The following is a 72,089-nucleotide window of genomic DNA, read 5'->3' on the forward strand; positions in this document are numbered from 1 at the left end:
CAGGGGACAGCCAGCCCCAGGAGCCTCGGACCAGCCGCCCTCCACCAGGTCCAGTCTCACGTTACACATCGCAGGGGCCATCCTCACTCTGCCTGTCGGAAGGTAGCTTTGTGATGCAAAGGACAGCCATCTCTCCTTTGTGTCCTGCATCGTCTCAAACCTTTATCCTCTCCCTAACTTGAGTTTTGCAAACCTGAACTGGGTCTTCATTAATAACTTAAAAAAAAAATAAAAAAAGCATATGCTTCATAGTAACTACTGCAATTCTCAAAATCTAAAATGAAAGGGCTGCCTCTATTGAATTATTCAAGACCAGGGTACAGGCAGCAGGGAAGCTAAAACCCAGACAACTAGCCAGTGCAAGAACAGAAAGGAGCAAGGTGTGATGGCAAACAGGGCTCCGCTCCCCTGAGGCAGAACAAGAGGAGAAGGATTCAAATTGCAGGGTGAGGGAATTAGTTCCCAAATAAAAAAGTACTTCCTGACAATGAGGATGGACAGTGAATAGGGAATAGAGATTAGAGGTAAAATCTCCTTCACTTATTAATTCTAGCCTTGGGATAAATGATGATATGGTTTTATACTCCATCCTATCTCTAAGAGCTGGTTGCCCTCAGGGAACAAAGGAAGGTCTCTAAGGTACCTTATTTAATATAAAGACCTTAAATATCTCAGTTGCTTGTTATCCCAGTTTGCTGGTTGGACTTTTTAAAACTTAGATTACATTTTTATATATTTTGTACCTTCTTCTCCCAAAGGGAGGTCTCTAAGAGAGGGGATGAGGGTTCTGGGGTGCCTGTGAGTATCTGCAACATGCATTTGGAAACTCTGTTTTTGAAATCCAGTTTCTGACATTTATTAGTAATATGACCTCAGGTGAGACTATTCACCTATCTGAGCCTCAGGTTTTCAGTTTATAAAATGAGGATTAAAAATATTTGCTCTGGGGTGGGCCACGGTGGCTCAGTGGCAGAGCTCTCGCCTGCCATGCTGGAGACCTGGGTTCGATTCCCAGTGCCTGTCCACGAAAAAAAATCTTTTTTTTGCTCTGTCCATTTCACAGAGTGCCTAGAAGAATAAAATCAGGTCATTCTATAAAGTGCCCTATAAAGTGCACTGTAAACATGCAAACACTTTACAAATATGCATCATTTCTTTATTTTAGTATAAACTTAGCTATAACGGAGTCAGAAGAACACAGCTTAGGGTCCAAAGACATGAAGTTGAATTTTGAATGGTCACTCACTTAGAGGCCACAGGACTTAAAGCTTGTTTTCTCATCTGTGAAATGGGTATATACTGGCCTCATAGAGCTGTTGAGAGAACCGGGTAAGAGAATGAATTTGAAGTCTATGATGAAAATTAAAATAATAGAGAAATACCATGACACCAAACCATGCTTACTATGCTATACAGGTTGAATTCCATAGATATTTCAGGAATCAAAAGGCTGTTCAAAGCCTGTGGTTTAATTCAGGAGGAACAAACATCTCGATGGACATTGCCACAGGACAATAGTCTCTCTAATGCCATCCGGGCAATAGTTTCTCTAACTACTTGGGTGATGGAGCCCAGCTCAGGTTACCATGTTGCTAGAAGCTAGGTCTCCAGGATGCACTCTTTCAGAACATAGAACATGTAAGCATATTCCAATCCATAAAATATCATTCCCCCGTGATTGTGAGGACATTTGGTAGGTAAATCCCCCATGAATGGATACTAGTTTTTATTCCTTGTCTGTGAAATATCTGAAAGTGGTGGAATAAACCTTCCTCTACTTTTTGAAGAAGTTGGACTTTAAAAAATTTTCCAAAGTATATTCTAAAGGACCGTTATGTAGCCAAAGATGAATACAAGACTGTGGTGGGGACGCATAAGAACAAGAGGGAGGCTGGAGATCACTGAGGTACGGAGGGCTCTCCAACAAGGACCAGAAGGAAAGACAGGAAGGCAAGTGGAAGGTGGAACTTGGAAGGACAGAGTTATGAAAACTAAGGATGAAAATAAATTGAGAGATAAAGTTGCAAGAATAAAAACAAAGAAACAAAAGAAAAATTTCAATAAGCTTAGAGAAAGGGGACCGTGAGGACAGATTTCCTAATGTGAGGTCCTTGACTATTAAGGTTGTGGAACTTTTATTAATGAGTACAACAAGGAAAAGGGTCACTCTGGTAAAGTAACTTTCTAGAATTGGTTGGTGGATTGTACACTCAAGTAATGAAGTTTCCTTATGGCAGGACTTCTCAGAGAGTTTGATGTACTGGTGTGCACTGGGTATCTCAAAGAAGAGGAAATAGTATTTCTCCCAGAATTATTTGAGCCCAGGACTTCTTTTCCTAAGGCATCTTGCAGAAATTGCATGCCATAGAACAGTCTGGTTTACAGAATACTAGCTTAGGAGATCCAAAAGGGAACATGATTCCAGATTGTAGGAGCCATTCCATTCATTCATTCATTCAAAAATACTTTATCAGCACCATGTGCTGTCTGTCTCCCAGGCCCTGGGAATACAATGGTGAACAAGATAGAGGAGACCCCTGCACCCACAGAGGCTCTATTTTACTGAGGGGGGAAGGGAGAGAAAAGATAGAAACAAGTAAACAAATACACGAACAAGATTGTGTCGGCTGCATAATACCTCCCCAAAGATATTCACATCCTAATGGTTCAACCTGCGAATGTGACTTTACATGGCAAAAGGGACTCCGCGGGTGTGACTAAATTCAGGACCTTGAGGTGAGAGATTATCCCGCATTATCCTGGTGGGCTTATTGCAATCACAGCTGTCCTTATGAGAGGGACGCCAGTAGGATGGACAAAGAAGAAGTCTGTGCGACAAGGGAAGAAATGATAATGATGCAAAACCAAAAGCCAAGGAAGGCAAATGACTTCTAGAAGCTGGAAAGGTCAACAACAGCCTCTCGAGACGCTAGGATCTCCAGAAGAATTTGTTATTGCAGCCCAGTGTCTTGAATTTAGCCTCATAGGACTCACTTCAGACTTCTGACTTCCAGAATTGTAAGATAATAAATTTATGTTGTTTTAAGCCACCAACTTTGTGGTAATTTGTTACAGCAGCTATACACAGCTAAGACAAAGATCATAGCAGATGATAGTAAGTTCAATGCAGAAAACGCAAGGGAATGTGGCGGTGTGATTTGGCGCTGGGTGTCAGGGCTTCTGCCCTAGACAGGGCCACCAGGGAAGGCCACTCTGAAGAGGTGTTGGTTGACAGTGGTGTTCAAGACCCGGGAACGGTCAGCTTCCCTATTGCCTTGTCCCCTCGGGCAGGGAGAGGGGGTTCTAGCTGGCAGCAGATGATTCCACACTATTGGCCCAAAGAATAGAGATCTGCTCAGGTTATTTCATGGAGTCAGTAGGTTATTGAAAGGATGCACATGGAAAACAAGAACATCGTCCTGGCACCAAGTCCAAAGGAAATAGAGGAAAAGAAACTTCCCAACCAGACTGCTGGAAAGAAAAAATTCTGCCTCATAGAGGTGAGGACAGAACCATTCAGAACGGAAAGTTGTTTAGGATCCAGAACAGTGCTGACCCTGACAGTCATGGAAACTGATGACCTTTAGCCCTGACCTTCCCATTGTCCTGACTTCTGCCTCTGTTTCTTTCTGTGATGTCTTTCTATCCTTGCTCCAAATACCAATGGCCTGTTACCCTAAACTCTTTCAATCATCTCTCCAGGAGAGAAAATCTGCTTGGTTCAAATCCTTACCATCACCCCTCATTTATCATTGGCCACACTAAAGCCCAGTTGTCTAGGGAACAAGTGCCCATCCCTGATCCAATTAGCTATGGCCAGAGTAGCCAGGTTGCTTGACCACCAGTGCACAAGAGGTTTGGGTGTGGCTGGAACTCAACATAAGGACTCATCCCAATGATTCCACAATCCTGGAGAGTGAACCCTGTTTCACTTCTATCTTGCCTCCCAACAAATCCCTAGTGCTATTCTTAGACAAAGAAAACACAAATCCATGCAGGACAACAGAATAAAATGTATGTACAGCTCCCTGCCATTATACAGAAAGGATTTCTTCACCTGGTGTCCTGAAGTTTGCCTAGAAGCCACCTGCATCTCCTGAGCTCTCAGATTGTGGTGGAAACCTCGGAAGGTGTAGAAGGTAGATGCAATGGTGGCTAGTTCAGGTGCTCTCTGTGGGCATGTCTCCGGCTGAAGGGCATGATTCAGTGGCATTTCAGACCAATTCCCATGGGATGGAGCAGGAAGAGAGAGCAAGGAGGAACCAGAGGTCAGGAAAAGGTAAGTGAGGCCAGTTCCTCTTCCTCAACCAGAGCCTGGAGATGAACCTAGTGGGGTGTATCATGGGGTCAGCAAGAGCAGAGCAATCCTTCCTCTCTCCTCTGTGCTGCAGAGTCCATTGCTGAGCCTGTGCAGAGACTGTGGGGCTGGGGAGGCTCTTATGGGGTCTTGTCTTGTGTGCCCCCATATTCACTGGGCACCATGAAGGATGAGGAGACAGAAGGACTAGAGGACAGAAGGACTAGATCATTTTGGGGACCCCAAGTACAATGGTCCTTTCACGCAGTTCTTCTCATTTAATCCTCACAATAGACCAGACAGTAAAGAGATGCTAATTAACCCCCATCCCTGGATGAGGAAGCTGAGGAGTGTAGAGGAGAATGTCCACAAGGTCCCAACAATCCCTGCCCTTTCAATAAAGCATTTCCATCCACCAGGCAGCTTGCAGTGCAATGGGATACTGATTTTTTCTCTTTTTCTGCCAAATCCCCTCCTCTCCCATCACATACAGCTTTCTGTAAACATACCTTCTGGATCTAACAACCACTGTCAGTCTTCAGAGAACTAGGGAAAATAATACCCCAAGACACCGACAAAGTCTAGCCTAGGGGAGAAGAAAGAGGAAGAAGCCCAGGCTCTGTCACTTACCAGCTGAGGGCAATTGTGAAAGCCACTGCACCTCTCTGAGCCTCCGAGTCCTCATCTGCAAAATAGTTCCACCCGCCATCTGGCAGAGCTATGGTAAAGATTAATTCAAAGTTCACAAAAGTGTTCTGCAAACTATAAAGTGTGTTTCGAAGATTCTTGTAGCCAGAAGGAAGAGTACTAGCTCAGACTAAATTATCTCTCCAGGAAGCTGCATGCCCTCATCTGCTCATTCAACCACCCCAGGCTTGACTTCCAATGGTGGCTCCAATCAGCAGTACTGGAAGGTAGGGGCATTGTCTGCATATTTTTATATCCTTATCTCCTAGTACATCATTGTAGCCCACCTAATTTTAACAGAATGCATATTTGTGCAGTGTTTTGCACTCAGACATGTTTTTATGTAAACCATTTCATTTATTCCTCATAAACCCTTTTAACCCCTTTAAATGAGCACCAACTGTGAACCAAGTATGATGTGTACATGATGTCATTTAATCTCCACATCAACTCTTGGAGGCAGGTGTAATGTTATCATCTCCTTATTCCAGAGGATGCAGAGGCACAGAGAGGTAAGGGGATTTTCCCAAGGTCACGTCCTAAATAAGGGACAGAGCTGGGAAACACATCCAGACTGGTTTACCCCAGAGACCATGTTCTTTCCAACATGCTAATCTGGCTCTCAGCAACTCCCTTGCATCATCCACGCCCAGATTTTTTACATGTGTCATCTTATTTAGGTATCTCAACAGCCCTATGGGACAGGTAAATCCATTATCTTGAAAAAGAAAGTAAGCTGATTATTTTGAGTTCTCCCAGCAATCGAGGTAGAATTCATTTCTAGGTTTTCTAATTCTAAACCTAGTCTTCCTCTAGTACGTGTACCTTCTAATAATGAAGGGGAAAACAAGCTTTTCCCCGAGATACTCTGGAGATAATTGAGATAACAAAGGGCAAGTGGTTGGATTTTCTTTGGAAGGAAGGTTCTTGAGAAACTTAACATTTGATTATTGTTCCTGCGCTTTCAGTAAGGAGCAGCAGTGTGGGGTGATGCCAAATATCAATCAACCGATGAGTAAATCAGTCATCTTCTGGGTAAGTGCATGCATGTAATTAGCATTTTAGGAGTGAGGCAGAGAAGGAGATTTCTAATAAGTCTCTCTCCAGCCTGCAGAGATTTGCATTCGTAGGATTTTCACAAGGAAGTTAGTAATCTCCAAACCGTCCTAGGGGATCAGCATCTCTGTTTAGAAACTGTGACAATAATCATTCCGAAGGAAGTAGTAAATTCTACTTCCTTATTTGCCAATTTCACATACCCCACAGTGGTCGCATGTGGGATGTTGCTGATTTCTAAAGAAAAACCTAAAGTGATGCCCAGTGGAATTTTTGCAAGGGTGGAAACTTACAAAGATGATAGCTTAGTCAAGCTGATATGACCATCATTCACCATGGATTGAAGAAAGCAAAATATGACCTTTCACCTTGAGTAGCTTGACATGACCTAGAGACAAGGAAGGCATGAGTTGCAGCAAGAGGAGCCATCGCGGAATCTGAGTCCCAGCTATGACACTTACTAGCTCTGGGAGCTGGAGCAAGACAATCTCTTTAAGTCTTCAGCCTCAGTTACTTATGTGTAAAATGGGTATAATGATAAGGCCATCTGGACCATAAGCAGCTCTGATAAGGCAACTATAAATGCCAAATGCTATAGTCAGGCTAGGGATACAGCAGATATAAGACAGGCAGGGCTGTTGGTCCTCTGCAAGTTGTATTCGAGAGGCACACAATGAATCATTTATAAGTTTAATATTCTATGATTATTGTTAATGCTATTTTTTGTTGACTGGAATTTGATCTTTTCTTTTTCCAGACCAATTTTCCCTTTGAAAAAAGATCTAATAATTTTCTAAATATCATTTTCTCTTTCATGCTTAGATGGTGATAAACAACAACAACAACAACATTTAGTGTTGCTAAAAGTAATGGTGTATGGGTTGCCTTACGGAAAAAAAAAAAGGATGAAATTTACTATTCAGCTCCTCAAAGAATCCTGCAGAGATAGTGTAAGTTCTTCTGAGAAGACTCCCTGAAGAAAACAGCCTTGTTGTTGAGCATGCAGGGAAAGCCTTGAGGAAAAAGAAGATTCTGGAAGCATTCTGGGGATACAGGGTCTTCAAGGCAAGGACACCATGTCTGTGGCCCCTGGAGAAATGTAGATGGACAGAGTTGGGAGAGGCCAGGCCAAGAGGCTTCATTAGACACGTGTGGCTGGGACACCCACCAGGAGCCCAGGTGCACATGTATGTGTCTTGACCATCTCCAGGATGCCTGCTTCAACAGGGACCTCTGAAAGGGACAGAGCCGGCTCCTTACCTGTGTGGCCTTGCCTGGATCCACCCAGGTCACAGGCTTCTTTTCAGGGTCCAAGCAGGCTTTCTTGCTTCTGAGGCATCTAGGCAGTTGGGTTTGGCGGCTCTTCCATGGCTCCAGGACCTCCTCCCCTAAATTGATCTGTGACTGCAGCCCAGTCTTTATTGCTGAGGGCAAAGGTTTTAAGTAGAGGACACCAAGATGATTTGACTCCCAATTCACCTCTGTGTTTATTTATTAACAAAGATACTAACAACTCATCTTTTTGTTAAGTGGGTAAACATTCTTACAGTTTATGACGTGTTTTTAAAAAGGGGGAAAACTTTCCTAAAGCTTCGGAACAATGAAATATGCTACATAGAGGGACGTTCAAGCTAATTACTCCAACCTCCTTTATTTAGAGCAGAGGGACTGGGGGTTTTGAGGGGGTGAGGTGAGGGACTCTATCAAGGTCCCATTAGTAGGTAGGAAATCTGGGAACCTCTACACGTCTTCTGACTCCCAATCCAGTGCTCCTTCCACCTCTTAATCGGTTTACAACCTGGAGCAAGAAATTTGACTATCCTTCTAATCTCCTCCCAACTTGTGCAGCTACAAAAATAGATACAATCTGGAAGCCCAGCCCTGCCAAATATTGTGGCAGACTTCCCAGCTCCACTCTCCTCCTCCCCCAGCTGATGGGAAGTTGAAGCTCCATAACACTCCTGCTAGAAATGTGAAAATTATTTCTTTTTTGTTCTTCCTCATATTTAAGTTTTGCTGCACAAGGTTCAAAGCCCACTTGGATCCTCCATCCAGAGAGGAGGGATCAGATAAGTCTCCAGAGAAACAGAGTTCCCTACTTCAGATTTCACAAATTAAAAAATATACATATAAGACAATATATGTGACCCAGGCCAGTGAAGAAAAAAGATATTGAGGCTTCAGGGAAATCCTAGATGTTTCCTTTGGGGTCCTTCTATGGAGATGAGGTGCTAAAAGCAGAGAAACAAAAGAGGAAAGGCTGACTTATTAAAAGATGGATTTCCAGTGATGGCTGAGCCCTATGAGAGAAGCATCGTAGGAACAAAAGACGAGAATATCTGAACATAGATAGAAGTTGCATTCAAGAAACTGTTTTTCTTCATGCTGATAGTTGGCAAGATACTGGAAAGAGTATGTGGAGACATATGCCCAAGGATGCTCATTGCAGCATTATTTGTAATAAGAAAAAAAGAAATAATCTAAATTTCCTTCCATAAGGGGCTGGTTAGAATAAATTATGATGCATCCGTACTGTGGCATATCATGCAGCTGTTTGAAAACATAAAGTTAGGCTATCCGTGCTGACACAGGGATGTGCCCAACATACATCACGATCCAAGTGATAAGTGAGTCGCAGTCTTGTGTACTGGGGCCCCATTTGCTCGAACATGAAATGTGTGCATTTGTATATATGTAGGACATGGCTAGATAATATGCAAGAAAATTTCCCCTGGAAACGCTAAAGGGAAGAGAGAAGGAGAACGAGAGCCTTCTACTTGTTGCCTGTCCTCTCAGAATTACATGAGGTCTACCATGAGAATATATGTGTATCTTCTAAAATTAAAAAAAAAAAAACACAGAAATCACCCATAATTGATTTTTCTCATAAATTTTAATCTGCTAATAATTCTTTCACAACATAAAAAATTATAGTGAAATTATACGTAAAATTACCATGAGGTCTTCATTGAATTCCTTTTCCTCCTTCCTGAAGACTCTAGTCCTTGGATATTTATCTTCTCATTCCTAGCCATCACCCCCTGTAAGTTTGAAGGTTGAGACCATGTGCATTTCCCTAATCATAGGCTTTCCCAGTCTCTTTGACTCCCAGAGCCACAGATTCATTCTCTATCAGCCACAAGCCTTTTGGCCACTTGGTGGACCTTATGATGGTTGAGAGCTAGAACATAGAGCTTCCTTCCTCTGGCTGTAGCCCACTCTCCACACACTACAGAAGAGAGCCATGATCACCAGGAGTCAGCCAGATGGACAACAAGCCCAAGCAAACAATCCTCATTCCCCTTTTTGGTGAAAGTGCAGACCAGGGGATTTCCTCCCCGGGTGCCAGTGAACTGCAGCAAGGCTTTGCCCAAGTCTCTGAAATGGATTTGCAGAACCACGTGGAGAAGAGAAGACCGGAGGGCTGCAGAGTCAGCCTTAGATGAGATTTAGTGGACCCAGCTCTGGACTTCATGAACATTTCCATGGAGTATGTTAGTAATAATGGCAACCTGGATAGAGGGATCCAAAGTCTGCAAAAGGGTCCAGCTCCAGACCCTATTTCGCTCAACCTATTAACCAGTGGTTTAGAAGAAGGCTGGGAAGTCATGTTTTCCATATTCACTAACTTTTCATCTGATATGTTAATGTTTTGTTTTTTTTTTTAACATGGGCAGGCACCGGGAATTGAACCCGGGTCCTCTGGCATGGCAGGCAAGCATTCTTGCCTGCTGAGCCACCGTGGCCCACCCTGACATGTTAATTTTTTTCCTACTATTTTATTAGTCTTCCAATCTATGAACTTGAAAAGATTCAAACTGAACCACTTTTTTCTGCATTAAAAACTTGCATTATCTATGTCTTATGGTTTCCTTTATATGGCATTTTGGAAAAGTCAGAACTATAGAGACAGAGAAGAAAGTTGGAGTTGGAAAGAGGTTTTGACTACAAAGGGGCAGCATGAGTAAATTTGGTGGGGGGAGGGGGGACAGTATTAAACTATTCTTTATCATGATTGTGGTGATGGATAAACCACTTTATGCATCTGTTAAAACCCATAGAACTGCATACCAAAAACTGGATTTTTGCTGGATGTAAATTTAAAACTAAATTTTAAAAACATGCCTGGTCATTTTGAGAACCTAATTTCTGTAATAATAATACATGTAAAATACTGTGCATAAAAATTCAGTTCAAGAACTCACAAATTGAAAGGGTAAAATTGCCCAGATCTTTTCAAAGTTGGAGTTAAAATACCAGACTGGACACACCGAGCATATCATCGTCTTGCCCTGTCTGCCTCCCCAAATTCATCTCCAGTCTGATCCTCCTTCTCATATCACATTCCCTGTCTGAAAATACCACATTGTTTCTTGTTCCTGTGCCATTCCACAGAATGTTCTCTTACCTGGCCATGCCTTTGGCCTGCCATCTTCCCACACCGACCATGAAAACTCTTCAGCCTTTGAAACCCAGCTTAGTCATCAGCTTCCTGCCAAAGCTCTCCTTCCCTGATACCTCCCTGATCTAGTGCTGTATATTATGCTTATTTTTATTGGCACCCCTGTGATGCTGGATTGTGATTATTTGTCATCAGGCTTTCACCCTTGTAAACCCCTTACTGGAGAATAGGTAATGGGTCTTCTTATTCGCCTTTGAATCCAACACAATGTTGGGTACATAGCACAATGCTCAATAAATATTTGTAGATTTTAAACACTTTTAAATGGCTATGTATTTTTTCTGATTAGGCAAACTAAACCACTAATTATATGTTTGCAGAAGGGGGCATTTCTCCAAAAAGGATCCTTAACAATGTAATCAGTTTTCCCTTTTCCAACATTTTGTTGGTACTCGGGAGCTATTTCATATATAAGGAGGATGCAATCAGCAGTAATCCGTTTTATAGCATGTTTTGCAGGATACACTCCCATATCTCATTTCAGCTGATTTTTTTTCTAGTTTTCAGGTATTGGTGTAAATAAGCTTGCAGCACCTTTGTTCGGTGTGTGATTTCTAATTCTTCCTGGCAGTTCCTTCCACTTAAGATGAGAGGACTTAAGTATATCTGACTTCAGCTGGGACTTATCCCAACACATGCAAAAGCAAAGTGAGAATATCGGCAGGCCACACAGACTTGTTTGAAAGGTCCTTGATCCATTTCTGTAAGAATCTCGGATGATGGCTTTTGGTAAAAGTCCATGGGCCTTACTCAAAATACTAAGAGATAGGAAGTGTCAGGAGGAAGGGGTTTCCCACCCTTGTCTTCTGCATTCACCAGTGCTGATCTCATCCTCTGGCTCTAGCAACGGTACAGGTCAGAGACATCTTGCAGTTCTGGGCTGGGATGTTGGCGACGGCCCCCATGAGCTTTGCTTCTGATGAGACTGTGGCAGGCCAGGTCTGTAAGGAGAGCTGCCAGCCTTGTTATCACACTTGCTCTAGCCAAGATGGGCCTGGCTTGAGCCAGGGACATGTCAGACCTGTAGAGCTTTGCATAGGATGCCACTCATGTCAGGGCAAGGCCAAGGGCTTGGTGTAATGGCTCAGGGGTCTTGGTGACACCTCTCATGGACACAGCATCTTAGGAGAAGAGTGGCTTGAGGGACATGCACTGCCATCTCTCTGATCCTTGGTTTCCCTATCAGTCAAAGGGAGAGGATCAGAACTAGTGGTATCTAAGGCTTCTTCCTGGGTTGGTCAGAAACAAGGCAAGGCAGGAGACGAGGGTAAGGCAGCTCAGAGTTTACGGGAGCTGTAAGTTGGAACCAGAGAAGGGTACAAGATAAGAGCAGCCCCAGGGATTTCTGGATGGCTCCCGAGGCTCCCTCCTCCAAGATGACCTTAGGGGCCACTGTCCCTTAGATTGGCCAAATTTCCCAGGCTCACTCACAAGCCCTTTGCGCAACAAAATAGTTGCTCAGTGGCCTTCAGAGGCCTGTAGCCTGCTCTGTGGGTGATTAACGAGGGCCCAGCCTCCCAGGCAGGAATCCCAGGGGCACAGCTGACATTTCTCAGCCCAGCTACCCACCCCATGCTGGCCCCAGGTTTGACACATCCTCCTCCCCCTTCATTTAACTCCTTTCCCACCCCCCTCCACCCCATTTCTTCTTTTCTGGTCCGTAGTTCAGCAGGAAGCGGCACAATGTGGTGGAAATAGCATCGACTTTAGAGTATGAGGCCCTGGGTTTGAGTCTCAGCTCTACTGCCATATGCGTCCTTGGGTAAATTACTTTCACTGCTTCTCCCCCCCGCCCCCACCTAAGTGGTCTTCATCTGCAAAATGGAAATTGTACCACCCACCTCCAGAGATGTTTCCATGGTTCAAGTCAGATCACTAAATGGCCATGCTCTGTAAACTGAAACACTAGACAAACCTAAGCCATTAGCCACCTCAAATTATTTTGGGAAGTCATTGGGGTCTAAATGATGCATAAACAAAACCAGAGCTGGAGAGAAAGCCTCCTTACGCCTTGTGCAGACTCGCTGTCTCCCGTCCGTCATCTGGCGATGCCCCCAACTCCCCCCAGCCTTCCGGGCTTGGCTGTGGGGCCAGCCAGCCGCTAACAGGATGGCTCACTGCTCAAACCAGACAGTCCCCAGGGCTGGAGGCTTGGGCCTGTCAGCCTATCAACTGGCACATTGACAGAGAAGGCATCTGGTCAATAAATATCTAATCAGGATGGTACCAACTCTCAAATTTGGCAATTCAGCTTAGTGAATATAAAGGAGTGGCAGGCAGTATGAAAGGCCAGAGGTTTGGTCAACCACAGAACTCCAAACATCAAGGCCACGGGGCCTTTTGGAGGGGTGGTGGAGGGCCTAGGGAGAATTGTGGCTGCATTTCTTGTGCAGGAGGCAGTGAATGGCTCAGGAAAATGCATAGACTTTGAACCCCCAAGCACTCAAATGCCTAGCCAGCTTTGGAATTTGCTGGCTATATGTCCATGAGCAGGACACTTAATTTCTCTAAGCCTCAGTTTCCTTGCTGTTCAATGGGCATTGCCATAATGATACAATTCCGGTAGCTAATATATAGTGAAGTTGTCTTATGTACAGACACTGTTTTGGGGTTGACATGGGAATCTGCATACAATCTACTTATCAGGATTCTTCTGAGACAATAGGACAAAGGACCTGGTAGGCTATTAGGCATTGAACAGACTGAGCACCCTCTCCATACCTCTCATCCTTATGTTCCATAAAAATCAATGGCCCCAGTGCCTCCAATTTCTCTTTTCTTTGTGAATCTCAGTTCCACCACTTAGAAGCTGTGTAGCCTAAAGCAAGTAACTTAACCACTCTGAGTCTTGCTTTTTTTCATGGGTAAAAATGATTAAGTACCCTCAAAGAGTTGTTTTGGGAATGAGTTGAAATGAAGACATAAAGTACTGAATGCGATGCCTGGCACCCAGAAAATGCTCAATAAATATTAATTGCTTTTATTATTAATTTTAATGCCACATGGTTTTCACTTTATGAAGCAATTTCACATCCTCCATTTCATTGGATTCACACTTTGTGAGGCAGACAGGACAAGCATTATTGTTACCATTTGACAAATGAAAACAAGGAGGCTCAGAATGGTGGTATAACATACTCTGTGTCACACTATGAATGAACAGCAGAGATGAAATTAAACCCATATCTTTCTCCTCCAAATCTAGAACTATTAGAAGCCACTGATAGCCACTGGTAACAACCAGAGTCAACCCTTCAGAGCTGTCCTTTGGTCTGGAAGAGAATCCTATCAGTGAGGCCAGTGGGGTTGGTGAACGCTAAGAGTCCTGAGTGAATCCAGAGTCCTTCTGGCTGCTCAAAAAATGGAGAAAAAGACCCAATCCTGGGCAATAGGAGGCTCTTGAAGATAATTTATGGTAGGGATATTTATGAGCTAGGGAGCAGAGAGCATGAGTGGAAACAGTTCCTTCTAAGCCTGGAAGTTCTCAGACTTCACAGGGAGCCATGGAAGTTGAAAGCAGACTTGTATGCATAAATGCTCTAGGTATTTTTCTGGGGAGAAATCCAAGCTTGTACAGATTCTCAGAAGCATCCCTGACTCACAAAAGGGAAAGGGCGATAGTTCTAAGTACCCTACTTTGACCTCTATAATGTTTGTCACCCTTTTCCGAGTCCTGTCTTCTGGGGGTGGCTTCTGTACAGTGTGACTGTTTTTATCAAAGGAAAAAGGCTCCAGCTGGCTCTGCCTTACCTTTTATTTTGTCTGTGTTTGTCACATTTTCACTAATAAATAAAGAATACATTTGTGGTCACTCAAAACAGCAATGATTTTTAAAAATTTTAAGTCCATTATTTAACCCAAGATATGAGTTTACATAAACAGTTTTCCAATTTGTCCATCTCAACAAACACAAGTTTGATGTGCTGTTTCTAATGAAAACCAAAGCACAGAAAATAATTAAGTTAAAAACAACTGCATTGATTTAGTGGTTTACCAATTAGCAGTTCATTCCAACATGTACTGACTAAATACTTAGCTCACAGAACCCCGCACTTGGTGTTCCTAACTTAATTGGCCTCTCTGCTACTTTTGACATGGCCAGCCACTGTCATCTTCTACCAACACCAGCTTCCTTTGGTTTTGGTGACCCACACTTGCCTGGCTCTTTGTGTCTTGTGCAAGATTCCTTTCCTCTGCCCACCCCTTAGATATTGGCTCTGCTTTATTGGCTCTGTCCATTGGATCCTTGTTTTCTTACTCTTGAGCACCCTGGATGGCTTCATTTGCTTCCACAATTTCATTTCTTTGCTAATGATTCTCAAATCTGTAACTCCAGCCCAGACATCTTGAAAGAGTTTTACATCTGCAAAGCCGACTCCTACTGAATACCTCCATCTGAACATCTCACAGGCCTCTCAAGCCCAACATATCTCAGAAACTGAAGGTCACCCCCTCCCAAATCATGATATTGTGCCTCCTATTAATGAATCAATGCAAAAACCACGGATGTTTGACTTCTTCCTCTTTCCCACTGCCACATCCAATAATTCTAAACTTATTAGTTCTCCATCAGTAATATCTTTCAAATATTTTGGTTGTTCTGCTCTCTTCATTCATCTGGATGATAGAAGCAACTTTCTAACATGTCTTTTTATCTCTGTTCTTGGCTGCTTCCACCTGTTCTTCATGCAGAAGCTAGAGTGGGTTTTGGAATATGCAAATTAGATCATGAAACTCTCTTGTATAAAACCCTTTACTATCTCACAAATGCCCTTGGGATAACGTTCAAATACCTGAGAATATTTTTTTTGAGAATGTTTTAAAAGTTCCTTCTGTCTGACCCCCACCTACTTCTCTAAACTCCATCTCCTGCCATCTGTATTAGCTAGGATTTAGGTTCCAGCTGGTATGACAAAAGCACAAATATCACTGGCTTTTAAGCAGTGTAGATTTTTTTTTCTCCCTTTTACAGCAATCCAGGTGTAAGCAGTTTAGAATGCGTATAGGAACCATGATTTCTTCCATCTTTTTGATCTGCCATTCTCAATATGAAGGTTTCATTTAAAATGGGCTGAGGTGGTTGCTCTTGTTCCCATCATCCTTTTACATTTCAGTCACAGTGAGGAGATAAAGGGGCAAAGGGAGTCATGGACACTCTTTCAAGGGAAAGACCCAGGAGAGGTAAACATATTACTTTCACTCATATCCCATTGGCCACATTTCCTCATTCATCCATACCTGGGCTTCATGATTGCTGTAAAGTTTAGTGCTTTATTGATAAGTTAAGTGTTAACTCATATTTGTTTCAACTTAAGACTTCATGATCACTGGGAAATCTTTCTGTTTCCATAGGACCATGTACTTCCCCTTCCAAAATACGTAGATTTTAATTGCTTAATTACTTATCTATTTTTCCAACTAGACTATGAGATTCTTTGGAGCTAGAATTGCATCTTATACATTTTTGTTTCCTTAGTTCTTAGCAGAGTGCCTCATGCATGATAGGTCATCAATAAATGTTTGTGATCAAATTAATGAAAACAAAAAAATATTTTTTTACTATAAGTAGGATGCAAAATTGTACTCACAGCATGAATTTAGCTACAGAGAAAGCACAAAAAAAATCCTGAAAATACTTCTTTCTACTCCAACATATAAAGAGCTTGAAAGTTGTCACTCCTGTCCTCACAAGAAGAAAAATGCTGAACAAATTGAAAAGCAACAGCTCTTATTAGATGACATTAGAGAATTGAGATCACAGGACAAACAATAACCCTGAAGACTGAGGAAACAGGTAAATACAGAAAATCACAGCTTATCAGGAATAGAAGGTATAGTCCCTAGAGCCAGTAACTGGGAGGAATACTTAACTGGTAATTGACTAATATTTGGAGACTGAGCTGGTAGACTGGCTTGAGAATTAAAGATTTCTGGGGACCCAACTTGATTGGGAGGGGCAAACATTTTCATGAGTTTTACCTTCTGGAGTTCCACCAAGTTCTCACAATGAAGACTTTTTCTCAGAAAAAATCCCTTCTTGCTTCTGAGAAGGGGAAGGGAAAAGTAAGCATTTTGAAATACGTTCAGGGCATTTTGTTCCCCATAACAAAGTCCTGTTCTCAAGGGAAACTATTCTGCTTGAGCCTAATCAATGTGGGTTTGACCAGAGCCTAATGACACGGGGTAAGGGAAATATGTAACTTCAACTCCCTCTGGCCTTCCTATCTCAACTAACGATGATGTAAAAAAAAAAAAGAAGAAGCTGAGAAGTACTTGTGAAAGTCATAGCATAAGGGTACATGCCCACTAAAAGACAAGTCTAATCATCAGTATATAGAACACATCCTCTCCCTGACTCCTTCCCATCACATCAACAGGGATCCTATATAATAGCAGGAGACTACAGCTGAAAGAACTGCAAGGATTAGACTCCATTTAAGAAGGAATCTTTAGACTCTTTTCTCCTAGAGAAACCCAAAGCAACAGGGGAGACAAAAACAGGAAACAAAGGAAATTAGCATCTGACATCTACAGCTACAGTAAACTATAAACATAACCTAACTGCTAGCCTGATAAAAATAAAATCTAACACTAAAGGCTAATTTATCTCAGTTCCTATTATCTAATGCATCACATCCATTTTCAACAAAAACTTACAAGACATGCCAAAAGGCAAAAAGTGAAGTCTTGAATAGTCAAAGCAAGCCTCAGCTAAGGAAAAGATTCTGGAATTATCAGACCAGAAACTTATAATAACTATGCTAAGGGTCTAATAGGAAAAAATGGACAACATGCAAGATCAGATAGGTAATTGATCAAAAAGATGGAAAGTCTACGAAGGAATCAAAAGGAAATGCTAGAAATAAAAAACACTGTCTCAGAAATGAAGAAGGTCATCACAGTTCCAGGAATTTCAGAGAACATATAAGATAAATACCAAAATAACTGCACCTAGGCATATCATATTTAAACTGTGAATAACCAAAGACAAAGAGAAAATCTTGAAAGAAGCCAGAAGCGGGTAAGGGATTGGGGAAACCTAATCACACCTTAACTATAAAGGAACAAGGATAAGAACTATGTTAGACCTCTTCAGAAACCACATAAACAAGATGACAGGAGAGTGAAATATTTAAAACATTGAAAGATAAAAACCCACTTACCTAGAATTTTCTTTCCAGAAAACTTATCCTTTAAAAGTGAGGGAGAAATAAATTCTTTCTCAGACAAACAGTAAGTGAGGGAATTTATTACAGTAGTCCTGCCTTGCAAGAAATGCTAAAAGAAATTCATCAGAAGGAAGGAAAAAGATATAGTTCAGAAATTTGGATCTACATATAAAAAATGCATTCAAGAAGAAATAAGTGAAGGTAAAATAAAATATTTTATTTTTCTTATTCTTAATTAATCTACCTGATAATTGTTTGAAATAGCAATAGCAATGATGTATTGGGTGATTTTAGTTTATGGATAAGTGAAATGAATAATAGCAAAATTATAAAGGATGGGAGCGAGAAACTGGAATACTCTGTTATAAAGTGCTTCCCCCACTTGTGAAGTAATATAATGTTATTTCAAGGTAAATAAAAGCTTAAAAAGGGAAGTGTGACTGATATGTTAAGAGAGTACAGGAAGTGGAATTATATTAATTGCTCAATTAAATCAGAGAGGACAGAAAAAGAGGGGAAGAGAAAAGTAAAAGAAAAAAGAAAAAGAAACAAAAAACAAGGGCAATGCAGAGAAAGAAGTTACAAATGTGGTAAATATTAATCCAACTATACTAATAATCAGTTTAAATGTGAATGATATAAATATATGGAAAATACTTATCTAATAAAGAACATATATCCAAAATATAAAAAGCCCTCTTATAACTAAGTCATCAATAAGAAAACAACCAGTTAAAAAATGGTCGAAGATCTGAAGAAGCACATCACCAAAAAAGGTATGCAGGTGGTAAATAAACATATGAAAGGATGTTCAACATCGTATGTCATTAGGAATTGCAAATAAAACAACAGTGAGATACCACTACACACCTATTAGAATGGCTAAAATCCAAAAGGTGGCAACACCAAATGCTGACAAGGATGTGAAGCAACAGGAACCCTCATGCATTGCTGATTGAAATGTAAAATGGTGCAGCCACTTAAGCAGACAGTTTGGTAGTTTCTTACAAAGGTAAACAATCTTACCATATGATCCAGCAATCACACTTCTAGGTATTTAACCCAATGAGTTGAAAACTTATGAGGTCCATGCAAATCCCTGCACATAAATGTTCATATCAGCTTTATTCATAATTGCCCCAAACTGGAGGCAAGATGGTAGCACAATATTGTGGACCTAATTTATAGCACTGGATTATACATTTTAATGTAGTTAAAAGGGGAAATTTTAGTCTGTAAATGTTATTAGATTTAAATTTTTAAAAAATTCATGGAACTGCCCGAAACAGTGAAACCTATGTTAACCCATGGACTACAAGGTGATAATATAATTACAAAAATGTGCTTCTATCAGTTGTAGCAAATGTATCAGACCATTGGAAGGTGTTAACAATAGGGAGACACATGGGAACCCAGTATTTGATGCATGATTTTTCTGTAAACTTACAACTTCTCTAATAAAAAATATGAACAAAAATAAAAAAAGTCCTTTAATAGGCAAATGGATACATAAGCAGTAGTATATCCATCCATACAATGAAATATTATTCAGGGATAAAAATAAATGAGCAAATGTACTAAGAAATGATGATTATACATCTATGTGATGATATTAAGAATTACTGATTGTATATGTAGAATGGAATGATTTCTAAATGTTGTGTTAGTTAATTTAAAAAAAAAAATAAAAAAATAAATGAGCTATCAATAGCCACAAAGATGCATGCGTTGGTTTGAATCTGCTATGTACCCCCAGAAAAGCAATGTTCTTTTATTTATTTATTTTTTTGTATGTTTGTTTTTTGGGAAATGCATGGACTGGGAATCAAACCGGGTCTCCTGCATGGCAGGTGAGAATTCTACCACTGAACTACCCTTGCCCCCCCAGCCATGTTCTTTTAATCCATTCTTGTGGGGGCAGACCCATTGTGGGTGGGACCTTTTGCTTAGACTGTTTCCATGGAGAAGTGACCCACCCAATTCAAGGTGGGTCTTAACCCTTTTGCTGGAGCCCTCCATGATGAGAATAAAGACAGAAAACTGACAGACAGATACAAAAAGCAGAAGATGAAACCAAGTGAAGGATGCAGAGAGAGAGAGAGAGAGAGAGAAATGCCCTGAAGACACTAAGACCTGCAGAACACAGAAAGCTCAGAGAGGTATCCCTGGAGAAGGAAGCAAGGACACATGGAACCTGAAAGCAGTGGAACTTGTGAGCAAAGGACCAGCAGACACCTTCCCATGTGATGGACAGACACCCCAGATGCCATCGGCATTTTTTCATTGAAGTTATATTGTTGACGCCTTAATTTGGACATTTCCATTGCCTTAGAATTGTAACTTGTAGCTTATAAATCCCCATTGAAAAAGCCAACCCATTTCTGGTATATTACATTCTGGCAGTTTAGCAACCTGAAACAATAGGGAATAACTTTAAATGCAAATTGCTAAGTGAAAAAAAAACACCTTGAAAAAGGTATTACATTTAGAGTTCCAACTATATAATGTTCTGGAAAAGTCAAAGCTATAGAGATAGTAAAAGAGTCAGTGGTTGCTTATAGATGTTTTCTTTCTGCTCCTAGGAAGTATTATTTTAATTTTGTGGAAAATAACTTTAAAAACAAGGGAGAAAATGTTGCTTCTTTTAATTCATATTAAGATCTTTAGAAGTGTGACTTCAGAATTGATCAGTATGTTGTTTCAAGATATTTGGGAGTCAACTTGGAATAATCTTCCAAGTTGTTAGCATGTTAAGTTAACATGTGAAGTTGGAGATTACCAAGTCCAGTCTGGTCATTTTACAAATAAGAAAATCAACGTCCAGAGAGAAGTGTCCTCCAGGTAAATGGGCATGTCTAAACTGATTAGCTTGTGGCTCTGGACAGATCAGGCTTGGCTTTTCTCTTTAGAGAATGCCTTTGATTGATGTTTTTTAATTTCAATTGTTCTCACTTGCAGTCATGATGAACCACATTGTCCAGAAAACAATGTATCCCACTGTGTGCACCGTTCAATTGGATACCCTGCCCACATATAGGAAATAAATATGTTGAAATCAGTCCTGATGGTCCTTTGCAGATGCTACCACATCACAGCATCCTGAGCTAAATGGTGGGGTTGCCAAATGTATTTCTTGACATGATTGTGGAGGCCATTTTGGGATGATTAAAACAAAATTTGAGTTTATCCCTTTTTCCTTTCAGCTCTTCGCCCTAATTATGTGGACATGTAGAGGGCACAGAGGGAAATTCTGTTTTTTTTTTTTTAAAGACTTCAAAAACAAACCAATTCAAGGGGCTTGGTGGCCTACCCCTGCAAATTGGCTATCCAGCATCTCTCCCTTGTACCCTGAACTCTTGGTAGATTATACTCAGTGCTATTTGAATATACCGTGAGCATGCCTTGCTTAGCTTCCTCACTCAAGGCTTCTTCTCAAATTCCTTCTCCCAATTCCGCGCTCGAAGGCCCTATATCCTCCAGGAAGCCTTCCTTGATCCTCTTAGCTGTCTCTGGCCTCACCTCCTTGGAACCTCTGATCCATAACCCATGTTCATGTACCACTTCTTTGCACTTCCTAAATACTGTCATGGCTGGGATACAATTTTTCACAAGGCTCTGCTGAGTTTCCCTAGACAGCCACGTTCTTGAAGACAGGGACCATGTCTGACTCATCTCCATTTTCTCAGTGACTGAATTCATTATGCACTCAGCAAATCTGACAAGAATCAGTAAGAACATCCAAGAATTGATCCTTGAGGGCAACTTCACTCTGGGATTTGAGCTGAGACCCCATTCCTAGGTGTTTTACTTTGCCAGGGCTGCCATGTAATGAAGTGCCACAAACCGGGTGGCTTAAAACAGCAGAAAGTTATTGTTTCCCAGTTCTGGAGACCTGAAGTCTGAAATCACAGTGTGGACAGGGCTGTGCTCCCTCTGAAACCTTCAGGTGTGAAACATCCTTCCTTGGCTTTTCCAGCCATGCTTAGTGCTCCTTGGTTTTCAGCTGTAGCATTTCAGCCTCTACCTCCACCATCATGTGGCCTTACCCCCCGTGCCTCTATGTCTCTGTGTCCAAATTTCCTCTTCTTCTAATGACACCAGTCATATTTGGGCTCATTTTAACCGATCACATTTTCAAAGACCCTGTTTCAAGTATGGTCCCATTCATGGGACCAGGAAGTTGAGTGAATCTTTCTGGGAGACACAATTCAGTTCTCAACGCCAGATAATCCAGAGATTTATACCAAAGTCTCCCTCCCTTCTCGGTCTTCAGCTTGAAAAAGTAGGAAAAGAGATTGAGGGACTGGTAGTGCTGAGTTCAAGTCCAACCCCTTTCCATCACTAGTGGAATGTGTTTTCACTTCTCCCCAAAGTAGGGATGATGTAATACTCACCACAGATTGTTTAAGGCTTCAACAAAGTGGCATATCCCCGAGAAGCTTGGAGGCAGGTTAAAATACAGGAAGGCAACTTTATGCTTCTTTGAATATTCACCTTTTACCTTGTCTACTTTAAGAGTCACTGTTTTTTTGTTGTTGTTGTTTCCTTTCCATCCATGTCTGGCCCTAAAACAGCATTGCTATTCATAAAGTTCAGCTTCCCAAAAGATGTTCTTGTCTACAGCCAATAGTAGCCTCCAGAAGTCCAAATTTCATCACTTCCAACAGAGCCATTCAAGAATAACAAGGTCAAGGCCATTGCTAGTGGCTACGATGAAGATCCAGAAATAATGATAAAAGCCAAATGGCCTTTCTATTACTATAAAGAGACAATATGCCCTGAAAAATCTTCCTGAGTAATAGGAAGGTCTGTATGGCAATGACCAAAAGGGAGACACAACTGGAATCATGGGCAATTGTACCAACCATCCTGTGGAAAGATCCAGGGTTTCGTTCCCTTTGTACACAAGGTTGGTGGCAAATCTCAGAATATTTCTTCAGTCTTTTTCTGTGTGTGAATAGTGTTTGGTCATATAAATAGAGCATGGACCCTTCATCTTTCCACTCTCTGGTATGCAGAAATTATATAATCTGGGTGTTCATTCTGCCTCTTGATTCTAGACATGGGGGAATTCAGGTAGGAGTCCAAGAAATATTCTTGAAGCCAAGATATTAGGAGGGCCATATCCCTGTGGGGCTTCTCTGGGTCTCTTGGGGTTCAAAGTGAGCATGCTATTGGGTGGAGCATTGGAAGACAGACACTTTTGAACTGTGAGCAAAGCTGACAGTGTCAGGTTTGCTTCTCCTATGTCCCCAACAAATAGCACTTCTCATGGAATGTAGGTTGTTGTGACGAAGGCAATGGTGTGGGTATTCAACACAAAGGGAATAAGAAATGTTGCTGTTGGCCATAGCTTCTCTGCTCTCTTGCCATCCCACCTTCACCTCATTCCTTCCCAACCACCTGGCTATCAAGTAAAATTTTAATAACCCTGGTCCGCCTCCCTAAAACCACTCGACCTCTTCCCCTAGACATTTCTACCCAATAGCTCACTTCTAGAAGTTCTGTCTCAGAATGGTTCTTTTCGTAGTCATGATGGTTTTTTTTTAAATTTTACATGGGCAGGCACCGGGAATCGAACCCGGGTCCTCTGGCATGGCAGGCAAGTGTCCTTGCCTGCTGAGCCACCATGGCCCGCCCTATAGTCATGATGTTTTAAGATAATCTGCACATTTGAGATATGACATCTCTCCCCCATCAAAATCATGCACTGTGGGTCTAAAGCAAGGGAGGCACCCAGGTTTCTGGGATACTGCACCTGCTAAGACTTCTGAGCACCCAGCATCTGATTTCTGAAAGTAAAGACTGGACATACTATAAACATGTCCTCCCAGGTGAGAGTTCCTAATTGTATCAGCACTCAGTCTGACTTGTTAGAAGAGTATAGTCTCCTTGTCCCCAAACGAGGAGCTCAGTGCCCCCAAGCAAAACGTTGTCTTACCCATTATCACTCAGCTAGAAAATGGCTCTTTGAGAAAGAGCTTGGTGCAGGAGTTGACTGTAGCTCAGGGAGAGTGAACAGCACAACAGGCTTGCTGAGCAAGTCGACATCCTTGGTAAATGAGACTTAATGACCAGGAAGGAAGTGAGCAGCCGTATTCTACCCTGTGCTTATCAGTTCATACCTGGATGGCTGCACCCCCAAGTACAAGTCCCTGGTTTATGAAAGACATGGCCCCAATTCACACTGCAATGGGGGAGCAGGGTGGATAAAAGGCCTTGAAAGCAAATATAAAAGATCTGGAGAATCTGAGGATCTTTGCTCATAGAAGAGAAGGCAATTGAGGGTCTGTAGAAGCTGCCTCCAAGTGTGTGAAAGGGTGTCATTTGGAAATGAAGTCCATCATGCTCCATCTGGCTTCACAGGGGAAAACTGAAATCGATGGTTGGAGAAACAGGAAGTTAATTTTGGCTCAATGTAAGTAGTCCTTTACAAACAGAGCTGGCGCTCAGTGGAAGAAGCTATGCTCTCCTCTAGGAAGCACCCCCTACCCCATCCTTCTTCCCACTAGGAGTGATCAAACAGAAGCTCCATGACCCGCATTAAGAGCCCTGGTCAAGGGTTTCCACCTTTTGGTGCTCAAACATGCCTTCTCCATGCCACAATGCTTTGATGCCAAATGAGGGTCTAGAACCTAATTCCAAAGAGCAGTCTTTCTTCTGCCTCCCTTTTGGTTCCCAGTACACTATTTTTCTCCTTCACTGCTGGTGGGAAGCAGGACTCCATGAGAGCTGGCAAGTGAGAGGATGCTCTGCCCAGCCCTCGCTGCAGGATCAGCAATTAGCTGGACTCCAGCCTTCCCGGACTTACGAGCTCTCAGCATGTCACTGGACTCCACCAGAGCTTATTTAGAACCCTATTTAGAACCTGGGGAAGGGAGCAGCCCCAGGTAGCAGGTGCTTAATTTCAAACCCAAGCTAACCAAACATGGACATTTGCATTTAAAAAGAGGAGAAGGCAAAAGCACTGAAAACTTGCCTCAGTTAAAGCTGTTTGCAAATGCAAATATGCTTGACACAAAGAGAAAGGGACTCCAGAGCTGCCTCCCCTCTCTGCTGACATTTGTGACCCGGACAGAAGTGGGGGTGGATACGTGTGCTGGAAGAAGAACCCGGGGTGGGTGGGGAGTGGAGGATGAGGAGGGACAGAAAGATAATTTTGCTCTATACCATGAAACCTATAATTTTGCTCTGACATGAAAATTAGCTCTGCAGCTAATTAGCTTTCTAGTATCATTTGCTGCCATAGAAAGGATAAAAGTTTATGAATTTTTGAGCTACCTGAAAAAGAAAAAAAGGACTGCAGATTTTCGAGATGGGATTAGCTAATTCAGATTATGGGGGCCGTTTCAGGGGATTAATCCAGAAGCTGCCTTTGTCTCCAGAGAGAGCCACAGAGGAAGGCTTTACATTGTGTTCTCAAACTTGTGACTGTCTTGGCTTCTCTGTGGCAGCTTCCGTCTTTGGAAAGCCCTGATTGAACGTGTCTCCTCATATCATGCTGACTCTGTCCTCTGCAGCGTCCCATCATCCCTGGTCCAACTGTGCCCTCTTGAGCCACAGACCATGTTTTCTTTACCCCGAACCCATCAACTTCTGTGAGTTGATGGCATTTATGGCCCAGACAATGAGCTTGCATGACAGCAAGACAGCTCGCCCCATCCAAACCCACCCAGGGCTGCGCTAGCCCCGTTTACCTTCCCTACTAAGATCAATACATTCAATTTGGGTTTAGAGCCTTCCTGGAGCTTCCAGAACTCAGCGGAGCCTTGTGCGATCTCTCTTTTATTTTTATTCTCTTTAAAACCATAGCTCATGCACACCGAGCACTTGTTCTAGGAGTTATATTATTATTCCCACTTAACAGACAAGAACAGTGAGGCTCAGAGAGGCTTATTGCCCTGCCCAGGGTTACAGATCTGGCAAATTGTGCAGCCAGGATTTTGAATCCAGGAGGAGACCTGTGCTGGTTTGTATCTGTGGTGTACCCCAGAAAAGCCAAGTCTTTAATTCTCACTCAGTATTGCTGGGTGTAATCTTTTTGATGGTTTCCATGGAGATATGACCCATCCAATTGCAGGTGGGACCTTTTGATTAGGTGGTTTCCATGGAGATGTGTCTCCACCCATTCAAGTAAGGGCACTTACTGGAGCCCTTTAAGAGGGAACCATTTTGGAAAAAGCTTTAGAGCCACCAGAACCAACAGTGCCAACAGATCCAGAGACCTTTGAAGTAGAAGGAAAACGCCCTCTGGGAAAGCCTTATGAAATGTGGAAAGAGAAAGCGAGCAGATGTAGCCATGTGCCTTTCCAGCTGAGAGAGGAACCCAGAACATCATTGGCCATCTTGAACCAAGGAATCTTTCCCTGGATGTGCTAATTTGGACATTTGCATAGCATTGCTTTAATTTGCACATTTTCACAGCCTTAGAACGCAAACGTGCAACTTAATAATTAATTCCCCTTTTCAGAAGCCATTTCGTTTCAAGTATACCACATTCTGGCAGCTTTTGTAAACTAGAACAAGGCCCAAGCTGCATTTTTTCCTGACAGCATTTCTTACCCATATCACTGCTTCCAAGCAGCCCATTTTTTTTTTTACCACTTTCCTTGGCTCTGTGAATTCGCCTGACCCCCAGGTGTGGGATGGAATGCGGAACTCATGTGGTGGGTGACCTGCCGCCTGTCCACAGTGGGAAGCCTTGTGTCTGGGCTTCAAACGGAAACTGTCCCAGTCACCCACTGACAAACGCTTGTTAAGTATTTTGTCTCATGATTACCCAGCTCTCAGGATCATTATCCCTTCTGAAAAACAGACCCAAAAAGATTAACATGTGAGATTAACACAAGCGGAGTTTGAGTGCCTGCCTGTAATTAAACCTGTTGTTTAAGGTCCCTTTTCTGGGGTTCCTAAGCATGATGTAATTGCATTCCATGATTTCCTATATGGAGATAGACATCAGCTCCCAGCTATATGTAAGCAAGGGCTCTGGTTCCCTACCATCACAATCTAACACTCCTGGGGGTCCGTCCTGAGGCCACAGAGTCCTGTCCAGCTTGCCATCTGCACCAGACAGGCTCCTGCGCTCTGTCCTGTCCCTTGGCTCCTCTCCAGGTCCTCCCAGCTTTGAGGCTGGCTTTGACCAGTCTTGCAATTCCCAAGTGGCCCCTAAGTTCTCCAGTCTGTTCTCTCCTGATGACCACCCTAAAATCTGGGCCGGGGTCCCTGTGGTTCCTCTTTGGCCTCCCAACCAGGTCTGGGCACCCTACCACCTATTTCTTATAATCTGACCTTGGTCCTCCCCAACCTTCTTGATGCCCTCAGTTTGTATTGATCTCCACCCCCAATAGGATACTTTAAAAATAAAGAATATTATCATCTATTGATCTGGCAGAGTCCATGATATATAGAACCCTCATTGAATACAAAGTGGGGCCATCAATGAAAACCAGTAATTAAGTGGGAATTTTTTAAAGTGATGTTTCAAGTTACCAACCCCTTTGCGAAGAGTGTTCCTTAAATAATTGCGTTCACTAGTTGTAACAAGTTTATCTGGGGAGGTCTTAAGGAACAAATTTGAAGATAAATCAAGTACTGCTTGCTCATACAGAAAGGGCTAAACTTCCCATGGAATATTAAAAGCAAATTGCTTTTTAAAACACCCTCTTCCAGGTTATGGGGCTTGTAGGACTGATTGCAACTGTTACTTGGCTCCTTCTATAAAAGGGTTTGTGGTATCCAGTAATAGTACTCTTAAAAAATAATTAGCATCTTTAGAATAGAATTCATGAATATTACTCATCGTAGCTTATGGAATCTACCCAAAAGCACAGCCAAGGGACCAATGCCTGGTTGGGATGCCGGAAATAGCCAGAACCTGACGGAGCTGATCCAGGATGTTTAACAGCCGCAACTGCTCAACGAATGAACTCGAGAGGGCATAGGAGGGAATGCTTCTCAGAGCATCCTGAAGATGGTCATCTGACTTAAATGACCCCCAAATTCAATTTCTTTGTTACCAATAGTGCCCTTAAAAGAAAATCGTATTTATTGTAATAAGAGTGCATCAAATTTTCATGTGCCTTATTTAAGAATCCATCCCAGTCTTCTGTTTTCACATGGCTTTTATTACATAGTTCACCTGCATTCTGGTAATGATTTTTTTCCTTCGAGACTTATACTGACCCCATGCTTTCCTCAATGAATGAGTCCCTAAGCGTTCTCCAGGCAGGGTCTTATCTTCTCTCTCCATGATGTTAAGCCCTGCTATTCTTCTCCTTAGTTCTTCCAAGCTGGGACCCACTTGAGGTGCCCTTGCTTCCCTGTTCTCTTGGTGCCGCCTCTATTCATTTCTCCACGTCTCTCCCTATCACCTCCTCATTTTCTCTGAGGACTTTGGATTCAGCAGTCACACTGGAGCCCATCCTAGCAGCCTGTCCTCAGAGCTCCTTTGGACCTGCTATTTCCTTGCTGTGTCTGGTGTTTAGTGTTAAGGATTTTGTTTGCTGATTTCATTTGGTTTCTTTTCACTCCCCCTCCTCCTTTTGGTAGGCATCCCCTTCGTTTTCCCCATTAGTCCTTAAGTCCCTCCAGAAATATAATGGAAAGGGGCACAGGGTGGTCAGGATGGCTTTAGAAAACTTGGACACAAATTGCAGCTGTGTGGCCTGAGGAAAATCACATAATACCTCTGAACCTCTGTCTGCCCCACTATCAACTCCCCCAGTGAGATGGCAGAAGAGTCTCTGCCCTCAAGGAGGGAGGGAGATAAGGTGCATTTGCCAAGAACTCTGAATACTAGAGAAAGAGGAGGGGGTGAGAATTGGAAGAGGGGTAGCATTTGGCATTTTCTGCCTGGAGTTGCAAGAGGGACAGGTGGCATGAGGTAGGGATATGAGGGGTTTATTTGCGAGTGGTTCCATTTGGAATTAACCCAAGAGTTATATTTGTATTAAATCAATTTTATGGAGATATGGAGCATCCTATGAGAAACTGGATTTATCTTGGATGATGCAGCAGAAGAAGCAGACAAGATATATGCTCCTCAAACAAATCCCTGCATTTGTGAAATATAATCATCCTTGCAAGGATTATCACTTATTGGGAGCCCCTATGAAATTTGTGCTATTGTCTCCATTTTATAGATGAGGACACTGAGGCTCCAAGAAAGTAAGAGATGCGCCCAAGATCTCATAGTCATGAAAAGCAGATGCTAGGATTCAAATGCAGGACTGCCAGCCCCCAAAGCCTGTTTCCCTTGAGCACCATTTTGTTATGCCCAGATATGTGACATGAAGGTGATGCAGTGATTTCGGTCAACTACGTAATGAGGTCATTTCTCCAGGGTCCGAGCAGTTGTCAGGCATGCCATGGGCGGTGTGGGGGGGCAGGCATTTAAAGAAATAGTCTCAAAGGCAGGCCTCTTGCAAGCTAAGTGCTTCAGCTTTAGAAAACATAGATGGAGCCCCACCTTCTGTGAAAGTGAAAGTGGGGTCATCCGGGCATGCCTTCTGGAGTAGGTTATTAAGAGAAGAGACAGGTGCATTGGGTCCTTGGAAACAGTAAAGCTGCTAACAGTTTCCCAGATAGAATAAGGGATGTTGCTTTGGGAATAGCTTACACTTACTTCTGGATACCTCTGAGTTTATGGGAGCTCCTTCTTTTTCATCATTTCATGATCATCTTGCTCCAACCCCCAGCTCTGGAACCTATCCTGGCCTTAGGTAAGAGGGTGCATGAATCCTCAGTATAAGTATAAAACTAACATGGTGACTCATCCAACTCAGATTTAGTATCCAAAAGACAAGACATCCATACCCTGCGTGATGAGGACGACGCATTTGAAATGCTATCACTTGCTAGCTCCTTGTTAGTACAGAGATAATTTTTGTGTAGCAAAAGCCAAAGCAAAATTAAAACCTTCTCTTTTCTTTTTTGCTCCACATTATAAATATATTTTTCACACAGTTGCCTAGGTTTTCAAAATTGTCATTTTCATGGGTGCATATTATTCCATTGGGTTGCCATGCACAGTTCATTTAGCTAGCTCTCAATTTTTGGACATGTAGTTATTTCCAAATTGATGCAACGGCTACACAGCGATGAAAATCTTGGTGGGTAATATCTTTTTTCTGAGTTTAGAACTTAGATTTTCAGAAATGGAATCAATGAATCAAGGAGTAAGATCATTTTTAAAGGCCCTTCATACATAGAGTCAAATTAAGCCTTATGGAGCATTTTAAACTAATTTATAGCACCACTAGCAATATTCAAATATTCCAACTTCACGACAACATCACCTATGCTGAGCATTATGTTTATTTAATATTTTTGCTAATTTTAGATGTACAAATTATATTTCATTAAAAAAATTTTTGTTCCTCTTTAATCAAAAAAGTTGAAAGGTTTCTTTATTTTTGTTAATAATTGCATCTCCTCTTGTATATTTTGACATGGTCAGAATGTCAGCTCTTGTGTTTCAGGTTCCTAGGCTTTGGATTCCTGCCTTTATCACCTGTTGTCCACCACCCTGGCTTTATAACGTATTTGCTTATCTCCTGGACACCAGGTAATAATACTCACATTTGCCTATCATTTTACCAAAAACCACAAACTTGGGTAGGGATTTCTAATTCATAGATTAAGAGAATATCCCTTGCAGGTAGAAGTTTGGGTTCCAATACGAAGTCTGATTTTTTTTTAAACTGTGGGCATTAATCCATCCACTTTTCCTCTCCAAGTCTCTTTTCCCACCTGGAGATCAGAGTGACACCTCTTAGCCTGCTTTCCCCACAGTGTTGGATATGCACTTTGTAGTCGGGCAGTGAGCAAACTTATTCTGTAAAGGGCCAGGTAGTAAGTATTTTACACTTGCAGGCCATGCACTTCCTGCAGCTACTATTTAATCTGCAATTGCAGGGTGAAAGTGGCCACAGACAAATCTTCACATCACAAAATATTATTTTTCTTCTGATTTTTTTCCAACGCTTTAAAAATGTGGAAACCATTCTTTGCTCATGAGCTGTACAACAATAGGAGGGTGTTGGATTTGACCCATGGGCCAGAGTTTTTCAACCCCTGCTCTAAAGTCCCATCCAGCGAAAGATCTCATGAGATGGTCAAAATGAATTGGTACATTATGTGTCTCAGGTTTTTAGTTGCAGAAACAAGAATCAGAAAAGGTGAAATGACTTGCCCAAAGCAACACAGTCAGCGTGAGTGTTGTGCTGGCAGGAGCTGCGGCTGGAATCAGGTCTTCTTGGCTACAAACACCAAATGTCTGCTGCAGATGGCTTCCTCCCCAGTCGGTGGTCCTAGGCCTGGGCCGATCCCCCTCCTGCCAGAATCCACTTCCAGAACTCTGCATTTGTGGTAGGTGACAGTCCTAGCACAACCTGCTGCCTTTCCCGGGAACCCACAAATGCATCCTGTGCTTAGGACCGGGTGTGTTGGCCTGGCAGGTAAAATATAACCCCTCAGTAGTTTCCTCCTCTTATTTGTCCTAAGCAAACGTAAGTATTTGTTAGAGAAAGTCTGACTTGGGTAGGCGTGTTTTATGACATCCAGCACATACTCTGATGGTATAACTATCCCTGAGGGGTGGGTTGGGTTGGGGTGTGCATATACGAAAGGTGGGTGCTGCACACGGAACACCTTCCTGCATCAGCCATGGATTGGAGACCTGCTGGCTTGGGGAACTGAGTGACACCTGTAAGTGAAGCTGACCTCTTCTCTAGGGGAGTAAGATGTTCCATCTAATGCTGTGCCTCTGCTGGTGATTCCAACACCTGTATTAGAGTGGGGTGACATCTCTTGACCTTTCCCTAACCCTGTGGCTCTGCCTCCCCCAGACTTGTCCTCCTTCATCGGCCTTTTCCATTCTATATCAGCATGAACAGAGAACAGATAAACCCAGCTCCTCTGCCTCCTGCAAGGAGGCCCCTTGGTTCTCCAACATCGAAGGAGCCACCTCTTTGTAGGGTGAAGCACCAAGTTTCCACATTCACAGAGATGTTTCAGGGTGTGTAGACACAGCCCCAGACCACTGACCACAAGCACCTAAGTGCCTGGATATCTCCAGTGACACATCTTTTCTCTCATGGAGTGTGAGCACCGTCACATCTTCCTTCTTTGGTTTCTTTTGAGGAGGTCTTTGGTCTTGGAGGACAAAACCAGCACGGATAACCAATCACCCCTGCTGGAAACTGGGAGCTTGGCTGCAACAGGAACCCAAGCAGTCCAGTGGAAAGAGAACAAGATTTGGAAACTGATGATTAGAGTTCAAAAGCTGGTTCTGCCACTAATTGCCTGACCTCTCTGAAATTCCATTTCCTCAGCTGAAAAAAAGAGGATGATGAGCTCCAAGGGAGTAAATATTCATGTGCTTTGTAAACTGTAGGGTGCCCTACAAACATTAGTTAGAGACTCACTGTATAAGACTTGTGCTCTTCCACACTAGCTCTCCAACCTGAGACTTTCTTAGCCCGACTCAAAATCTGATCATGATCCTTTACAGAAGCACTGAGGGATTGTCTCCCCAAGCCTTAATTCCTTTCCTGCATGAATGGGAGCTGGATTCATTCTGATTCTCCCCAGCACCTGCACAATCCTAGTGTATGTCGTTTGAAGTAACAAAGGTTAGGATGTCATTGCAGGGGCTTGTGTGGGGGCTGGCAGCACAAGCCAGGGAGCGGGCATTCTCTTCTGTGTGGCAGCTCGGTTGCCTCCTCCACACAGCACATTGCACAGCCTCTCCCAGCATCTGCCCCCAGGCTGGTGAGGTTCTGAAGCCTTGGATACACGTCACCCGGCTTTTCTGGGAACCCAGTCACCTAGACAAGAATCTTTCCTTAGGTTCTGATCAGTGACTGCTCGGAGCTGAAGAGACCTTGCATCCCCTGCTCCAAGCTATGAGGAAACTGAGGTCCATATAGTAAAGGTGACCTGCCCAAATTTATGTAAGCCCTGGTCATAGTATTAGGAGACTTTGGTGTGACCAGCTAGCTGTGTGGCCTTGGCCAAATCACTATTATTAAAATTTGATGGATAGTATCATCAATGCAAATTAGCATTTGAACAGCACTTTGGGTGTCCAGCTACTATATTCACATAAATACTTAGAATGTGCATTAAGACAGGGCAGGCATTGTGGTGATCTCTTATCAAAAAAAGAGAGGCTCAAAGAAATAAGTCATTCCAAAGTTACACAGCTAATAAGAGTCCGTGAGGAAGTAAATTCAGGTCTTTTGCCTTCAAGTACTGTGTTTTCTTCACCAATCCATACTGCTCAGCAGTCCATAATTTCTTCAGCAATGCTACACAGTTAAAACATGTCTTGCAGTACTTACAGTGCATATGTGAAAATACACATAAACAGAAAACTGCTCAACTACTGCTCCCAAACATTGTTGAGAAGGCGGACCTGTATTCGTTACCTATTGCTAGGGCGTTAAATCACCTCAAAATGTCGTGGCTTACAACAACAAATATTTATGCTCTCACATAGTTTCTGAAGGACTGGAATCTGGAAACAGCTTAGCTGGGTGGTTCTGGCTCAGAGACTCGCAAAATTGTCATCAAGTTTTTGGCTGGAACTGAAGGCAACTCAAGACTTGAGTGGAGCTGGAGAACCTTCTTCCTGGTTCTCTCGTGAGGTTGTTAGAAGGTCTCTACTCCTTACTGGCAGGAGACCTCCATTATTCCTCCCCTTAGGGCAGCTGGCTTACTCCAGAGGGAGTGGTCTGAAGAGACACAGAGGGAGACGCAACCAACCAAACAATCTCTTTAAGGAAGGCTTTTTTTAAGTATCACCACTTTAACATGAGATCCCTGGTCATCCCCATTTGCCATGTGTTTAATCCCAATTTTTATCGACACCTTGGCATTTAGAGACCCAAAGAAGTGGCTCCTAGAGGGAAACATAACACCCTGCAGCCAGCAGGCTCTTCCAACCCCCGTCCCTGGGTGGGAATGCTGTGTCCATCTACCTTCCCACTCTTCCCACTGGGAAAGAACCTTCACCTTGAAGGCCTGGCCAGCGTAGGACTCTTTTATTGCCTGTGCTTCTCACGGGTATGAACAACTTCACGTGGCCATTTTCAACTTCTTCGTGAAAGGATAAGATACAACATTCGAATAATTCTAGAAACGCAACTGTGAAAAGTCAAAAAGATGTCCCTAATTCTGAACACGGAGCATAAAATTTCTCACCAGACAATAGTTCAAAATATTCCAGCATCAACCAGCCTTGCCGCCCCACCTGCCCTCGAGCCCAGCCAGTCTGGCAACTCATTATCTGTCCCCCAGCGGAGCCTGCTACCTGTGCTCATGTCCTCTGCCTGCACTTTGGTTTCTCCTCTGTACCATGGGATGTGTAGCCAGGGAAAGCCAAAAAGTAGCCTATGGGGGTGCATGGGTAGTTCAGTGGTAGAATGCTTGCCTGCCATGCAGGAGACCCAGGTTCAATTCGCAGTCCATGCACTTCCCAAACAAGCAAAGCAAACAAACAAAAATTCAACAAATGGTGCTGAAATAATGGTATACTCACATGGAAAATTAATGAAATGTGACCCCACATACAACATACAAAAAAAAAAAAAAGCAGCCTGAAGTAATGTGACTGGATATCTTGAGATGCCACCTGAAGTTCATCAGGGGATGTGAGACTCCACGGATGGCATGCCAGGACCCATACTTCAAAAAGAGCGATTGCACCTTAAATGCTTTATACACTGAGTTTCCTTTAAATATACCATTTCTTAAAAGTTTCTAAATGTTTAATTTCTCCCAATGCATTTAAAAAAATAGATTGTAAACAAACTATGTAGATGAATAAGCATGAGCTCTGAAACTCCCTCTGTGACTGGAAAATTTACTTAACTTCTGTGTACTCTGGTGTGTGTGTATATGTGTGTGTGTATGTACATATATTTTTATTTTGATTATATATATTTCATTTTTATTTATATATATATATAGGAGATAATAATAGTACATGCTTCACATAATTATTATGAAAAGTAAATGCACTAATACAAATAAAACCTTGAGCACTGTACTGGGCGTATGGTGAGGGTGTGTTAATATTAGTTCCCTTCCACTGTCTTCAAAATCCTATTTGCTTTTGAGTCAGACCTAATTGCTAAGCCTAACCTGAGGTCCAGAGGGTGGGCAAGGGGACTTCTGAAATTGGATGCATAATTTGTATAAATATGCATCTGTTCATTTTTCTGAAATAGGAGCCTTAGCTTTCATCAAATTCTCAAAAGTGTCCTTATCCCTAAAGATGTCCAGAGTGCCAAGGTGTCATCTGCTGGTCAGCATTTCAACAACCAAATCTGTTGCCCCTGGTCCCTAAAGAAACTACTTTCCCATTATGATGTCTACCAGTGACTCAGAGAAGCTCCTTTCTAGGGAAGTAAGGGGAGTCATCATCCATCCTTCCATCCATCCATTCATCCATCCATCCATGCATCCATTCATCAATCCGTACGTCCATCCATCCATCCATTCATCCATACATCCATGCATCCATGCATCCATGCATCCATCCATCCATGCATTCATCCATACACCCATACATCCATGGATCCATGCATCCATGCATCCATCCATCCATCCTTACCTCCATCCATCCATGCATCCATTCTTTCAATCAGTATTTGAACAACAGGCAGCTAGTCATGCTAAGTCTACCTACACTGTGCTAAGGCCAGCACATAGTGAAACACAGACTCTGTTTCTTAGAAAAGACTGACCTAAAGTGTAATGAAGGTTTAAAGTAACCTTAAAGTTTGAAAAAGGAGTATCTCAGCAACTTATTAGCAATAGCTTTAAAAGCTGATACTGCCAACAACAACAAAAAACATCTAAGGAAAGGAGAAAAGGGGGGATCACCTGAGAGGGAACAAACACATAGCAGTATATTTTCTATTTAATGGACAGAGCTAAGGAAAGGCCATCTTTCCAAATTCTGCCACTCACCTCTCCATTTTTAGTTTTTTTGGATACAAATATTCCCTTTATTGTTTAAATCTTCTTTTCCAGCTCAGTGTGAATTGTGGACTCCTGGAATCTCTGAACTGGGAGGTCCCTGAGTCTACAGACGCCATTCTATATAGTGTGTAATTATTAATTTCTTCCTCGTTTTGAGCTTAAATCTGATTTAATTTTTACCTCAGAGTCCTAATTCCACGCTCTGGGACCATGCGTGTTTTCTACATCAGTGCTTTACATTAATGGACCATAAAATCAATTTTGGAATTACATCAGCATTATATTTAATTAAATTAGAATAAATGGAATAGAATAAAACATAGACAAGAATAGCATAGCATGTAATAGAAAGAGGTATTGTTTCTGTCGTTTATAGATTTATGTAAATATGCACTGGGTTGTGATGTAAAAAAAATCCACTAATATCAGGTTTTTGAAGTCAAACTTTGTCATGGACACCTATGTCTTCTGTTTCCCAGATTCGATATCCGAGTCCCCTTGAATATCCCTCATTTGTCTTTATTTCCAATCCTTACCCTACCCTGTTCTCTTTCATCTGACAGTGTTCCCTCTTGATTGTACCTCTTAAAGTGGCACATGCGGAGGATCCCCGGAAGGACAGAGCCAGGAGACAAGATAACAATACCATAGCTTCACAAGAAGCCAGGCAAGGGTTCTCCTGCCTCAGTGTTCGCTAAATTCCAGATGTCTTCAGCAGTGGAATGCCAAGGTCATGGGCTCTATCACCAGAAATCCTTCAGGAAGATGTTTGAGGGAGACTCAGATTCAACAAATAGGTCTCGGGCTGTTTGGAGAGATGGAGAGGTAAAGCCACTGTCCCGTGCTCCTGATTTATCTCATAGAAACTGTCAGCTATGCAGTTTCACCTTATTTTGCAAATAAAGAGACTAAACTCAGAGGAGCTTCTTGACATAGGTTAGGATATGTCATAAAACTTGCAATTGGCTGCCATCAGACAACCTACAATGGGATGTTTGTGATAGCCCTCATTTCAGTAGCACTTCATTGTTTCCAAGACCTTTTCACATCCACTGTCCCAACCTTCCAGTGTTATGTGCAGGGCAGATGATAGTGTACCCATTTTCCAGGTGAGGACACAAGTTTAAGTAACTTGATCAAGGTCACAGTGCTAGAGGTAGTACAGTTAGGATTTGAACTTGGGTTCCAGTTGTAAATCAATGTTTTTTCCATGAGTCCTTCCTCCTAATGCTGGCAGTTTTACCTAGATCTGCTGTAGCAAACTTCTTTTTCTCTTCCCTGGTCCATACATTTCAAAAAGGTTCTGGGTGCTTATCACTCTCCTTTGCCTTTAAGACTCTAGGATAAGATAGACTCTTCCTTTCAAATGGACAACAAGTTTGGACCAAGCTGTAAACATTGTTTACATCCATCTTAGAGCAGCTGAGTCTGTGATCGGTATGCCAGGGAATACACATGAGAAAATTGGGCAGCCTTAATCTCTGACAGCATGTGGAAGGAAAGTGAGCCCACCTTCACTGATAGTTGACTTGATATGTCTGAAGAGGATTAAGTCTGGCTGCCACCGAGACGGCTGGGGAACCAAAGTGAAGGGGACTCGGTGACGTGTGGCTTTCAAATTCTAAACTTCTAATCTCCAAGGACCAGAGTGACTTCACCAGGAATTCAAGAAGAACGCTATTCACTCAACATATAATAAGATCCTGAAATCCTAAGAATGTTTTCCTGAGGCCAGAGAAAGGAAAGAAGTGTACAGGTGCTCACTGTGAGATGACTACTGCTTCACACGGACTGTGCAGTGTTACCTTGATAACTCAGCGCTACAAAGGTATTTCGGAACTGATGACATTTGCAGGTGTTGACACCTATCCAAACTCATCCTCGAAAGGAAGAGCTTAATAGATAGGAGCAAGCAGCTAAACATATCCATGCATTCACCCAAACTAACAGACTAGCAAAGTCAAGCCCAGAAATAAGTGGAGTTTAATCTCTGGAATTGAACCTTAAATACTGTCATTGTCCTTTTTTTTAAGGTGATTCTCCCCTTCCCACTGTTTTTCTTCCTGTGGGGTTTGTCTTCTGATAATACATTTTGTATGCATTTGAAAAATATAAAAAGTGAACTTCCAGATGGACTTCTCAAAATGCAATGCAAACATGACGGAGACAAGAACTCCAAAAGTCAAAGGCAAGTGGGAAGTTTGTCTCCCCCCCCAAATCTCTGGGGAGTCCGATTCATTCAACATGCTCGCATTCTGGTTTCATTTCCATTTTCTATAATAAGAGATGAAGATGTAATATGTCAATGTTGATGTATCAGAGAGATGATGAATTCCAGGCTAAAGCACGGTGACATCTGGTTGGAAACGAGATGGAAGAAATTAAGATGCTTACCATGATTATTTTCCTCCAGAGCAAATTTATAGTATCTTTGGTCTCAAGGGCAGAAATTCCAGACAGATTAGCTTTTCATCTCCTAGGTAACTCTCTGAACTGCATAGCTATAGAAATTCATTGCTTTAACACTGGGCGTCCTTATTAGGGAAATATCTTAAATTCTGTGCCAACAAAGAAACTCACTGACTACTAAGCAATAGTCATGAAAATATTTATGACGTGGATTGCAAACAGGTGCACCAAATAGAACAAAAAGCTGAGGTTATTCACTGCTTGGACTACTGGGGAAAAAATTATTTACACCTAGCACAGCACATTTTATGCTTTTAGTGAATATTTTTTTCCCAGTTATATGTCCTTATTTCTAGGATGGTAAATTTACTTCCTATCAGAGGGTATTGGCAAACATGAATCGGGCTATATAAATAATAGGGGCTAGAGCTATAGCATTCCCTCTTCTATATCCATTCATAAATTATTGAACAAAGATTTATCCAGTCCTCTGCTATCTGGCTGTATTAGATTCTGGAGATGGAAAGATGGATACAGCATGAAACTACCTAGTTCAAAACTATATAGAGTTCAGTTTATAAGGATGCTTTGTTTATTCTTCATAAAAGTCTTAGGCAGTGGGGCAGAATAGCATGTCCATTTTGTAGGTGAGGAAGCTGTGATGCTGAGGAATCAGGCACCAGGAAACATTCACCTCCTTCAGGTCCAGTGCTCTTTCTACCCCCTCCTGTGCTGACAGGATTCTTCATGACTCTGGAAGAAGACATGGAGAAGGTTTGGGAAACCACTCATAGTGTGTAGGGGACATCCAAACTGTCTTTTTTATCCCAACAAACAACCTCCTCCCAATGCCTTTCATTTTCATTTTCCATCCAGATGTTTAGCACTGTGTAGACACAGCTGTGCTCTCCATCAGGATGACGTGGTACTTCGAAGAATTACTGAAACGCTCATTGAAAACAGGTTCTTCTAATTGTGCTTTGAAATGATCCAAGGGAGAAGAGTTTGGGCCTTTTTTTGAGGCAGCTTCTCTCAGAACTTCAGCAATAGGAGTTGTAAAATGTTCCCCCAAATATTGGTTGGCTCAAAAACCTCTTTCAATGCAAATGACCCATTGATAAAAAGGAATCTGTTAACAGAAACATGACATGGTGGGGGCTGGGGGGTGAAGCTTGTTAGCCATTTGGTTGCCAAGGAAGCAAAGCTTCAGAGAAGCCTCTGGGATTGGAGAGGAGCTCCTGAGGGAGGGTTGGGTGCAGCTAAGCCTCTGCGGGACAGGCCCAACCATGAGAGTCCTTTGCAGTCAGCAGGGGACAAGGAGGACATTTTACATACATATTAAAAACTATTGACTTGATTTTTTTATACAGTCAGAATCAATATGTGACTACTCCCTAATAGCCGCAATAAAATGTAAATAACACAATAAAATGGAAATAGCAATGGAGTAGGAAATCTGACGTTGAGGAGTCCTTCCATCTGTGAGCTGTGCGACCTTGGGCAAGCCATTTAATTTTTCTGAAGTTTCATTTCCTCACCTCCAAAATGAGGATGCCTGTGGAGTTCAAATATTTGAAAGCACTTATTAAATTGTAAAGCATTATATGCATACAAGTTTTCCTCTTGTATTTACACACAAAAAATTTAAATCCAAGCCCAGCGTTGGGCACCTCTCTGCTCCAATGTGACCTGAACTTAAGACATTCTAACACTTAGCTGTCTCAGCTTTGGACACGTGCACTCAGTGTCTTTTCTTAGAATGAGAATATAGAGGGAATACAGCTTCATCTCTGTGATCACAGACCTGGGAATGCTTGCTGCATCCCTGATTTGGAAAAGCAAGACCTGCTTTGTTCCAAGCACTCTGACACCCAAAGGGCTACTCAGTGTTGGCACACAGATATCTGACCACTATCTTTAGCTGGACTCTTGGTTTTTAACCTCTCCAGCCTCTTCCTCTGCCAGTTCTTCTTGTCTCAGTAAATGGCAACCCTATTCACCCAGTTGCTTAGATTAAAAGAATGGAAGTCAACTTTGTTCTATTTCAGTCACCACTCTCTATATCCAATCCAGCCACCTTGTACCATCACTTCTTCCTTTGAAATATATCCTGCATATAACCACTTCCTACCTCCTCCGCCAATAGTAGCCTACTCTGAGTCACCATCTCTGTTGTCTGGAATACTGCAAAAATGTCTTTACTGGTCTTCCAGAGAAACAAAACTAGTAAGAAATAAAGATAGACATAGATAGATAGATATAGATAGATAGATAGATAGATAGATAGATAGATAGATAGATAGATAGATTTCAAGGAATTGGCTTATGTGATTGTGGAGGCAAGCAAGTCCAAAATCCATAGGACAGGCCAGCAGACTAGAAAGTCTTAGGCAGAAGCTGATGCCCCAGTCTTGAGGCAGAATTTCTTTCTCAAGTAAGTTTTTCTCTTAAGGCCTTGCAACTAATTGGATGAAGTTCACCGCCTTATTGAGAATAATCTCTTTACTTAAAGTCAACTGGTTGTAGATGCTAATCCCATATTCAAAATATCTTCAAGGCAACATCTATATTAGTGTTTGATTTAATAACTGGATCCTATAGCCTAGCAACCTTGACATATACAACTAGCCATCATACCTCTTTATAGTCTATTCTTTCTCTACCAACCAAAGTGATCTTTTTAAGATATAAATAAGGTCAATCAGAAAGAGTTCCAATGGCTTCCTGTTGCATGCAGAATAAACAATGTTTTTTCCATAGCCTCCAAGTCCTCAGTTGACCTAGATCCCCACTACCTCTCAATTTCATTTCCTTCTGACATGTCATTGAAGAGTCATGTGTTTTGCATGTTAAATGGCACAGACTTGGTCTGTGATATGACCACATGGCCACTTCCCTTTGTGTTGGGCAGCTGAAGGTCATGTGTCTTGACCACAATCCTAGACACCCAAAGACTCTATTTTACAGATGAGAAAAACTGAGGCTCACAGGAATTAAGTAATATGCCTGAAATTATGCAGATAGAAAATGGCAAAATTGAGATTCAAACCATATTCTACACAGTACCGTGTCTCTGTCAGAGCCCTAGGGCCACCATAACGAAGTACCACAGATCAGGTAGGTAGCTTACAAAAACGAAAATTTATTCTCTCACAGTTCTAGAAGCCAGAATCTAAATCAAAGTGTCAGCCGGGCGATGTTCCCTCTAAAGTCTCTAGGGAAGAGACTTGCCTCCTCTAGCCTCTGGTGGTCGTCAACCATCTATGGCCTTCTCTTGTAGCTGCATCACATCAATTTCTGTCTCTGTTTTCACATGTCTGTCTTCCTTCTGTTTGTCTGAGTCTCTGTGCATTCTTTCTTCTTCTTCCAAGGATACCAGTCATATTATATTTAGGTCTCAGTATGAACTTCTCTTTTAACTACTTACATCTGTCTGCAATGACCTTAATTCCAAATAAGGTAGCATGCTCAGGTTCCAGGTGGACATGAATTTGGGGGGGAGACACACTGTTCAACCCAGTACACCCCTTGATGCATTTCAACGGAATCAATTACTCACACTTTAACCCCCAAATGCAGGTGATCCAGGCCTCTGAGTTGATTACTGCAATGTGGACATATACAATAGAGTTTCTAGAGCTGATAAGCAGAGATCAAGAGCCTTGTCCATGGTAAACACTTCAGTGGCCTCCAGTGGCTTTTGCCTCTGACACTCAGGAGGCAGTGAGAGATGTGTCCACCTTGCAGGCCCTAGAAGGGTGGTCTGCTGGAGCTCATGTCCCAAAATCAGATTCCAATCTATTGGCCCAGCCTGAGCTGGAACCAGGGACTCACCCACAGAAAAGGTGAACTTCAGCTGTTTAGTGATTGTGAAACTCTTTAGGTTTCGCTTCCTAAGGACTGCTTCATTCTCTAAGCCAATTCTCTTGAATTCTCTTGGCTGTGATGGCTGCTCCCTGTGAACATGTGATCATCCTCCAAAGAAGGGTTGTACTCTGGGCTGACCCAGAGACACTCCAGGGCCTTGCTCTGAAGCTGACAGAGGAGCTGGGCAAATGTTTGTCCCACCTTCAAGGGGGTGCCAATGAGACCTGATAAGGGCACTTATCTCCTGTCTTATGAGAGGCTGGATACTGCCCTTCTGCTGCTCCCAACCCTGGCAAACTCTATAGCGACTGTCCTTACCCAGGAATGATATAAGTGAAAATCCTTAGTGAGACCTTTAAGCCTTGTCCAAGCATCTCCTGATTCCCCAAACCCTCTCACAATACCCTGTGCAAACATGACCTCCCTATCAAAGCCATTCTTCTCTCCTGAGCATGCTGAAAGGGAAAGATATTTTACTGAAGATTGTTTCTTTGACATTCACACTCCAGCAAGGATGATCTCCTCTGGGTCTAATTTGACTTCTTTATGTGCCAAGAGGAAACTTTCTATCTGAAGGGGAGGCACACAGATATCTGAAGAGGCCTTTAGGAGGCACTTTATAATTTCCTAGAATGTTTAGAGAATAATGTGTATTGATTAGTTGCTACTTTCAAAATGCTTAAAGTTCTCTCTACCCTTTCATTTTTTTAGAGGGAATATGAAGAATAAAAAGGATATGCCAACTCACTCACCCATGGAGTCTAATCAAAAGAGGTGTGGCCTAAAATCCCAAAACGTGCAGCAGAGTCCATGCAAGGAGAGTGAGAGCCAAGTGGCCATTTCTGGTAAGCTGAGAATGTGGGTTATGGAAATAAGAGAGGTGGCAGTGACTCCCTGAGACAGTGTCATAACTCGAGTCTGACACTAGGATAGATAGCATGCCAGGATATTGACTTTTGAAGTCTAGTCGGGACACATGACCTACAGCTGCCTGCCACAAAGGGAAGTGGTCATCTGGCCATACCACATGTCCAGTCTGTGTCATTTAACATGCAAAGTACGTGACCCTCCTAGGATAATACTCTACTAGAGAGTTCTTTTTCTAATCAATGAATTGAAATAATAACAATTTTTTAAAAATTAAAGCTATGGACAATGATGTGCTATGATAACAAAAGGAGCACATCTGAGATGTTAACTATAGGCAGGGTTTCTCAGGTTTTTTCCATGTGACCTCGGGCCTCACCTAGTCACCCCAGAGAATCAACATTTTGACACACCATTGAGCCATTAGTGGCACATCAGTATCACTTGGCTTTGCTCGTGGATAGAGTACAGGCTTTCGAGAACAGAAGAATTATGTTCCATACCCAATGGTTGTGATGAGCTGTGTAACTTTACACAAATCACTTAACCACTTGGATTCTGCTACTGCACTCATACAGTGGAAAATCCAAAGACTCATCTTATGAAATAGAGTGACCACGAAACCAGTGGGGGAAAAACCAAGACACTGGAAGGTTCCCATGTCTACTGTTTCTAGTGCCTGTCTGTGCCATGTTTTCCTGACATGGTCTTGACCTAAGGAACAAAAGGAGTGATTTAAGTTTCATAGTTGAGAGAAGCCCAGGTTGGGGTGAGGGAAAGGGGTGGAGTCACACTTACTTAATCCAGTGTTCCTCCTCTCCTCATACATACTTTCACAGCTTTGGAGGTGGGGGAATTTGCTCAGCAGTGCCACCAAAGCCTGGGTGTCCACTCAAGAGACTGGATGATTCCAGAGCCTATGCTGTATGTTAAACTCCACTTCCTCCGCTCAGCCCAGTTTTGAGTGAGAGGAGGCAAAAAAATAACAACTCCCGAAACCATTTTCTCTTTGTTTCAACTTTGAGGAAGTTGAAGTTACAACAAAGGAAGTAAAACAGAACCTGGGTTATGCCAAGTGTACTTTCCCGTGACACTTGAATCCACCCTGAGCTCCATTCCCAGCTCCACCCCTGCTAAACTGACAGGTCTCAGCTTCAGACTCACCTCCTCTAGGATGCCTTCCCAGACTCCCATGTCAGTGAGTTTTTCCACTCTTCCTGCCCAAAGCACCTGAGACATTCCTTCAGCAACATATGGCATACTTGTGCTTTCCCAGTAACACTTTGGCTCTTGTTGCTTAAATGCCTCTCTTCCCACTAGACTTGGAGCTCCCTGAGGGCAGCAGTTATATCTGTTTTGTTCACTGTCATGCCTGCAGAGCTGAGTTCAGAGCTTGGCATATGGGAATAGCTGCTGGATAAATGAGTGTTGGCTGAACCACCCCCTATTTATTGGTTTTCCCAAGGAAATCAAGAACTAATCACAAATCACCCACAGAGCAGTGTACTAGGTTGAAGAATTTCTCCCCAAAACTCATGTCCATCTAGAATCTCAGAGTGTGACCTTACTTGGAAATGGAATCATTGCAGATAGATTTGGATGAGGCCATACTAGAGTAGGGTGGGCCCCAACGTCAATGACTGGTGTCCTTATAAGAAGGTCACATGAAGACTCAGGGCACACTGAAGACAGCTATGTGATGCAGGCAGAGATGGGAGTGATACTGCCACAAGCCCAGGAGTGCCAGGGATGGCTGGCCACCCCCAGAAGCCAGAAGAGAGGCAGGGAACAGAGTCTTCCTCAGTGCACCCAGAAGGAACCAACTCTGTTGACACCTTGATTTCACACCTCTGCTTCCAGAATGGCAAGAGAATGAATTTCTGTTGTTTTAAGCCACCTAGTTTGTGCTACTTTGCTATGGAAACCAAGCCAGCACGGCATTGTGCTGGGCAGTGGGACTCTGGGGAGCCAATGTTCACTCCCTGAGGGTGTCTGTGCTGAGTCAAAAGGCAGCCACTGTGGTGTCTTGGGGCCAGTGTTTCACTTGTAGTCAAAAGACTCTGCAATGGGCCACCTGCTGTCAATCTCAGTTTCTCCATCTGTAGATAGGAATACAAAGACCTGTTGTGTCTACCTTGCAGGGTTACTCTGAAGATCAGATGTGAATAAATATATATGAGAAAATTTTCTAAATTATGCAGCACCATGCCATGAATACACGTTTTTTATTCTAAGTGGGATGAGAGCTGATACCTCTTTCTAAGCCTGATAGTCAAGCTTTTGTGGCTCTCCCTAGATCTTCCTTTTCTCCACACCCCTTCACAGGCATGTGTTCCCCAGTCTGCCCTATTCCAGCCCCACAATTCACATATGGCAAAATTGATGGGGGAAGAGATCTGCCCAAAACCATAGCTAGAGTTGGAGGCAGAGTTGGGATTAAGGTGGGAGTATCTGATGTCCTTTCCACCCACGCACTATCTCCCCCTGCCCCTCCCTTCTCTACTTCCTTAATCAATTTCCCATCCCAACTGGATGGTTCCTTCTGCCCCTCTTGAAACCACCCCTTCCCTTCCCGCATGGACTGCTGATACAAGAAGGTGCCAGCACAGCATTTGCTAAATACGAATTTGGTTGTGTGCATAATTGTTAGTGACCCAGAAATATTTCTGCATATTCCAGACTGACCCTGAAAATAATGCTTCTCCAGTTTCTCATTCTGAGGTCACTCCGATGAGGGATGTTACTACTCAGTACCACCCCCTCTTCTTTCCCTGCAAAAATAAAAATATAAACAAATCTTTCCTCTATAGAGGAGAATTTTAGACTGGTATCTGCCTTATCATTTCATGCCAGGGTGGAGAAGAGGCAGCAGATTAAAGCCTAAGTCTGGAGCTGGAGGAAGGAGCAGGGAGAGGAGGATCTTGCAAGAAGAAGAGCAAATAGTCAGCAAGATAACAACAACAACGACAGTAATAGTAACCACGCATTGTCAGGGTGAATACAGTAGTATAGTCACCTTGTAGTTGTGGTATAGTATACATACACCTTATAGTAACACTGCTCTGAGCCCTTTGCCTGAGTTATCTTACTTAGTTCTTACAACAGCCATCATAAGGGGGTATTAAAATTCCCACGACATGGATGAAGTCAGAGAGTGTTGCAAATCCAGCATCTGTGATGCTGGCAGATTGACTCATCCTCCACAAAGACATGTGAATCTTAACCCCTGGTCTTGTGGGTGGAGACGCATTTGTAAATAGGATCTTCAAGTATCCTATTGAGGTAGGGCCAAATTGAATCAGAACAGGCCTCAAGCCTATGACAGGAGTCCTTACAAGCAAAAGAAATTTGAGCATGGAAGTAGAAAATCACAGGAGGAGACAGAAAGAGACAGAGAGCTGTGACAGAGATTTATCAGCATACCAGTATCAGAACGCTACAGACTTGGGAGAAAGCATGGCCCTGCCATCACCTTGATATTGGATTTCTAGCCTCTAAACTGGGAGCCAAAACGTTTCTGTTGTTTAAACCAACCAATCTGTGGTATTTGTCATAGCAGCCCTGGCAAACTAAGACAAACAAAAACACAAAGAATGTGGGGAATTCTGAGTTTGGTTCCCATTTTATAAGTGAGGCAACCGAGGCCAGAGAGGGAAAGCAAAATGCAAAGTTCTCACAAGACAGAGCATTAGAGTTGAATTCAGATCTACATCTCTTTGGAGCCAGACCAGAGAGATGCCCCAAGTGACACAACTGTCCTTCCTAAAGCCTGTTCTCTCTCCTTTCTCAGAGCACAGCAGGGCAAACCTTACAAAAGTGTGAGGCCTCAGACACCTCCAGCACATTCCCTAGGCCTGTTTCAGGGTGCAGGAGTCTTTCTCAGATCCAACTCCTTAATTCTGACTTGGAACCAAAAAACTCTTGGTTCTTTTGGTAAGCTAGAAAAATGGTCCCTATCTCATAAGACAGAATTGGACTACATATGAAAAGATGGCATGTATTCAGTTTGTTATTTGGCCTTGAATGTAAAGTTAGTTCAACTCAAGCAGTTTCCCCAGTTATTAATTATTCTAAAGAGAAATGTATGCCAAAGTGATCTCCTCCTAAAGTGTTTTGCAAATTTGTTGAGATTAAAATGAAGACATTAAATTGAAATGAAGCAATTTTTTTTTAGGTGGCAAGGTTTTAGTTCATTGACCTAGATCCCTGAAAATCAAGCCAAAGAATTAGAACTGTCCTAGAAGCAACAGGAGATCTTCAAAGGGCTTTGAGTCAGGAAGTCAGAATTGACAGCCGTGAGGAAGATGGGTTAAGGAAGAGACCAGAGGACGATTCAAGAAGGTTGTGACAAAAGCCCAAAGGAGAGAGCTGCGGCCAGGGTGAGGACAGGAAGGACGGCACGCAGAGCAGTCCTTGGCCATCATAAATGCCAATACATCTTGGCTACTCTTATTGCTGGCATTGTGCCCTCTTCAATTCTGGATGAGTCTTCCTTCCCTCTCCACTCTGATTCAATTCATGCTACCTCACACTCAATGTTCTTCCATAATTTGAGGTGGGGCTGTGAGTTTGCAGGAGTAGACATTGAGGAAAACGCCATGAAGTCACCATAAAGAATTTCTTCCTTCCTATTTGAGTGCTTATCAGATAATTAGGAAAGGAAGGAATTAAAGAATTGCAGCATCCTTTTGAAATTCTTTAAGGCCAATCAGGGCTCTCAGCTTCCATGTATTCTCAGACTGGTATATTTAGCTCTTTTTCTCTCCTCGTATGTCACATCTGCCCAACCTTGGTGTTACTCCTTTTATCCTCAGAGATTTTTCCTTACTAAACTTTCTGAGCCCAAAGGCATGCCATGTGGCAGCTGAAGGAACACCAGGAGCTTAGCAGAGCTGGATAAGACATCCAACTTTTGCTTGAGCTCTCGATGCCTAAGAATATAATTAACTTTGGAGAACCCACACACAAGAACTTAGTTAGGCAAAAATAAAATGAAATCGTTGTTTAGATCAAATTTGTGCTATTTCTGTCAAGGTCACATATTAATTTTAATTATTGTGAAATAAGATTTATGGAATAATGGTCAAGAACACAGATGTGAATTGGTACGGCAGCTGTAGATTAATAAAATTGTTCACTGCACAAGAGCAACCAGCTGTGTTGACTGAGACCTGAAACCCGGACTTATCTCACTCTCAAAACCATGCACCTGGAATTAATCAGAAGGCACATCTTTTTTCTATTTCATATGAAGACACTTTATGGGTAGTAGTGGTTATATACAAGGGGATTGAGCAAATAAGTAAAGATATTGAAGGTGATATGATGTGTATTCCTTGCTGTAAGAGAAAGAAAATTTAAATACAGAAAATGGTGTCTGGTTGGACTTGTATGTATTGATGTATCATTGTTTTTCATTTAGATTTATATATTCATATGAGTGTGTATATAGATATATTTCCTAGCTCTTTCTACCAAGAAGCCCTGGCATTAATGACGTACTGTTAGCAATGATCACACTTAGCGCCCAGATCTTGGTTTCTAAAATACAATTATTCACTAAAAGGTGCCAAATTCCATTGTAAACATGACTGATTCCAGTGTTGGGACAACAAAAGTAGAAGATGATCTCAGAAAACTTTGTGGTTCCAAAAAGGAAGAAAATGTGCCGACATCATGGGTGCACTTCAAAAGGACACAAAGGATTTTCAAAGGCCAAACCTTGAGCATAAAAATAAATAATAACAGATTATTATCCATTGAATAAAATTAGAGTCCTTTAATCCATACTGACACAAACAAATAAATGAGTAAAAAACTAAATTGGAGAGAAGGGAAAGCACTATCTTACAACAGTATAACAATTAATTAATGCAAAATGAATGATGAAATTAGAAAGTTATCATTTGGAAACCATTATAGTAATAATTGATTCAGGCAAAATCACCAATGGATGCTAAAATTAATGGGTGAAAATTTGATGAGAAATAGGATGTTTGCATAGTTTAAAAGCATCTCCCTATTAAATACTTATTAATTAGCAAATACAAAATACTTATTTAATGCTAAGTACAAAATAGTTATTAATTAACCTTAGAGTGAATAAATCTGGCAAACACCATCTTAACAAAGTGACAAAAGCTAACATCACCAGTAATGGGACAAATCAACCTTATCTGCCTTTCGATATAATAGACTGAGAAGAACTCATAATTACTTCTATGGTATTCCTGACAAATAAACATAACCTGTGGCCAATCATTAGGTAACATCAGACAAACCCAAATAGAGAGGCATTCTACAAAGTTATGAGAATGTTCTCTTCAAAAATATCAATGCCCTATGAAAGAAAGGAAAGAATCAAAAACTGTTCCAGGCTAAAATGATCACCAACTAACTGCAATATATGATCCTGGATTGGATCCTGGGTCTACAAAAGGCATTATTTCCTAATTGGCAAATCTCAAATGATGTCTATGGATTTTGATAATTGTAGAATAGGTATGTAGGATAGTGCCCTCGATTTTTAGGAAGTGTACACTGAAATATAAAGGTATACTGGGACATTGCTCTGAAACTTACATGCAAATGGTTCAGAAAAAAATGAATAAATAGTCAGGTGTAAATAAATTTAAAAAATGAATAAACAAATAAATAAATGAATAAATAAAATGCTAACAACTAGGGAATCTTAATGAAGATATATGGGAAGTCTCTGAATTGTCCTTGAAAGTTTTCCATGTCTAAAATTCTTTCAAATTTAAACATTTTGTTTTAATTAAAAAAAAAGTGAAGGCAAAATAAACAAAGCAAAACAAAACAAAAAAAACTGAAAGAATTTATCATCAGCAGCAAATCTGGGTTAAAATGCTAATGAAAGTCCCTTAGAAAGAAGAAAATGATCCTTCCAAAACACTGAAATGGAAGAAAGAAAAACACAGAAAGAATAAATATATGGATAAATAAAAATGAATATTGATCATAACAATAATAACATTTTGTATAATCTAGAATACACATCAAATAACACAAAATGTGAGTGGGTAAATGGAATTAAACTTTTCTAAGGTCCTGATATTGTCACTGAAATGGTAAAAGCATCAGTTTACATTAGACTGCAGTTAGTCAAGTTTGCATGCATTGCTAGTCTAGCCACTAAAGAAATAGTAAAAAAATATGTATCTAACAAGTGAATGGAGAAGAAAATTGAATAATTAAAAAATCTCCATTAATCCATAAAAAGGCAAAAAAAGAAGGAAAAAACAAACACAGGACAGATGGGACAAATAGAAGACAAATTTTCAAATGATAGATATAAAACTAAATACATGTAAGTATCTTATTTATGTAAATAGAAATGGACAAAAAGACACAGATTATCAATTGGATAAAAATAAAATATAAAATCTAGTCATATGCTTCTTATTAGAGTCACATCTTAAATTAAGGGACACAGAAAGATTTAAAGTAAAAACAAAGAAAAGATGCAGCATGTAAACAGTAACCAAAAGAAAATTGATGTAGCTATACCAGTATCAGACAAAGTCAATTTTAGGATAGAAATCGTTGCCAGAAATAAATATTTGATAATAATAAAAGGATCTTCTTATAAATTCACCGAGAAAATAAAATGATTTTCTAAATGATATACATGCAGTAACATAGTTTCAAAATATGTAAGGGAACTATGTCTAGAACTAAAAGAAGCAATAGCTAAATCCACATCATAGCGGAAGGCTTTAACATATTTCTCATAATAATGAAGAGTACATAGAAAAAAATCATTGAGGACCTAGAAGACTGAACAATGAAATTTACAAATCTAGCCTAGTTGATATATATAGAGAACAAAGCAGACAAGCATAGAATGCAGGATGTTTTGAAGTGCATAAGAAGCAGTTGTAAAATTGACATATGCTAGGCCATAAGGCAAATCTTAACAAATTTTCAAGGATTGAAATCATTTAAAGTATGTTTTCTGACCACAGTGTAATTAAGTTAGTATCAGTATTAAAAGAATGACTCTAAAATTCACATATGTTTGGAAATTAAGCAATATAATTCTGAATAACCTATCAGCCAAAGAATAGTGATAATGGAAATTTAAAAATATTTTCTATATAATGGCAATAATTATAAATATGAAAATTAACAAAGGCTTCCATTTAAAACATGCTTAGAGGAAACAGCTGTAAAAGCTTATATTCAAAAAGAATAAAGACTAAAAGTCAATTGTCTAAGTATCTATTTCAGAAAATAAAAATAAAAAACTTAACCCCCTCAAAAGTGGAAAGGAATAAACAATGAAGAGGAGAAACTAATAAAATAGAAAACATGTAAAGAATTAACCAAACCAAAAATGGCCCCTTGAAACAACTGATAAAATTGATGTCAAGACTCAACAAGAACAAAAGAAAGAGGGACAAATCTGTAAAATGAGGATGAGAAAGAAAGCATCACTATAGATGCTACAGATGTTAAAAAGATAATGAGAGGATATTATGAAAAAATTTCATGCCAATAAATTTAACAACTCAGATGAAATAGAAAGATTTCTAGAGCACAAATTTCCAAAACTGATGCTAGAAGAAATTTTAAAATGTTAGCATTCCGATTTCTATTAAATACAAGAACCTTTTGGCCCAGACTGTTAAAAAGTAGCCCACAGAGAAAACTATAGACCCAAATGCCTTCACAGATGGATTATTCCAAACATTTAAGAAAGAAATAACACCAATCTTATACAATTCTACCCAAACAGAAAAAGAGACAGTACTTTCTAAGTCATCTTGGTGAAGCCAGCATCATCTTGATACCTTCTTACTCTGAAATCACTGTGAGATATGTGATAGGTAATCCTTCATTAAGAACTTACTGCAATAGCCCGGAATCTCTGCCTCCCTGGGTCCCCAGAAAACCTCTCCCATCTATTTTGCTTACCCTAATTGTAAGGACGTTTTTAATTAATATTGAATCAAGTCTTCCTTTTGGCAAGTTTTATCCATCATGGTAGCCTTTAGATGAGGCAGTTTAAATTGGGATACATTTAAAAATTTTAAAAACCAACTTTTCAGCCTTTTTTGGGGGTGGGGTAGGGCAAGTAATGTGCCAATCAGGCCACAGATATTCTTTATCATCTCCAAAATCACCACTTCACCAACTGTCCCTCCTAGAGTGTTAGCTTAGGGTGAGGAAAGGACTCAGGGTGTCTGTTTTACAATCACTTGAGAAGGATGCTGTAGAGCCAGAGAGAGTCAGGAAAGAGTTTGTCCTGTAATGATAGTAACTCTCAGCTGAGTTGGGTTTTACACTTCGGTGGGCATTTTCAGATCTCTCTTTTTTTTTTTTTCATTAGAGAAGTTATAGGTTTACAGAAAAATCATGCATGAAATACAGAGTTCCTATATACTACCCTACTATTAATAACTTGCATTAGAGTAGAACATCAGTTACAATTAATGAAAGAACATTTTCATAATTGTACTATTAACTATAGTCTACGATTTAAACTAGGGTTCACCATCTCTTTTGATGCTCACAAGAATTTTGCAGGGAAGGAAACTGAACTTGGGGAGGTAAGCATTGATCCAAAGTCTCACAGATAGGGAGTGGTAGGGTATGTCTTGAACCTAATGCCTTCCAACCCCAATCCTAAGCATATTCCATTATTTCATGGAGTCCTCAATGCCTTCCAGATTGTGGTGGCCCAATCTGGAAAGGTGAAACCTAAAGAGGGATAGGTTGGAAAAAGGGAAAGAAAGATTATCATTTCTTGCTGAGAACATGGCTAAAAGCCACCGTCTACAAGTGTCCTCCATACAAGAAAGACAGGCTACCTTAAACACTACCTCCAAAATATCTTTCCCAGCAGCCTGAAATTTGCTCCCCTGTAATGATGATGCTGGTGTCTTCCCTGGGGCATTCTGTTCCTTCTACAGTTTTGCCCTCTTGGGTCACCGGCTACATAGTCCCACAAACTAGGTTAGGCTATCTTCAACCACACATCTAACACCTAACACCCAAGCTATCAATTCTAATTGATTCATTCATTCAGTAAAGGTTTAAGATCCAGCTGTGTGCCAAGCCCACCCGAAATACTTCTCGACAGACCATGTTGCATAATAATTTGCCCTTTCTTTGTGCATCTCTCCTGGTAGATGAGAGAAACCCTTGGCAGGCCCTTTTCTTAGGCATCTCTGCATTCCCTGGGCTGAGCACAATGCAGAGCAAGTAACAGGCATTCAGTAAACATTGGAGGAGAAAGGAGAGAACAAGTTTCCCTTCTCCATGGCAGAGCTACTGTCTGCCCTTGTTTAGTCTCTGCCATCTGTAGCCTGACCTCTGCTATTGCCTCCATGCCCTCTGCACTCTTGCCCACCCAACCATGATCTGTACTAGAAGACAGATCTAAATATGTCTTATTCCTATGAAAACAATCCTCACATTCCTTAGTGTCATCCAACCCAGGCCTACCCACCCCAGGTCAGGACACAGACACCCTTTAGGACAGTCTGGCTCTTTGGAGCAGTCCCACCTTCTGTTCACCTCCCTGCCCCACCACTCCCCTTGGCTGTCCCAGGGGGCAGCCCTGTCCTTGCCTTAGTGCCTGGACCTTTTGCTGGTGGGTCTCCTTCTTGCTGTGCTCAGAACCTGGCTCTGCCTTCACAGCCCTGAAACACTTTGTGGATCCTTTCCCTCCATCTTCCCACATTTGGGGGTGGCCCTTCACCCATCCCTGAGTCCGTGGACCCCTCACCACACCCAGGCTCCAGGTGCCCCCCTTGCCCAGCAGGAGAATTTGGATGAGAGTAACAAATTCATAATAATTTGGCCAGGAGTCAGTCTCCTGCTTTACCCCTCAGAAAACCTGTATTTCAGCTACCTGAGAAGATGTGCCATGTTCTTCAACATATGTTCTTCCCACGTCCTCTCTCTCATTACCTCCTCCTCCCACACCCCCACCTCTTGCCTGCCTTGTCTGTAGAACTCCTACTCACCCTTCGGAGCCCTGAGATGATGCCCCATCTTCTCCTCCTTACGTACACACCCACTTCTCACCTATCACCTATCTTCACCACCTGTGCAACTCCTATTCATCTATCAAACCCAACTCAAATATTATCTGCTGTCTTTCAGAGCTCCAATCATAATTAAATATTACTTTTGTGGTGTGCTTCTACTCTAAAACCAATCCATTTTACTCTGACAGGGTTATATGTCTGTCTCTGTCTACAAACCAGGGGCTCTGGGAAGACCCGGACCTTGTCTTTTGCAGAGTTATATCCCTAAAGACCGGCTCCATTAATATTTTTGGAGAGACCTAGAAGCAGGACCTGTGCCATCTTTGAAAGAATGAAACTGGTAGGAAATAAATTGTCTTGTGATAAAAAATGAAAGAATGAATGAGTGAAAATACTATTCTTAGAAGCAGTTACTATTTATTACTTGACCACCAATAACCAGAATCCCTGCCATCACCAACATAAGGGTCTACACCGATTGATTCATTCATTAATTCATTCACTTATTTACTCAACCCTACCATTGCTACTCAGTAGGCTAGACCCTAGACAGGTAGAGGTAAATTAAGGACAGACCCAACCTTCAAGGAGTTAATATTCTCCTAAAGTCAGTTGGAAAACAAGGCGGCAGGGTATTAACAGATATATACTTAGCTTTAATTCATTTCAAAGCAAGGTGGCATTCTTTTAAAGCAATGCCAAGTTCATATGCTTGTGAGACTGATGAAATTTGGTAACAGTTCGGTCACTAGCCATTTCATTCTCTGGGCAACTTTGGGTGACACCGACATCACTGAGCAGGCTTTTGATGATTACTTATGTAAAGCTGAAAGTCTTAATGGGTTGCCACCTGGAAGAAAAGACGAATCCTTTTCCAAAAACAGAGATAATTGACAGCAATTTCAGAAGGTGAGCTAGTGAAGGATTCACTCTCTCCTCATTCTCGTCTGTCTGATAGAGATGGAAGGTTTATATGGGCTTGCCTAGTCCCCATGGCAACTGCCTTTCTCCTGGGTTACCATAGGAATTGTGAAGGCCTTTCTAAACCTCCATTAGCAGAGCCGGGGCCCGAGCGGTCAGAAACGTCTGCTGGGGAAGACACTGCCAAGTGATGGTAAGGGCGCTGGAGAATTCATTTTACCCCAGAGTGGCTGTATAGATGCTTGGCCCCCACAGCTACAGCTGTGAGCTTTAGATGACATCAGAATTAGTGGATGCCTTGAACACTTTACACAAAGGGGTGTTCAAAAATCTAACTGCAAACAGATTTGACTGGATTTCAAAAGACTTTGAGACACCAGGAATGAATTTATTCTAACAAAGCCTCAAATGGGAGAGATGGAAATTCAAGCTTTTTTTTTTAAAGGACAGTGCATTCAAGCCATATTAATAATTAATATAGTTATGAGTATGATATTACCATTATCGAGTATCTATATATCCTAGGCACTATACTAGGAGCTTCACATGTTCTATGTTACATCATTCTACAGGTTTTAGAGTAAAGGGTTATTATTATCCCTATAGGTCAGAGGAGGAATTGAGGCTCAGAGAAGTCAAGTAACTTGCTCAAAGGTGCACAGCCTATTGGGAATGGCAGTCGGGGGAGCAGGAGTCAAGAGCAGATTTGTTTGGCTCTGAAATCCTCACCCTTAGCCACACAACTGGGCATGAATATCTCTTTCTAAAGGAGCTGGCTGATATGTTAAAGTCCTATTACATCCTGTGGTTCTACTTAAGCCCTCCTTAAATTCTGTTTAAATATATATGGTTTCCTTTTTTTCAGATGTAAATGATTATCTTTCAGGTTTCCATTTTATCATTGCAGAAGGACTTTCATTTTCACTCTAACCTTTGAATATTTACAACAATCGTGAATTTTCATAAAGTAAAAAGATATTTCCACTAAAACAAAAAAGATAGGGTTATGTCTTTTTTAATAACTCCAAGCACTTTCAACTTAAATAAAAAAAGAAATCATGAAAATTTACAGGAGAGTTACATATAAGGAAAAAATTGTTTAGTAAATAAACTTAAAGAATTGCAAGTAATTTTTAATTGTTGGAAAGCCCTTTCTCATCAGGGCAAAGAAAAATACCTGGAAAATGTGGAGTGCATGTGGGAGTTAGTTCCTCATTGAGATTTGGTCAAGTTGTGTGGAAGGAATAAGAAAAAAAAAGAGAACTCTGGAGAGAAGGAATTCTAAAATCCTAAGGAATTTATTCAGTATCAGGACGTGAAGTAAGAATAGGAATTGGTTCTTTAAAAATAAGCCTTTGGAAACAACACCAATGAGAAGTACGGAAAGATCAAAGGTGACGGTGGCATTACACATAGAAGACAGAACTTAACAAATGAATATGAATGCTGAAGCATTAAATTGATATCTCTTTTATTTTCCAGTCTTTTAGAACAGCTAGAGGTAAAAACCTAAAACTGCAAAATTGTAACCCATGTCAGTCTGAAATACGTTCTACAACTGATTGTGGTGCCATGCTTGGAAATTTATAGTTTTTTTTTTGTATATATGTTATTGTTCACAAAAAAAGAAGGGAAAAAAAGTTGATTGTGATGATAAAAAAGTATTTAAACCCACTAGCCTCCTATATTCTGGAGCAGCTAGAAGGAAAAATATGAGAGGATGGTATGGTAGCCCATGACAAACTCTGGGATCTGCCCTGTAACCACTTGTTGAAGAGTGCTTTGAAAACGATTGCCTTTTTACTTCTTTGCTTTGTATATATGCTATACTATACAATAAAAAAAAGTTTAAAAAAGATATAAGCCTTTGGGACATGCCACCAGAAAAGAGGCACTTCTTCCTTTTAAGTTTTGCCTGTGTAGTCACCACGGGGAAGGACACTTTCTAGGACCCTTCAACCAAGTGCCAAACATCTGGGTCCTTGCCCCTAAGCTTTCAACACTAAGGTATATAAATGGGAGAAAGAGCGTAAATGTTTTCTCTTCAAAGACACAAATGGAAAAGAGGATACTAATTTAAAAAGCAGTGAAATGTATATCAAATTGCATCTGCTTTTATTTATTAGTTTGCCTTTCAAATGTGGTTTCTTAAATAGCTGGTTAGTGTTTCTGTTGAGCTGCATTGATCATTTAGTTTATTTTAAAGAGTAAAATTGATGACTTCATAGCTGCAGTAAATACTACCCAGGAGATGTTCTAAAAGAAATCCTAAATAGTATATTTCAGTAACTGCACATGATTCTGTCCTTGGCACCCGGCCCTTTGTCTCCAGCTAATCCAGCCTGTGCTTCCGAAGGAGGTATCCGAGAAGAGAGAGATCTGAGCACCTTGGCCCCTTCCCAGACAAAATCTCTTGCTCTCTTGCATGCTCCTATGTTGATGTCATGTCCAGTCCCGCTTCTGCATTCACTCATTCTCTGCTTCCTTCTCCGGATTCTGCCTTTGCCCATCATAATAGGGAATGAATGACCTGACTACATGAACTTTGATCCTTACTCTCCTCCCGGGGACTTCGGATTGAACTTGCCCTCAGGTTAGCTGTGCTTCTGTGCACTCTGGGCTGCCACCTGGGCCCAGACTTCTGGACCCCACCCCCGAAAAAGCCCACCCTGGACCCCGTAAAAGTGGAGTATGTCAGACACAAAGCTGAAAGGCATGGCCAACACACTGCACAAAAGTCATAAAACAAGGTAAATTGTATCAAGAATAAATGTGATACCCTGCCCTTTGATTCACCAAATCAATTGTCCCAACCCAAAAACATTCAGGAAGATGGGGCTTGATAGCAGTTCATAGGATATAGACTTGAGGCTTTTATTGATCAATATTGGCAAATCCAATATTAATTAATCAACCATATAATAAGGTTACAAAGACGACTAAAATGATGTTTACCTGCATCAGAAGGTCAGCAAATTTTTCTTGCAAAGGATCATATAGCAAATCTTTTCAGCTTGGCACGCCATGCAGTCTTTGTCACAACTACTCAACTCTACTACTATTATGTAACAGCAGCCACAGACAAGACATTATATTTTAAAAAATGGGCATGGCTGTGTTCCAATAAAACCTGATTTGTAAAAGCTGGGGACAGGATGAATTTGGCTCGTGGGCCTTAGTTTGCTGATTCCTGGGCTACAACACCCCAAAAAACAAAAGCAGACTAAAAGCATAAAGGACATCCTCACTGCATTTTGCAGGCATGAAAGCATAAGTCAATAATTAAATTCATTTCTGGGTCCTAAAAGTTCAGTGGGCTAGACACAGGAGAATAGAGACCTTCTTATTTGTCAATATTGGTTTATTAATCCATCAACCTTGAGTAGTTTTCAGTTAGCTAAAAATATTTCTAGAAGTACTAGCTTTCCACTAAATTTCCCCATCTAGTCCCCGAGGTACTAGATATTGCACTCCCTGTCTCAGAGTCTTGTTGGAATCAGAGCACTTAATTCTACTATAGCCCTCTAACCAATCACAGAGGATGAGAGGTTATAGTGTGGCATATTGGTTTTGTGATGGGTAATTTTCACATATCAACTCAGCTAGACTATGGTGTTCAATTGTTTGGTCAAGCCAGCACTGGGCTGATTGTTACTTTGAGGGGCCTCATAGATGGATTGGCTGATTGTACCTGCAATCAACGAAAAAGTCTGCCCTCAGCAATGTGGGTTTTCTCCTCATCCAATCAGTTGGAGGTCTTAAATCCAAACTGAGGATTTTGGAGGTCAAAAGTAGAATTTCTGTCTACTTCAGCCAGCCAGCTTCTCTTGGAGAACTGAACTTCACCTTCATTGAATTTCCTACTTGACATCTGCCCTGTGGAATTCAGACTTGTCAATTCCCATGGTTGAGTGAGCCAGTTCCTATAATACATGCCTTAATATTTCCATACATATCCTGTCATTTCTCTTTCTCTGGAGAAACCTGATTGATACACTGTCCTTAGTGAATCCATGTAGCTTCTAGAAGCCACAGATCCCTTGCAAGTGCTCACCAGGTAAACTTTTAATATCCTGTCCTAGTTTCTTAGCCACAAGATGGCAAATCTATGGGCAAAAGTCACACACTGTTTGCCTGTTGGTCTTATCAGTCTACAGACCTATTTAACTTAACCAGATATTTTTTTTAAAAATTTAACTCATTACTTACATTTGAAAATAGTAACATCTAAGACAAAAATTTGGAAAATCTGGCAATTCTGGCCATGGCTACAACCATCTGGAGCTTAGTAACTAACAGCTGCCCCCACTGGAGGAGGTATGGCCTCTGTAGTTCATTGGGGTCTCTGTCCGCACTACTTGACATTTTTTATTATAGTCTGGCTCCCTTAGAAATTTAAGTTTACAATCCCTATACAGAATCCACTTTTTCCAGTTTTAGAAAATCATGACCATATTTAACTGATTTGGTCTTTTGACACATCCCCTGCTTTTCACAGCTCCTCCAAGATCAACCAAAAGTGGTCCAGTGATCTCATTCGCAAGGTCTCTCAGTTCCCTGGAATTTAATGTTCCTGGGCTGGGAGGCTTGAAGCTTTGTGCTCACTCAGTGTCTTCACCAGTTTGGTCTTCGATTATCTTTTTTGACGCTTATGTTTGTTCTACCCTCTCCATTCATAAGGTCATTCTCCTTGGCAGAGCAAATGGAAGGCTGAGTGTTGAATGGCTTTGAAAGCATTTGCATAAGGCATTTGCCTTTGCCATTTTTTGCTCTTCAGCTTGCTCCAAACAGAATTTTGTATGTTTTAATGATATTCTGAGTATTGTCCACAAGTCACAGTTAATCCTGAGCTTTTGCTTTTCTAATGTCACTTCCACACATCTTCACCATCTTTTATGTTCATTCTTTGGTTTCTGGTCATGTCCTTTTAAGTTCTGAGCTTACATTGAGCATTGTGTGAAGCAGCAGGATTTTATCTATTTAGATACCACCTCTGCTTCTTCCTCATAAGGATTGTATGCAACTTCATAGAAAAAATGTCCAACATGGGGGCCCTACCAAGCCTTGTGAGATATCTTCTGTTTTAGAATTTCAAACTATCTATATTGTTCCTCCAAATTTCTTTTTCTCCCCATGGCTAATGCAAGTTCTTTCTGTCAGGTTTCCTCTTCCTCCTAATCACAATTATGCTCAAAGGGGAGATATAGCTCATCATTTCTACTGGGAGAAAATAAATGATCTGTTGGGCAAGTAAGGAGATATCACAGGTGGGTGGAATCTGAGATTTGTTTAAGTCTGACATGAAGAATTAGGTGATACCCTTTGATTTCTAGCTTTATCCATCAAATTATATGGGAGTTGAGGATCTTCCTGGGAAAAGAACTTAAACAGGCATATGTGGCATGTCTGAGTAAAAGGCATGGTAGGTTCACCAAACAGAAGTAAATGACAAGAGGACTTGCAAAATCTCTTGGTGATAATTTACTTCAAATGAAGAGTTAGACTCAATTACAAAGCCTGAGGGTCTGAAGGACAAAGATGTTCCAAGAATGGTTGGGGAGCTTTTATTTGAACCCACTCTGAGACTCAATGCAGGCAGCATGTGTGCCCTGGAGAGAATGGGTCAATGAATAAACTAAAAGAGCTTTCTTACCAAACTCAGTTGAGGGCTCCTCTTGAGACGGGAATATAGAAGAAGGAAAATACCAGCCAGCCAGAACAGCAATGGAGCATTAAGCGATGGTACAGAAGCTGGGGACAATCCCAATACAAACACTTATGTGACTTGCTTCCTTACCAGACTTGTGATCCAGGTCAGGGATCCATTTCTTCTATGTGGCTGAATGGGCCACAGGATGCCCCCGTGTCAATAAATAACTTTTTTCTTTTATGCTTTTACCTTCTTTAAGATTTGACTCACAGCTCAATGCAATGCCATTCAAGGCTTTGTCTTGTGACCTGCAGCATCACCACACCTCTCCTTCTGAAAGCCTCCTCCTTTCTAACAAGGTGAACACCTCCATTGCCATATTTACGTGTGAGGATCCTCCCATCCAGCCTCTGAGACCTCCTGATTGGATGACTGGCCCAGTCCACAGTCCTTCCAAGTTCTTTACTCCCTGATTATCTCTTTGGTCTCTATTTTCCTTCTCCATTTACCAACTTTCTTGAGCAAGAAGGCCAAGAAACACTCATCAAGCTCTTTAACAGGTTCTCCTCAATCAGGAAAACCTGTTATGACTCCCAGGACTACTGATTCATTGTATAACCAACATACCACCACCCCCCCCAACCCCATCCATGGATGTCAGGGAAGACTATACTTCCCTTCTGATATTAAAATCTCAAAATCATCCCATGGCATATCAACCAGTAAGCAGGAGTCAGACATCTTAGACAATCGATAATGTTCCCAACCCCTTGCCTACTTTTAACCTTTATTTCCTGAGTTTCTTCCCGTCTGCCTTATGCTTCTGGATATATTATACTTCCATAGTAGCCAGCTCTACAGTTTTATTGGAATAGTTGCTGAGCACCCCATGTTCTTGACAGTCCTTATGTAAAAGTAATTAATAATGTGAAATAGTTATTAATAATGACAACAGTTACCCTTCACTGGGTACTTACTATGTGCTGATGACATACATTATCTTTTGTTTTTGTAATGGATATTTTGTCTCCACTTTATAGAGAAAAACTGAGGCTCAAGAGGTTAAATAACTTGTTCAAAGTCTCAAAGCTAGTAAGTGTAAGGACTGACCAAACAGTTAAGGTCCAGGTGAAACCCTGTAAAAGGATGATTGAAGGAAGTTAATGAAAGTGTAAGCATTTCAAGGTGTGAGCAGGATTACGGGAAACCTATAAGGGATGATAAAGCAAAGCACAGCTAGAAGTAGTAGGAAGCTTTTACTACTCTTAGGCATGAAGGAGCAAGAAGTACCAGTGGGTACTAGAACCTGAAAAGAGAGCTGTAGGAAAAACCCACGTGCCAGGAGCACCCATGGCCAAACTTGCACAACAGAGAGGGAACTGAGAAAATAATTAATCTGACCTTACTTCCAGCTCTCTAATCCCCTGCCAGTGTCTGTATTGGCTAAGCCCAACAGGAGGCGAGAGATCATACCTTAAATCAGTCTCTGTGCTCTGGGGGAAATATTAGAAAATTAAATTGAAGAAACAATACTTATTATAATCACATAAAAATGAGAGTGGTTTAAATTTAACACATATGTGCAAGACCTGTCTACTGAAAATTGTAAAATGTTACTGTGGTAAATTAAAAATCCCAAAATAAATGGAGAGATAAACATATGTTCATGTATTGAAAGTCTCTTTATTGTAAGATGCTAATTCTCTCCTAATTGATCTATAGATTCAATATTATCTCTATCAAACCCAGCAATCTTTCTTTTTTTTTTTTGGTAGAAATTAACATGTTGATTCTAAAATGTATATGGAAATCACAAATGTCCTAGAATATACAAAAACAATTTTGAAAAAGAAGCACAACATTGAAGGACTTTCCCTATCAGATTGTTTTAGTTCCCAATCATACAATGGGTTGGCTTAAACAATAGGAATTTATTGGTTCAAGGTTTTAAAGCTAGGCAAAGTCCAAATTTGAGGCATCAGCAGGCTCTGTTGACTTTCAGCTTCCCGCTTCCCATGGTTTTCCCTTTCTGTGTCTAATTTCTTCTGCTTTTTTAAGAAATTCAACCATATTGGATTAAGGCCCACCCTCATTCAGTTTTGGCACACCTTAACTAATAACATCTTCAAAGTTCCAATTTACAAATTGGTTCACACCCATGAGACCAGTAGTTTGGACCTGAATATAGCTTTTTTGCAGGGGACATGATTCAATCCCCAACACTGACTTCCAGACTTAGTATAAAATTAGTGTTTCAGTTTGCTAAAGCTGCTGGAGTGCAGTATACCAGAAATGGGTTGGCTTTTATAAAGGGGAGTTATTAAGTTACAAGTTACATTCTGCAGCCATAACAATGTCCAAACTAGAGCATTCAGAGAAAGATACCTTGACTCAAGAAAGGCCAATGGTGTCCAGAACTCCTCTGTCAGCTGAGAAGGCACATGGCTGGCATCTGCTGGTCCTTTGCCTTCTGATTTCAAACAGCTTCCCCAGGGGCATTTTCTTTCTGCATCTCCAAACATCTCTGTCTGTGTTGGTTCTGAGCTTTTTCCAAATGGTTCCTTCTGAAAGGATTCCAGTAAGCAGATTAAGACCCACTTTGATTGGGTGGAGACACTTCTCCTTGGAAATCACCTAATCAAAAGGTCCCATCCACAATTTGGTGGGTCACATCTCCATGGAAACAACTTAATCAAAAAGATCCCATCAAAACGAGTTTGGGTGCACAGGTGGTTCAGTGGTAGAATGCTTGCCTTCCATGCAGGAGACCCGGGTTCAATTCCTGGACTATGCACCCCCCCCAAAAAAAGTGAGTTTGCCCCCACAAGATTGGATTAGGATAAAGAGCATGGCTTTTCTGAGGTACACAACAGTTTCAAACCAGCACATAGGGTAATCGAGAAAATGTAGTATCTGGGTAAGGATAGATACACGAATCAATGGAACAGAATATAAAGTTTATACATACATGGTTAATTGCTTTTCAACCATGATGCCAAGGTAATTCAGTGGGGAAGGGAAAATCTTCAACAAATGGTGCAGGGATGACTGGATGTCTACATGGGAAAAGTGAATGTCAGGTAATACCTCTCATCATACACAAATATTAACTTGAAATAGATTATAGAATGAATCATAAAAGATAAAGCTATAAGATTAATAGAAGAAAACATAGGAGAGAATATCTGAGATCTTGGATTAGGCAAAAACTGTTTTATGCAGGGTACAGAAAGCATGAAACATAAAATGTAAAATTGAACTTCTAGGTAGCAGTGATGTTTCTGTGAGCACTGCCCAGGCCCTGTAGACCAACTTGGCTCCTAAATGGATCCCTATGACTCTAATTATGTTTGTCCTCATGCTAATGAGCATGCTGCATTAACCCTTGGCTGAAGCTCTTGAATCCCACATAGCTTGGGAAAAAGTGTTCTGGCCCAGCCTACCAACATACTCAGTATTGGATGAGAGGTCAGTTCCAGCTAACAATAAAAATATGAATTTACCATTCTTTTCCTTCGTTCTTTGTAAATATATTTTCCATGAAACTTCATGAAGAGGAGAAGAATTAACCCAAGACAGAAGAAAATCTATTTTCTTGGGTCCTAGACCATGATCATATCTAACACCTTCAACTTTCCATGATTAGCCCTGCACAGGCTTTGGACACTGGTGCCATGCTTTGTCACCTCCTATGGGTCTAGTTCTCTAAGTGCTAAATTAGGATCCCTAAACTTAATTAGTTGGATGCCATATTTCCTGGCTCTTATGGAGAAAGAAAACTTTTCCTAAGAGGAGATCTACCCTAATCTATACTTCCCCCTTGGAATGTGATTTACCAGGATTATTGGGGGAAATTTTCCCCATTACTGAAGCTCAAGACCCAATAAAGGATGCAACTCTTGCTTAACTATGAACATAGACATTGATCCAGATGTGTCTCTGCTAGGAGGACTCAGAGATGCTTTGAGTGCTTCACATTCCTTTAAGATCCCCAAATCCAGGTCCTCTGGGTTAAAACAATGAGATGGATTTCAGGAACCTAAATATAAAAGCAGCAGGAGGCTGCCCTTCAGAGAAAAAGTACACACAGTGGTCTCATAGCCATGAATCCACTGACCCTACCTGTGGCCTCAATCCTTTTAGCCATAAATCTACTTGAATGTTTGATTGTACTGAAATTTCCCCTTGGTGCTTTAGAGTTCTAGTAATATCTCCAGCATCACAAACGATTTTTGGATAAACCCTAGCTAACTAGCTTTATTCAAGCATGATTGCTGTTCTATTCTTTAGTAAGAGGCCAGAACTGAAGGAAGTTTATGAGCTTATGTCATAGCTCTATCACAAACAGTTTAGTTCTTTTCTGGCACCCACTGGTGCCACATCCTGGAGATACAAAGTGGTTTTTGAGCTTCTGTTTCTTCATCTGCAAAATGAAAAAGCTGAAGTCTTCCCTGTTTATGGGGCTGCTGTGTGAATTGAATAGGAAAATAAACTTCAGTACGCAATAAATTAGCGTACTTTCTGCACACAAGGAACATTACATAAAATGTGTCTGCCATTAGAGGCTGTACTAATGAGATCCTCAGTCTGAAAACAATCAAAGTACAAAAAAATCAATTAATTAACTAATTAACAGAAACCTTGAGTTCTAGATTTAAACCAATAACCTAATTACTTAGCCAGTACACTGTTTTGATCTTCGTTGCATGCCATTAAAGATGACACATCAACTACTTGTTTATGTGCTTGTTTTGCCTTCCACTTAAACAAAATGGCCCCTTCGACCAGACCTCTTGGCCATTCTTCCACAAAAGATATTACACATTTATTAGGGTTCAGGGATGGCACTGAAATGAGCCCTCTGTCTGTCTCCAGAAACTTCTTGGGCTCTACCATCAGTCATTCTGCAGTGAAAGGATTTAAAAGTAGCCTAAGGTCCATATAAAACTGAAGGCTTATAGCCGGTATGTCATAGATTGAACTCATGCTTAGCTATCTCTTCTCTTCTTCCTCATGCTCACCCCTAACCAGCATCCCTTGTCTCATTTGCATACATGTCAATCTCCCCACTGGATCTTAATCTCATTTGAAACCAAAACTAAGTCTCTTTCATCTTAAGGAAATCTCCAGTATTGTCTAGTTCAATATTTTGCACACAATAAATCTGAAATGAAGGCATTGGTAGAGCTGTGCTCCCTCTGCAGTCTGTAGGGGCAGCTGTTCTATGCCGCTCTACTGGCTTGTGGCAGGGGCCAGCAATCCTTGATGTTCCTTGGCTTGTAGTATAACCCAGTCTCTGCCCCCATTGTCATGTGGCTGTCTTTGTCTGTCTCTGTCCACATTTCCTTTCTTATAAGGACACCAGGCATATTGGATTAAGTGAGGCCCAGTATGACCTCACTTTAACTGAATTAATTCCATCTGTAATGACCCCATTTCCAAAGAAAGTCACCTTCTGAGGTGCTTGGGATTAGGAATTCAACATACCTTTTGAGGGGCCACAATTCAGCCCCTAAGAGCCCTGTTGCCATAAATTGGAAAGCTGCAAACTTGGCTCCAATCTTTCTCAGAGACACCACTGGGAACTTGGAGATTACAGACCATGAAGCCTCACCTCAGTATCAGAACAACAGATGGAGAGTTTAACGAAGGACAGAAGAGTACAACACTGATAAGGTGGTTGTGACACTGGGTCTCAGCACGGCTTCCCTGGGGAGGCTGATCCTCTGTGGCCCCGGTGAGTTCTTTGATAAGGAGAATGAAGGAACAGACTGTTCAACATAGTCAGATGAGGATCAGATTTGCTCGTGTTTTCAGCCACTTTGGTTGAGGAATAGAACACAGGCACTCTGGGAAGACAGAGATGGAGGAGTTTACAGTGGGTTCTTGCCTGGGTTCAGCTCCTCTTCCTAACAGCAGGCAGATATAACTAAACTGGGGAGTATAGGAACTGGGACTCACTGATTTGTCACTTAATAGAAGAAATGCATCCTGGCCAGATTTTCCATAAACAGTGGTTGTGTTGGTAAATCCCACATTTTCGCTGTTTCTGTTTAAAAAAATTCAGACACAGATCCTTCTGAAATAGGAACCATTAATCCAACAAATTATACTAACATATTGATCATAGTCAGAGTGCTAGACAGTTATCATACACAAATGCCTGTTGGATCTTTCTACCTTGTTATCTTGCCAGCACTTGAAACACCTGGGTTCAACACTAAGTTATAAACCCCCCAAACCCACTTCCCTGCCAGTGCATCCTATTTCTGAAATAAACAGCATGGCCATCATCCCAGTCATAGAGGTATGAAACACAACAGCCATCTTCAACAGCCCCCTCTTGCCAGCTCTAACTCAATAATACCTCCCTTGCATCTCCATTCCTTCATCCCCATTGCCACCATCTTAGCCTAGAATTCATCAGGTCTCCTTGGACTAAAGCAATAGTGTACTGAATGGTTCCTCCGCCTCTTGATGTTTCCCTTCCATTGGTCTTTGTATGCTGCTTCCAGATAAGTCTTCAAAAAGCACAGTAGTAATTGTGTCACACTAATGCCCCGAAACCTTTATTACTCCCCATTGCCGAAACAGATGGGGAGACCTGGAAATCAAAAGCTGCATTACCTTGCCCTAACATGTTTTTCCAACTTTCTGTTACCCACCTTGCATTTTCACTTTTCAGCAAACAAATTTAACTTTCATTAAACTAATGAAATAATACCTATTACGTCCAGTTGTGACTATAGCGATGAGATGTTGATCGGTAGGTAGGTAGATAGTTAGATGGATGGATAGATAGATAAATACAGATGTGATATGTATAGATAACAATACTTTATGAGATAGGTGTTGTGATGGATCCCTATGTGGGAATTGAGGAAACTGAGACCCAGGAAGGTGAAATAACCTTCTAAAGGTCATAATCAGTAGATGGCAAACCCATATTTCTGTCTCCCAAGTCCAGGTTGGCACCCCCTCCTCTTTGCCCTGGGTATACCTGCACTGCCCCTGTCTGTGAAGGAGAAATGTCCATGCCTCTCTTGCCTGAAACTGTTTGTTGCACAACCTGGAACTAGGAGTTCTCCAGTTCCAATTTTCTATGAAGATTCCAGTTGCCAAAGCAGATCATTTTCCATGTTGCTGGGTCACTTATTCCTAATTTCTTTTATCTGAATTTGGAGTTGCCCTTGCCTAATAAAACAGGCATGGAGAAAGAATTGGATAAATGACATGGAGGCACTTAAGGTGAATCAGGTTGGTTTGTGAAATTTCATTTGAATGGTCCCTTCTCCATGGCCTGATTGTCATACAGAATTGAGAAATATGTAAAATGTAGTAGCTGAAGGAGCTGGGTAGCAGGGGTAGTAAGTAAATACGGGAGAAAAAAGATACTACAAATTCTCCAAGATTCTCTGGAGATACAGGTCTTGCCAATGTTGAACTAAATAAGTACACTTGTCACAGGGATTTAGTAATAGCAGCTGATTATTTTCACAAGTCCAATCTATTGCCTCTAGGCACATTGACTAGGTTTTTTAAAACAGAGACAATCCTTTCATTACGGTTCATAAGACTACCACATTGATATAAAAATACTTATTCAGGTTTTCAAATGAATATGAAGTCTTGTTAAAATTTGTTCAAGAATTTTGTAATAAATATTTTTTCAATGTGTTTCTGTATATTCAATATAATAAAATATTTTCATAAATAATTTTCAGTTTACACAGAATATTTACATGTTATCTCATTTGATCTTCATTTTTGCCTTGAAGGTAAGTAGAACAATTGCAGATAAGGAAGCATGGCTCAAACAGGTAAGGTGATTTACCTGTGTCATCAGTCTAATCACGGAAGAAGGTTGTTAAACCCTGATTTCTTAATTCTGAGTCCAAAGCTTTTTCCAAATACCTTCTATGCTCCTGGTATCGACCTGAGCAAAAGGGACACAGGTACATATAATAACTAATAGGGTTTGGGGAGGTCTAGTAAACTGAGTCTTGAGGAATGAGTTGCATTTAGCCAGGCAAAAGACAGGAGGGAAAGGCAAGGAATTCCAGTGAAGGCATAGAGGCCCACAAGTTGGGGTAGCAGGAGGTGTGGACATTGACTATTCCCCGTTGTTAGAACAAGAAGGGTCAAGAAGGAAGGGCTGATCAATGAGACTGAAAATACTGCAAGAATTAGATCATGTTGCCCATTTGAGAAGTCTGTACATTTCCCCATAGGATTTTATTTAAATGCTTGAAGCATGGGTTTGGCATGGTCAGATTTACATTTCAGTAGTTTGTGCTGACAGTGGTTATGGAGAATAGACTGGAACTAAACAGGAGTGGAGGCATAGAGCCCTGTATGAAAGTCATTGCTTTGATCTAGGAGAGAGAGAGAATGGAGCTTAACTCAATTTGGCAGGATTTGACCACTGATATGATGTGCAAAAGAGAAAGAGATGTTGATGATGACTTCTAGATCATCCTGATATAGGCAATGATGATTGAATTGCAGAATTTAGGAGGAGGAACCGGTTTGAGAAAATGATGGGCTTATTTTGGGACATATTGAGTTTGTGGAGTTAGTTGGAGCTGTCTAGAAGGTAGTTGAATCCCTGACTCTGAAACTCAGGGAGAGGTGTGGATAAAAGAGAGATATTCTGGAGTCATTGGCAAAGCAGTAATAGAAGTCACAAGGGTGGAAAAGATCAACTATGGAGAGGGTCAAACAGTGTCCAACCTCTGAGTCTTCCATTATATAAGAAAAAGGGGAGCCTTCAAAGGACTAGAGATGGAAATGCAAGATACCAAAGAAATCCAGAATTCCAAGAAAGAAAAGAGTGATTAACAAGACAAATGCTGAAAAGAGTTTCAGTAAGATAAGAACTAAAAAACATCTCTTGAGCTAAGCCTACTTATAATTATGCCTAAAAGTCACTCCCAGAGAACCACTTTTGTTGCTCAGATCTGGCCTCTCTCTCTTAGTCAACTTGGCAAATAAACTCATCACCCTTCCCTCTACATGGAGCATGAATCCCGGGGTGCAAATTTCCTTGGCAATTTGGAGCATGAGTCCCAGGGGTGAACCTGGTCCTGGCATCTTGTGATTGAGAATGCCATCTTGACCAAAATGGGGAAAAGAAATGAAACAAACTAAAGTTTCAGTAGCTAAGAGATTTCAAATAGAGTCAAGAAGTCACTCTGAAGGTTATTCTTAGGCATTATATAGATAGTTCTTTTTAGGAATTTCTAGTGTATTAGAATATTTAGAAGGAAATGTCTGAGTCTGTTGAACTATAATCTAGTAGACTGGATTCTTGATGATAATTATAAAACTATATAGCTTTTACTGTGTGCCATGTGATTGTGTAAACCTTGTAACTGACACCCTTTATCCAGTGTATGGGCAGATGAGTAATAAAATAAAGAAAAAATAAATAAATAATGAGGGAATAAGGGGTATGGGGCATTCTGGGTATTCTTTTTTATCTTTATTTTTTTTGGAGTAATAAAAATGTTCTAAAATTGATTGTGGTGATGAATGCACAACTATATGATGATACTGTGAGCCATTGTTGTATACTTGGATGGATTATTTGGTGTGTGAATATATCTCAACAAAATTGCATTTAAAAAAAATCTCTTGGATTTGGCTATTAGGAACTTATCACTTATTTTAGTGACAGTCCTTTTGGTAGAATGATTTGGACAAAAAGCCAGGTTGCAGCAGGCTGAGAATTGAATGGGAATTGGGAAAACAGAAGCAGTAAGTGTGGACAACTCTTGAGATATTTGGATAAGATGTTATATAGTTAAGAATGAACATGGGGTAAAGGCAGTTATGTGTTTTGACAGTTTTTTAGGATGGGAAAAGCTTGATCATTTTTACATGCTGAGGGAGAAGATTTCATAGTTGGCTGGTAAGATAAGGTGTAGGACAAGAAAGGATGAAGTGGTGTCAAGGGTTCAAATCCTTTGAAAATGAGGGAAAAAAGAGGCAATGAATGATAATTGGCTGGATGTTCATGCTGAAGGGAACAATTTCCTCAGTGAAGTAAGAGCAAGATCTTCTGCTAGGAATGTGGGCTGTGGGAGTTGGGCTTGAAACCTGAAGAGAGTGATAAAGGTCCAAAAAGTTACTAAGGAGGGAAGAGTGATCAATCATGGGGTCCAAATGGAAAAGAAAAAGGCTGACAGAGGGCCAATTCATGGAGAGAAAATGGAAGGACCAAGGGTCTGCAGGAAGCAAGGGCATGAAGAAGCCAGAAAGAAGTTCAAAATTTCGAAGGGGAAACTCTTCTAGGAGGTGGCCCTTGAGTATGCGGCTGAAGTTGAAGAGTAGTAATGGTTTTTGGAAAAATGAAGTTCTAGAATTATGAGACTAGAATATTGGATGGTTCAGACCCTGTCATTGAAATCTCCTGGGATGATGTCAGGAGTGGACCTGAAGAGTAAGATCATGAGTCAGTTTTTAAAGTCTTTAATAAATGAATGACAGTAACTGGGAAGCCAGTAGATGACATTGTTTTAGAAAGTTAGTCAGTTTAATAGCTAACTAGCATAAACGTCAAAATAAATTGAAATCTTAGCCAGGGTAAAAGAGCAATGTTTGGAAACATAAGAGAAGATCTAGGAGAGTACCAACTCCCTTCTGAGTCCCACGGTATATGGAAAGTAGGAGAAAGAAGAGCCTCCACTGGAGAAGATTATAAAGGGACATCTAGGTCTTAGTGAATTGAGGGAGGTGAATGGAGAATTGCTCACATGGAGCAGTCAAGAAATGAGGGTGGGAGATGAACAAGAAAAAGGAGAGTCAAATGTAGCCTTTTGTCTTGTGATAGAGAATTACAGAAACAAGAGCCTTAGTTATAAGATAACTTCCCCCCATCAAAATTAGACATTCTCACAGTGGTCTGTGTACCTGTGATGCCAGAAAGAGCCAAAAGTTTCAGGCAGTGCCTGGCTAGTCTCAGGGATACCACAAATGTTGCTGGAGGTTTTCAAACAGAACTCCAGAACCTTTGTCTTGTCTTCTGGTATGGAAGAGAGTATTCTTAGCTCAACACACATCAATTTTTATTCAAAAAAAAAAAGAAATCCTTCCATTAAAAAAAAAATCAACCCTCAGCACTTTTAAATATGCTAAATTAAAATGTGCAAAACAACTATTATCTTCTTCCTTTAAAGAGAAACAGAGAAGTCTTCACATCTGCTTTTTCTATTTCATAGGAGAAAAAAATGGAGTAAATGATGTGGTTGAAGCCAAGGTTGTCTATAAAGTGTGAAAGCATTTCCTTTCCTTTTCCAGAAGCCAGGGCCAACACTAGGAGAGAGAAGAAATTAGCATGAAAGTTGTACTTAAATTACAAGATGGGTAAAGAAAGCCTGTGCCCAGAGATGATATCTTCTGTCTCCTGTGACAGACAATGAATGGCTTTCAGGACTAAGGTCATTCTCTTTGTTATTTAAATAGTTTCCAAGAAGCTCATAGATTGTTCCTGTTGGAATAAGAGTAGTGGTGGAGTGCTAACCTGGGAGTTGGGTCTGCTGGGTCTATTCCTCATTCTGCTGCCTAGTCACTGTGTAACTTTCCATCTGATCTTCTGTTTCTCCATTTTCAAAATGGCCACTGGAACCTATGCCACAGAGTTGCTAAGGGAATCAAATGAGATAATGGTTGGAAAATTGCTTTAAAT

This window comes from Tamandua tetradactyla, chromosome 2, assembly GCF_023851605.1.
Source record: "Tamandua tetradactyla isolate mTamTet1 chromosome 2, mTamTet1.pri, whole genome shotgun sequence".
NCBI lineage: Eukaryota > Metazoa > Chordata > Mammalia > Pilosa > Myrmecophagidae > Tamandua > Tamandua tetradactyla.